Source organism: Phoxinus phoxinus, assembly GCF_949152265.1.
Source record: "Phoxinus phoxinus genome assembly, chromosome: 12".
In the NCBI taxonomy this organism is placed as follows: Eukaryota; Metazoa; Chordata; class Actinopteri; order Cypriniformes; family Leuciscidae; genus Phoxinus; species Phoxinus phoxinus.
Window position 1 is genome coordinate 16,771,706 of NC_136887.1, and position 72,089 is coordinate 16,843,794.

At 39.3% G+C, this 72,089-nt stretch overlaps 1 long non-coding RNA gene across 1 annotated transcript; it reads left to right on the top strand.

The window, feature by feature from the left end:
- Nucleotides 1-30,919: 30,919 nt before the first annotated feature.
- On the top strand, nt 30,920-58,599 carry LOC307007742. The gene is made up of 3 exons (XR_013799668.1): nt 30,920-30,994; nt 31,128-31,196; nt 57,350-58,599. It is a non-coding gene; the product is annotated as an uncharacterized lncRNA (long non-coding RNA).
- Nucleotides 58,600-72,089: the final 13,490 nt, after the last annotated feature.

Genomic DNA, 72,089 nt, shown 5'->3' on the forward strand with positions numbered 1-72,089 from the left:
GTACAACATACTGCAAATGAACATTCAAATTCAGTAATGTATTATGAATTGCAATTTCTTACACCTCTATAAAAGCACAAAAATGTGATTCAAAACCAATTTTCCTTCCATAATCAGACAGACACATTTCAGATATATTCAACAAGAAAAAATTGAATGTAGAATTGATAAAGAACTCTTGGCATATTTTTTTTTTACTGAGAATAAAATGGGTGATGTAGATAGATAAATATATGTAATTTAAAAAAAGACACACACATATACGTATATGTATGTATATATATATATATATATATATATATATATATATATATATATATATATATATATATATATATATGCATATATATGTATATATATATACACACACACACATATATATATATATGTGTGTGTGTGTGTCTTTTTTTTTTTTTTATATATTATTTTGGATCGAAGAATGTTTATAGTCTAAATCATGAACTACTGTTTTACATCTACAGCATTCCTGGTCAGATGGTAAAATCCAAAAAGATATTTATTTATTTATGTTTCAAAAATAACAAATAAGTTCATGTGTTTGTGTCAACTTGTCTTCAGCTGTCCACCAGTCACAGACTAGTCTTGCGTCAGTTGCTTTGCACTCATGCACTGCTCATGGGATGCTAGCGGTCAGTGTGATGTCAAGGGAGGCTCTTTACCAGCATGGTGACAAACCACACACTTAACAGTCGAAGTAAGAGAGGTTGGTGTGACATGGGTGGCAAATTGCCTTTCAACAACCCGGAGACGTCACCAGGGGTTGCTCGGTAAGATAGAATTGTCATGTTTTCTGCTGTGTCCAAGTTCAAAAGATTTCCCACTCAGGTCATTGGTCAATTGATTAGATAATGTTAATTAACACTGCTCTATTAGAGCTCTGAGCTGTTCAGGATGTTACTTGATAAAGCCATGCTAGCTGCTTTAATTATAGCCATTTACCATAAAATCAATACGAGCGGCTTGGCAGCGCTAATGTTCGGCTATATTGATTTGAAATAACAATAAATTGAGGCCTGATTACTGGTAGAGATTAATGAATGACATTGTTATGTTCTTTATGTAATCAGGGAGATTCCTTCACATGTGTCACATGTGCATTAGTTGGAAATACTGTACAGAAGATGCACTTCTGGGCACTATAAACATAATAAATGATATACACTTTATGTCTGGTTGTCTGTTTTCAAGCAATTATTAGCAGTGTTCATTGTGAACATTGTTGTTTTCAATATGTGTTTTCATGTGGGTTGCAAATGTCTGAAACAAAGAAATGTATATGTATTTATTTAATAAAATAGACCCTGACAGGAGTCCAACTGACTGCTAATAGTGTCACACTTTAGATTAGGGTCTACTATTAACTACGACTTTTGCCTCAATAAACTCCTAATTGCTGCTTATTAATAGTTACTAAGGTAGTGGTTAAGTTGAGGTATTGGGTAAGGGATATACAATATGGTCATGCAGAATAAGCATTAATATGTGCTTTATAAGAATTAATAAACAGCCAATATCCTAGTAAAATGTTAATAAGCAACAGTTACTGTAATAGTGAGAATTGGACCCTTAACTAAAGTGTTAACAAAAATGAATATGCCTGATGGATTATTAACCCTTAAATACATTAATGTTTCGCCAATCATTATTACATATTAGGGTCTTTAGCGACCCGGATTTATATCTAACACTGATGGATCTCTACCTGTCGCAATAATATAAAACCTCTCCTGATATTAGAGTAATGTCACAGGTCGGAGCGGACCACGTGAGCACCGCCCCTCCCTTGATCTCCACCTCGGGGAGGTTCCCAGGGATACCCCAGACGACCAGACACGACGAGGACACTGGAGTGGAAGTTTAAAATACAGCTCTTTATTAATTTACTTAAAATAGGGGAGGGGGAGGTGAAGGGGCTAAAATCCAGGGGGAATGGAGGGTGAGGACGCCGCCTCGGAGCCCGCTGTCTCCGTCACGGGAGAACCTCAGATAAGTCGTCTCGTTCCTTGGACTCAATGTTTGGCTCCGATGTCCTTCTGTTTGCTTACTCGCCTCTCTTTCCTAGGTCGAACCTTTCCAGGCGTCCACGCCATGGCTCACTCCTTCTCCTGGGCACAGAGATATAGCAAAGAAGTACTAGGGTCAGGGGTGACAGGATTACCTCTTGTCATCTGGCGTTGTTCGGCGGCTTCCTTGAGGGATGGGTCAGTGGTCCGGCGGTATAACGGTAAGCGCCTCCAGGACATCCGCTGGATCTGGGTCAACGCTGGGACTTTCTGGTCGGTATACAGGTAAGTATAACTTCGCTCAATGGATCTCACTCACAGACTTCGTAGGCACGGTACGTCCGTTTCTCTCCTCGGCTTGGGCTCTGTGATAGCGATGGCTTGGGGCTTGAACACGGCTTAAATATATGGGCCAGCCGCTCCGCCAGCTTCGGGATCCTTATCCTCCCCAGAGAGGGGGTCGGTCTGGAAAGTGGTCTTTGTGACGACACGCACACAACACAGCACCACACGGCAAATTCCAAGTGTACACTCTCACAGTCAAGACACTGACTCACCCACGGCACTCCACCCACAGTCCAGGTGCACTTTAAGGTCCAGAGACCACTTTTTCCACGTCGTTTATCTCGAGGGGGGGGAATTGCTGAAGCGCTGTTATGGCGAAGGACCAGCAAGGGAGAACGTCGCTGCCGTACCACCCCGGCGTCTTTCCTGTTCACTGTCGCTGGCTCGCCCACGCTCACTCTCCGCAGTGGGGCCACTCGTGTTCCTAGATCCAACTTCACAAAGCTCACAGATGATACACTTCCAATGAGTTTTCTACTGCATAAGTTTCTCGGGGTACTCACGCATCGATCAACCCGTGTGCTCGTCTTGTTCCCTCTTGCAGTGCTCCGCTCGCGTCCTGGCCGCTGTGCTCTCTCTCCCAAAGGGATTCGTCGATCAGCACTTCCGGGAAGCTGTCCTGCAGGTAACTTCTCACCAGCGAACACACACTTGAATCACAATGCAAAACGCGGTCTGTATTATACTCAACCCCGTCTCTTCCTTTCTCTACGCAGTTCTTCGGATCCTTGATCGCTCAGTCCACAATATTCACCAGGCGTTGCCCTTCGTGTTTTGCCCAGATGCCCAGATCCTCTCGCCGCGATGGCTGGAAGCGGTTACCACCACGCTTGGCCTGAACCCGACCCGGAACCCGCAACAACCCGCCGCAACAACCTGCCGCAACAACCCGCCGCAACAACCCGCTGCAACAACCGGCCGCAACAACCCGCCGTAACAACTTGCCGCCACCACTTGCCGTCCCAACTTCCCGTCCCAAATGATTTCTGGAAGCCCTCCTTATACTCCTCCTGCTTCCCCTTCATCCAATCCGGGGATCGCGCTGTTCATTGGCGCACCTGATTTTGGCGCTGGGAAGCGAAACCGGAAGTGGTGGTGTTTGATCCGGGCGGAACCACTATGGTTCCGCCCCAGGAAAAGTCACCCCGTGACAGTAACACTTACAGAAGAATAAAAGAAAGTAGAATTTGTTACCTTTTGGAGCTTGTAAGGGATCAGTTTGAGCAGATGTTTTATACCATCATGACTGTCCTCGTCAGAACTCATTTCTCAGTACATTCAGCATCTGGCTCATTTTCGTGAGCTCAAACATATTCTCAAAACAATCATTTTCAACATCTTCAAAATCAATATTTTGATCGCTGACAGCTCCTTCACCAGATCCACCATCAAGTGACAGTGACACTAATATTTGATTGCGTTCAGTTCTTGCTCTGCTGTAAATCACTGAGCCATTTCAGGTTTTGCTGACAATATACTTCCTATTCTTTTGTTTTCTGACTATACGGTAACTATGACCTAATGAACTAGTGAAATGTCACTCCATCATTGTGTATCAGACATTGCCACCTTGTAGAGTAAAGGTGAATTGCACTTATTCAGTCATCAAAGATTCAATTATTGTCGTGCAGAAAAATGTACTTACACTGCACACCTCGGGTCATTAGCGACCCAATACAATTTTTACAAACAAAAAAAAACGAATTTGGGAAAACAGGCATTCTTTTATATATATATATATTTTTTTTTTATTATTGTTATTGTTTTTAATGAATTGATTGAGGAATGCTAACTTTTTTCAAACTTTTAAAAACAAATGAATGAGGAGGAGGGTAGTGAATAGTGTTTCCACTAAAGACCCGAGGCATTTATTTAAAGGTTTTAAATTCGATTTTTGATCAAAATTACATTGGTGAAATTGTATGGATCGGATTAGTCTTGAATTCAGTGCTGTGGACATTCATTATTTAAGAACAATGTACAAAAAATTTAAGAAATTTTGAACAAAACACAGACAAGGTGAACCAACATCTTCTTAGATGCATTGCAGTATCTATTGACATACTTTATTTGTATTACTAGACCATTTAAGCTACAAATGAGTCATCATGGTTTATTCAGATGATCTGACCTTCACTTAACATCAATAGAACAGCACATTGTTACTTTCTTTCCATTGGATTCTGAATTTGAGGGCATCTGAACCAGCCTTGCCTGTAGCATCAATTATTTCAATGCATCAGATTCACCCCCTGAAATCCATTTCAGTTTCAGATCTTTAGTTAAGGTAATATTGATTCAAGTAGATATTTTGTTGAACTTTCTCAATAAGTGACCTTCTGAATTACTTTCTGCCTTTTCCGACCATTACTTTCTGTTTTTCTTGTACAATAACTTGGTTAGTAAAAGTGTTTGCAAAGATAAAGAATAGGTGGATTTGATTTAAAACTTTAACAATATTTTACTGCATGTGGTCACATCCGTTAAAGGGACAGTTCACGACAATAATGTCGTTCCAAACCTGATTTTCTTTCTTGTCTGGAACACAAAAGCAGAATGTCCACACTTTCCTTTTGCATACAACAAAAGTGGGTAGGTTTTCTCATTCACTTTCATTGTTTGGAAAAGAGCAACTTGGACATTCTGCTAAACGTCCCATTTTGTGTTCCATGCAAGACTGAAGTCATACAGGTTTGAAACGACATGAGCGTGAGTAAATGATAATAGAATTGTCTTTTTTTTTTTTTTTTGGTGAACCATCACTTTAACCAGACTTACCATTGGACACAGCCATTTGTGTCCATACCAAAAAGACTACCAGAATCTGACAAAAGTCGAGAACGTAACATGAATATTTGATTTGAAACTGTTCCTGACAGGCGCCTGCACTGGTTGTAAATCCAATGATTAAATTACAAAGCGCACTGGGCACTAATTGAAGTTTTATATGTACACAGTATCAATATTGATTTCAGATAGCTCATGTATTAATAGGAGGAAACCATCTCTAAAACAGAGGACTGTCGCCAGGTCCGGCAATCTGATATTGTGCCCGATGCAAAGGAGTGTAAAACATGGTATCCTGGCAAGGAGAGAATGTTACTCGAGCAGACAAAAAAATCAATTTAGCGGAGACAACGTGGAACCCAGCTCCTTTATTTACATCTCAATTACTTTTTCATTTCGCCACTGGGGGCTCGGGGCCGCGGTGTGACAGAGAGGGCTGAGACTTGTACCGCTCACTTGGGGAAAGGGGATGACATTTTCTAGCCTTACTTTTTGTAAAAGATGAATTTGTTGGCTTTAATTTGTCAGGGAAAATGAAAGAGTGAGTTTTCTGGTTTAATCGTTCCTTTCCCAGAGGAAAGATTAGGTGGGTTCACAATTTCAAAGGCAGATTCAAAGGCACATCCAAACGGGTGGCATATGCTTACAGGACATAGTTGCCACAGCACGCTGTTCAGGCAGAAATGATGAAATCCAGTTAATAATATGATTTATTGTCTACATCCCACTCTACTTCACTTTCACTTGGTCTCAAAGTTAGCAAAGCTTATAAAAATGATCTTGTGATTAAAAACACCTTTTTTTAAGCTGCGTTTTCACAGATGAGTGGAAACTTTAGGTAATGTGTTAAATCAATAGTTTATTTTTAGATTCTGCATGTATATTCTCTGTTTCATTAAATGCAATGACAGATTTAATGTGAAGAGGTTTAAAGAGCTAAAAATCCTGCATAGGCTTCAGTTAAACATTAATATTGATCAGTAGAGACATATTTAATTATCTGCATATATCATAAATCCAAGCAGCAATGCCTATTTTTGCTCTTTGAGCTCAATGCTTTTTAAATAGCTGGTGTTAGGATTCATTAATATATCAGGACAGTTGCAATCCAATCTGAAATTATTTGCCAGCATGCTTTCTTTTTCAAAAGGACAAAAGCAAAGGATTTCTGCCACATATGCTTCAATGCAATGTAATGGATATGATGGGTCTCATATTTTACGTGTTGCTCATCTATATCTCGGTCTTGTGTCTTGCATTATGTTTGCATGAAGCTTAAAATGAGCTGAAACGCCTATAATATGCTGTTTAATTGCAGTTTCCATTGTGATAACTAAGTGCGACAGTATGCTCAGCTACTGGGGCATGTTGTCACAAAATATAAACCTACTGTGAAAAATATTCATTGGCATAAGAATTGTTGAAACAGTAAATAGAAAACTGACTTAAACCGCATCGGCACCGTTAAGCTAAACACATCTACTCTAACAAAGAATAATATCATAGTGTTTATCGACTTGTTCTGTGTGTAAATGAACGACGGCGCCTATTATGGATCGCTTTTTTGTCTCCCACCAAAAAAAAGGTTTTGAAAAATCGTTTTGATATTCAGTGCAAAAAAGCCTCCTGTTTGCTAACATTACACAATGTGTTATTCAGCAGCACAAAATCAGCTCTAAAGCCAGCTGTTACCTGAGCGGAGCGCTGGTGGTCCCCTATCATGCTGCAGCAGTAAACTTTGATGCACATGAAAAATGCGCCTCTTAACAAGCATAGCATCGCTTGCAAACAGACAGCAAGAAAACATCAAGGAGAGTTCTAGGAAAGCGTATGATTCCCGACTTGTGGCAAAACTGGTTCCAAACAGCATGAAACTGAGCTTAAAGGCAAACATGATGAGACACGGTTGGAATCCATCACAGGGACACGCAAATAGAGTTCGGCTCTCACGCTCACATACATATGTACACTTACGCTTGCACACACAAACACCCACTCTAAATGAGCTCGCCTCAGGGTCCCTACGTGACACCCTGAACTTCTATTTGCATCCTTTGCCGGCTTTGAAATGTATAATGTTCAGGTCACAACAAGGAGAGTAAATCTATCTTAACCGTGCCAGGACGTAGCGTTGATGGATGACCCGGATCGGTGAAGTGTACTGGCCCTCTGACAGCAGGCGATTAATAAACAGATTGTGCAATCCTTTCCTTTGTGTGCCAGGAAAGTGGCACCTCTGTGTTCCATCCATGCCGTTGATAATAAATACTCATAAGCCTAATGATGCCTGATTACTGCAGCAATCTTTGGCTCATTAAGCTGATTAGCTGCAATGCTGTAACGGAGAGTATGTCTGTTTAATAACATTCAGCAAGGTAGACACCTTGCAGAGAGGGGAAATAAATAAATGCACCTTTAACCTCATAAAGCCATCCCGCTGTCTGTCTTAACATGCAAATAATTAAAAAATAAAGAATCACGGCGTGTTGCTCTGGTGATTGCTTGTAAAACTCTGCAACGCTCCCACGTTAGACACTGAAATGCTGGTATTAAATGTTCAAGCTCTCCTTCGATATCAAGGACGTTCAATCACACAACCGGGTGCCTTCATGTCTGTTGATCCGGTAACGTTTTCTTCTCTTTTTTTGTAAATTTATGACCCCTGTGCTAGAAAAATGTCCTTCAATGTCAAACGGGCCTTGTGTGTCTTCAAACAAATCAAGGGAGCAGGCAAAGTCGCTGACCCCAATAATTTAGCACACTGCTTTGGACATTTCAAGACACGGGGAAAACGCACCGACTAGCCAAACAGAGCCCAGCCTCCCTTGCTTTATTACAGGTTTCTGACCCACATTGGAGCCTGCTGCTAAGGGGGGGCATGAAGCTCGCAGGGGTTATGCCAATGACACCACCATCTCTATTTGAAACAAAACACGCTTCAAAGACATTGAGTGAATGTTCGTCCCGGAGGAAAATATGTGCACTTGGCAATTGCTACAAGCGAATAACAAATTCACCTTTGTGAATGACTGCTGGGGCGATTTGAATAGTTAGTTTCTAACCTGCGAACATAATTATTTCTAATTAATTCTCTTTTCAAAGTAATCTTAACATAAATTAATACAAGCTTCCAACTGCAGGCACCTGGAGAAAAAAAAGTATAATGTCTAATTAATATGTATAAAATGTATGGCTATCATAATAAGAAAGGACTCTTTGTGCATGTGTGTGTTTCCAGAATTTCAGGCCGGTTGTTAAACTCTGCCTCAGGGTTTCCTCTGTGTGCCTCTGAATATGCAATACATATTTAAAAAGACCCTGGGTTGTTTTCAAACTGTAATTGTAATTCTAAGTGCATTTTTGGTCATACGTATGTCTGTCTACTCATTTCCATGGTTAAAATGCATTCTTCTTCATTTATTTTGTTCATCTCAGTGGCTTAGGTTTTATTTGAACATTGATAAAATTTTTTATTTAAATTCAGTTTAATTTAGGCATGGTGATGGTGAATGAACGAAAGATAAATGTATACTTTGTACTGGATTTTTTTTTGTTGCACATTCTAGTGCTCTGAATGTCATGCGTAATAACGCGAAATGTTACAAATTACATTCATGTAATAATGTAGTACAAAATATTGTGATCTATAACTAACAGTGCTTTCTAAGCAGGTACTACCTTTGAATTTGAACTTACTCCATGGCCATTCAAAAAATTATGTTCTGTATAGAAAGAACGAATGAATTTCGGATGTAATCATCTGGGTATACTTATATACACACACACACATATATACATATATACTATATATATATATATATATATATATATATATATATATATATATATATATGTGTGTATATATAAATTATATATTTATAAATAAATGACAGCCGTGTTGATACTCAGACCAATTGCAAGTATGACATTTATTTTTTATACAATTGTTCAATAAAAAAAGTTAATGTTGTGTAACTTGCATTTCACGTGCTGTTTTCAGTTACTTTGTCTATTTTTACTCCGCCAAGGAAAAATGTTCCAAACAAAGTCAAAACTGAATCAATAGTCCCGTTCCAGAGCAACAAACAGTAGTGGTGTTTCATTCTTGATTGAATGAGTGAATCAATCACTCAGTGACAAAACAGTTGAGTAAATGAATTAACGACACACTCATAAAGACATTCACTTAACTGGCGTAACAATGTATCCTGCATAAAGAGTTACTGAAAAATCCCTAAGATGATTGGGAGCTTTCAGTCTACAACTATGATTCAACCCCCAGTTGATCTACTCCTATGGTTCATCTTGTGCCATATTTTTGCATCGATTCATTTATCTCTTTAAGCCCCCATTGCCTCATGCAGTGACTTGCGTTGTTGTTTGTGGTCTTTTCTTCTTCTTTTTCATTTTATATATAAAGACGCTGTGCTCTCTATTTATTAGAGTTTGGGGATCAGCACTGGACATGCATAATAGAAAAAAAAGCCATGAGTGTCGGAGTCGGCATTGATCCAGAGCCCCTTGACTGTGTTTCCCAATAGAGGCAGCGCAACTTATTAGAGGAACATGCCGCCTGCCCACTCCAGCTGCAGAAAGAGATTATACAGACAAAGCTGGCCAGCTGTTTCTTGCATGCACTATCAGTGACTAATTGAGACCAGTAAACACAGGGAGAGCTGGACCCCAGTAACACTTCATTTGCTGTGTCCAAAATACATGACCAATGGAGAAGGTTAATTGCGGGGTTGGTTTGTGAGAGAGTGAGGCCTGATTAGACATAAATACATATTCAGCACCTCAAAGAGGAATAATTACTACGACCCCTGGAGAGGCCTCTGGGCCAGATCAGTGGAATTATTTGATTCGTGTAAGCTTAGACGCTCGCAGAGAAATATCTATAGATGAAAGAAGTGTCTCGCATTTGGATATCATTAGAGCCCCATGTTTTTACACATCCAGCCATTTTACAAGCTCAAGAAAAGTTTTGTATGAACGTCCTGAATGTATATTAATCATCTTTGATGGGCAATAGCAATATGACAGGGCTTGAAATAAAAAAACACATATTTGGAAAAGTCAAAGGCACATTTCATGTTGGTTTTTAAGCATCATTTCTTTCAATAAGCCATTGATCCATTGGCAACTCTCTGGATCCCTAGAGTTTGGCAAAACAGATCAATGGCTCGACTTGGAGGTTAATGCGATGAGCTTCATTGTTGCTGACCAGCCACGCGCCATGAATGTCAAGAGGGATAGGCTACCTCTCGGGTAACATCCGACCGAGAATAGATTCTACATTTATGCATTTAGCAGATGCTTTTATCCAAAGTGACTTACATTGCCTTTAAATTATGCATTTTAGCTGTTCACACATTCCCTAGCTCCATGATTTACTACAGGAACACTCTGGACAGATAAATACCAACAGATAAATATATATTTTGATAAAACCATCAATATTATGTCCACACAATTTGTTTCATTGCGTTATCACAAATAAAACCATTAACTCCAATCACAAATGAAATACTTTAACTTTAACAAATGGGTGAATGTAACGGTTGCTGTTTTAGAGGAACGGGAGTGGGATCCAGATGCAGAAAACATTTATTCAAGCAAACATAATAAAAGTAAATCCAGGCAAAACTGATAAATGCAGACACAGACAAGGAAGCCAAACAAAACTGACAACAAGCGCACACATAACATCCATAGAAGGACAACACAAGACAAAGAACATGAGAAACACTTGGGTAGCCTATATATACACTCAAGGGGAGATTGGCGAACAAGACACACCTGGGAACAATCATGAACTAATCAACAAGAAAAACTACAAAGGACTACAAACCATGGCACAGAACAGGAAATAGCATAAGTCCACACAAGACAAGGGGAACACAAGACAGGAATCATGACAGTGAAGATGTCAATTTTCACATAAATATGTTAAGAAATTCATCTTTATAATTAAGAATACAATAGATGGATCAAAAGTGACAGTTAAAACATTTATGTAAAAAAAAAAAATTGTTGTTCAGCATAAAATTTAAAAAAAGCATTAAATGTTGTTCTTTTGAACTTTCTATTCAACAAAGAATCCTGGGAAAAAAATGTTTCTTGAGCATCAAATCAGCATATTATAATTATTTCTGAAGGATCATGTGACACTGAAGACTGGAGTAATGATGCTGAAAATGTAATGCTGCTGAAAATGATTCACAATATCAGGGCACGAGAGACTTCTTTCAAAAACATAAAAAAATCGTACAACCCCCAAACTTTTCAATGGTAATGAATATATTTGTTCACCCTCAAAATTGTATCCGATTCACTCGCATCAGATTTCGACTAGTGTTTGAACTCTGTCAGACACTGCACATCATCAGGTACTGTGTTAACAGGGTTGCCATGGCGATGGTTTGCCTCGCACAGCTGTAGTTACTCTCTGTGTCGACTGACACCTCGGTGCATATCACAGGCCGTCAGATAATCGCCTCTGTCTGTTTCCCGGTCCCGTACCCAAACACCTGTGCTTCGCACGCAGCCCAGATAAACCCCAGCCCTTCTGTATATGACACTGTCACTGGCAGTCAAACTAATCTCCTTTCCAAGTTAAAAGAGAATTTAACTTTGTACCTGCTAGAGCGGCGGTGCAATTTAATGCTCCGTCCGATAACTAATGGGAGAAACTCTTTAAACTTCACAGCTTAGAATAAGCTTGTCAGCTTATCATATTATGCTTGTGAGCTTATAATATTAGCATTAAAATATTCTAAGGATTTCTGAAATAATTTTAGAGGAGAGAACAACCGTTTGACTTTACAGGATCGTGAATGAGTGGTTATGAGGCAAGAGGGTGATTTGACAACAATCAATTTTGTCATTACACTGAAATGCTTAATGTCTCATGGTGCTTTGAATTCTTTTAAATATGCAGTATTATAGCACTGTACTTACTCCTTGCACCTAAATCTCTTTGCATGCAATGCACTGTGGAAAATTAATCATTCATGTTCTGAAAAGGTACAAATACTGGTTGTCTAACTTAAATGGTGATGATTATGATATTCACCCTTGGCCAGTGAACAGTTCCTACTACATTTAACGTATTTTGCAACAAATCACAGTCATAATATGCAACTTATGCAGTAATTTATCATTCCTAATAGATTTGCAATTAGACATATGTCATAACTGATTTTTTTTTTGTCCAGGGCAACAGAGGTCAAATTGCTTCCACGCCTCAAGCATATTCATCGTTATTTACTGATCGTCTTCATTCTGTCATTTTCTAGCATGCTTTTTCCAGAACCCAGCTATTTTACAACAGAGTAAACCATATTATCTTAGGATTAATGATGCAAAAATGTTTATTGCAAAAGTGAACCGAACATAAAGACGATTTAAAACCATCATTAAAGAGGCCAGAAATTCTTGTTCATGGTTTGACACCCATGCAGTAAATATGCCTATAGAACTTCACAAATTCAGTCATTTGTGGATAACTTCCAGACAAACACATTCTCTGTACATCCTCTGACTCATTGGGATATCAGCCCTGCCAAACTATACAGTAATAATAATAGTAATAATATAATGTCCTGTCTCACTTATCCAATTAGGTTAACACTTTATGGCCCTATTTCACAGACTGGGTTTAGATTAAGCCAGGATTAGGCGGTGGTTCAATTCGGACATTTAAGTAGCTGTTACGTTCCGCGTGGACTTGTTTATTTTTCTCTTTCTCTGTTGTGTTTTTGTTTCTATTCATTACTTTTAGGTTGTGATCATTGGCTGTCCCGCAAATAAGTGACGTCACTACGTCACGCGTCAGAGCTGACGTTCCGCCGGGTTTAAAAGGCCCGTTGACCAGGAGTGAGAAGATCAGCGCCAGATCTCAGTCAACTCACATGGTAGGTAGCCTATAGTTTCAGAGGTTTTGGGTAAATTAGTTATGGGAATTATGTTTTGATTATTTCATTGATTTGGCGACACTCTTGTTTTTGATTATTCGTTTCTCTTTTACATTTATAATGTTTTTTGTAACTTCATCCATCTTTAATTAAACGTTTTCAACGTTAATTTTGGTCTTGATGGTTGTTTCTGCTACTTGCACACATGGCAACAGTATCTCACGCAAATGTTGTGTACCGGTAATCATCCCAATTACATCTTTAAGCACGTAACAGTAGCTTTTATAAACGTGCCTTAGAAAACATTACTGGTGTGCATCTTGAGAAAAAACAATGTCAGATGGCACTGACATATTTTAAGATATCTCAGTGCAAGTTAAGCTCAAACATGCATTTTAGTCTGGGTCTAGGTTTAAGCCTTGTCTGTTAATGACCACAGTCAACAATATGTCAATGAATCAGACTCAGTATCAGTTTTTGATAATTCCAACACCTTTCCATAATGCATTCTCTTATTTCCAAACAGAAATGTATCAAAACATCTAAGGATTTGACATTGCAATCTATTCAGACTGCATCACCCATAATATGAAGCTTTACCTGTAAATATGAAGACACATTTCTAGCGCTGAATGATTTTTAATCGTGATTTTTGACACCCTAGAAAAGGGTCATACCATTAACGTTACCAGCGCAGTGGAATTAAATAGGCTATGCTATAAAAATACGCTCATCCAGGGACGTGCATTGATTGCATGCATGGTCGAACAACATAATGTGTTAAAAATACTTACAGTTCAGTTGAATGGTATGTACCCTCTTTAATGCAGTTAAACTGATTGTACGAAGTTTAAACAAACAAACTGTTTGCTGAAACTATCCACAACTTAACAACAACACTGTAGGAGCAGCAATTTATCTCAATCAATGGTGCGTGAAAGTTGCGTACCTGAAGGGGACCGGTCATTAAAGCTATTGCTTATGCAAATGTTTGTGATGAATGTGTTGGTTTTAATCCTTCCTATACTTGTGGATTTGTTTTAACTCTAGGTCTTAATAGTCATTTTATTTATTGAATAAAATGCATGTGGCAAGAGCTTAATTTATTGAAAATGGTATGTTCCAATTAGAGAGAGAAAATGAATGTAGGCTATTTAAAGGGATAGTCACCCAAAAATGAAAATTCTGTCATTTACTTACCCTCAAGTTGTGAGGACACACACACACACACACACACACACACACACACACACACACACACACACACACACACACACACACACACACACACACACACACACACACACACACACACTTACACACACTTTGAAGAGTATGGACTTTCATTATACGGAAAAAAAAATACTATGGAAGTAAATGGCACCCATCAACTGTTTGCACATTTCTTTGTAGATACATATAAATTAAAATACATGAGTAAAGGATCATGCATTATTATTATATAATAAATAATAATTACGTAATCATATAAAACAAATTAAATCAAATCAATCAATTGGTCAACTTACACACAAAAAAAATAAATGGTATAAAACAAATCAGCTGCTATCTAATATAGCTCAATTGTGGCCCATTTGGGACCCTCAAATAATCAATGGGCATTTTAACTGGGGCCCATAACTTTGACCAAGATGGGACCCACATTCAGCCCATTAAAGTGCCCACTCTGACCCCATGCCCAGATTACGCCCATATAACCCAGATAAGGCCCATGTGGGGCCCACATGGACAATGATGGCTGGGAAATTGAAGTGTGTAAAAGTAGATAAAAAGGTATTTTAGAAAAAAAGCTAACATCTTTGTATTAGAAACAGTCCAACAGGCCTTTCTTTTTTTTGTTTTGCATAAAGTGCCATCGAACATACTTCTCTCCCAAATAGACACTGAGATCAGCTGACACTTTATATGAAAAGTCAATGATTTGTAAAGGCATGAGAAGAGTTTTCGATAATTCCAACAATTTCAGAGTCTTCCATTTTCAAACTGAAGTTGAGAAGAGCTTCACAAAAGAATTGAATTTGACTTCCAGGTTGGTGTAGTGAAAGTGTGACATGACAATATGACACTAGGCATATGTTTTTCATTTTAAAACTTGTTAAGTGTCAGCTCACCAGCATAAAGACTATTTTGCAATTTAAGCTGCTCCAAATACCAGAGGTGTTTTGTTTTCTATTTCTTTTCTTTCTTTCTTTCTTTCTTTCTTTCTTTCTTTCTTGCTTTCTTTCTTTCTTTCTTTCTTTCTTTCTTTCTTTCTTTCTTTCTTTCACTTATCTGCATTTATTTTTTACTATACTAAGTGTATTTATTTCTTATTTCTATTAGTCTATTTTCTACTTTTACTGCTAATTAAATAGGAAATGATTCAGTAGTTTTGCAATATTCGTAGTGTATACTAAACTAAAGTAGTTTAAAGTTATTTAGACAATGAGCTATGGAATATCTTTGTATTAGGAACGGTTAACATGCCTTCTTCGACACAAAGTAACGTCAAAACATGCTTTTCTCTCAAACAGACATTGAGATCAGTCAGTAATTAATGAACCTCTTGGCAAGAACCAGCATTAAACGAAGTGAACAATTTCAGGACTGACAGAGATTATGAAACAAAAATGATTACGGTCATTGTAATAGAACAATAATATCCTGCATACTAAAGTATTAATGTGCTAGATTAAAATAGGCCCATCCATTAGAGCACTGATTTTTCATTTAATCTTTATGGGAAGGAAATAAGATTCATAATCCTTTGATTTGCTAGGAAATGGGAAGCAGAGGAATATCTTTTAATAACCAGAGTCTCCTTGACAGCCAATTCATGCAGAGCTGAGAACAGAGAAAAGCAGAGAGCAACTATTGTTAAACATTTGAAGAGTGTTTTGACTGTAAAGATACAGAGAAACACATACAACTGCCTATTTGTTTTGTGAAATTGTAAAAACTGTTTTACGAAAAAAAAAAAAAAAATTCTCCCTTTTTCAGTGTGCTGTCCTGGCATACAGTTTATTTCTCAGTTGTTAATGACACATGACACAATGTGATAGATACTTGACATTTCAACTCCAGTGTACTTCTTTGCATTCAACATATTACAGTTCACTTTCCATTAATAAATTGAGAAATGTTTTTTCCCCTTAATTGGCCATATTAGCACAGACCACACACAGTATATGAATATTATTTCCTGCATAAGAATACACAGCGAACTAACTAGCGTATGATTTTAAGAATTAGTTTGCGACTGTAACAAGCTAAATATAAAGCCTAATTAACATCCCTTTTCTTTACAACATTCACAAATGCCATCCAAGTCGAGCTTTACATTTAGAAATACAAACATAGATTAAAATATACTTCTCGGTTAGTTTATTTGCATAGGATGTTCTAATGTCTTGTAATGAATGCAAACAGTACAGTATTTATGTAAAAACAATGTTCAAGCATTCGTGCATATGTGCTGTTGATGTCACAGGTGATGAAATGAAAATGCATATTGAAAAAGAAAAAATACAAAGGAGATGTTTTCCAGAAATATATATGTGGCTATAATAAAATCATGAATGGTTTAACTTTCAGAAAATATGTAGCCTATTTTTCAAGTGCCTAAAGGTGAAATCCTTAAAGAAAAGAAAAACATAATACATTGGTGTGCATTTTATATGTCCAGAATTGTGCATGTGCCAGGCTAGTCTTTGATTATTTGAAGTGATTTTCACATATTGCAGTCACTCACTGTGAAGCATCCCAAGATAGTTTTAGTGTGCCCTGGCATTTCTAAATATTTGAAAGGCGAGGCAGATGTGAAATTGAGAATTGAATGTTTATTTAACATCTCAGCAGCACTCTATGTACTGGCAGAAATTTCACAGAGACAGAAAGATATCTCATTAAATCAGTGTATGCCAAGTTGGTCCTTGCGGGTGTGTGTGTGTGTGTGTGTGTGTGTGTGTGTGTGTGTGTGTGTGTGTGTGTGTGTGTGTGTGTGTGTGTGTGTGTGTGTGTGTGTGTGTGTGTGTGTGTGTGTGTGTCATTGCAATGCTGTGCCCACAGTAAACACCTGTGTGATTATGCGCACAACATAAATGAATGAAACGGCAACTCCAAGCAAAAATCTATTTTCTGCATATCTCCATGCCGATAAATTAATTTAGAGGTCCTTTTGCACTTATAAAGTATTAATTAGTGGCCTTGGTACATCTGAGAGCAATTTTCCCAGAAAAGCATGTTTAAGCTCGAAATTATTTGTGAAGTAAGCTTGATTTAATGAATGTTAATCGGATACCTTTCAACATGACTTTTTTCCCCCACATTTTGTTGTTGTTGTTGTTGCAGTTTAGCATTACAGTTAAACTGTGCATATTTCTGCATTATTGAAGCACCTGTTGGACTATCCACACAGCATACCTTTGCTAGTTTTTAACGGTTTAATGAGCTCTTCTATTTTCCAGCATTTTTCTGTCTTTTTTTTTTTTTTCATTTCGATTTTCAAGTTCAGAATCAGCAGATAATGCAATTTTGTGCCTTCATTCCTGAAAAATACTTGGCTGGAGAAACCAGGTATAATTGTCTATACCTATAATTTAGTCTATAAAGTTATGAATTTTTTTATGAGATTTTGGCTCAAACAACATTAACATATTAGCAGTTAGGGTTAAAACTTGCAAATAATTAAATGTATACATTTACTGAATCAGATACTATTAAAGATAAATGATATGACACATACATATAAAACACATAATTCTTCTTCAGATTAAAGGAGAGGTTTGATTAAATGACATGAAGTAAATACATCTGTTATTTTTCATGGAATGATGCATACAATGTCAAAATAAGTTTCCCAAGAAGAAATCATATTCAGACTTTGTAAACAGAATGTTTTTTCTTTCTTTTTTTCTTTAGCCAATCAGAAACCCAGCACAGATATGGTTGGATGAAAAGGCAAGGTTTTTAGAGTTACAATTATTTATTTATTTATTTGACTTTTATTGGCTGAAGATCTTTCAAAGTGATATAAAATATTATTTGTGGTCAAATCCAAACGTATTCATTTTGACAGTATTCAGCTTAACCCTGTTTGGGTTTGTAGGACCTGTTTTCATTTTTTATCAAAAGATTAATTATACGATTAATTATTTTTTCAAACTCAGACTCATTGGCCTTGGCTCATTTTCTGTGAAGAACATATATCAGAACACATTTTCAATGACCACACACCGACACATTTATATTACACATGTTCGGGTCCACTGGACCCGGGGCTAATACAAGTGTGGAAATTGTAGGTCCTGTGTTACCTCTACTCTGTCCTCCTCCTGTCAGGGCCTGCTGTTGTGTGTGTGTGTGTGTGTGTGTGTGTGTGTGTGTGTGTGTGTGTGTGTGTGTGTGTGTGTGTGTGTGTGTGTGTGTGTGTGTGCGTGTGTGTGTGTGTGCGCGTGCGTGCGTGCGTGCGTGTGTGAGAGAGAGAGAGAGTGTGAGTGCTGTGAGTTTCTACCCCTGCCGTTCCCGCACAAGGTTGCAATTCTTAAATGTGATCTAACAAAGGTAAAGAGAAAATATTAACCATATGCTGTTTATATTGCTTGTAATTGGGATGAAGTAAACATATGTTGAGTATTTTAATATGAACACCACACAAGGGTTAATATGGTCACCTATATCAGCACTTGTGCAGCCAAATTATTTTAAAAATCACATAAATAATGGGAGATCGTTTGTTTGTGTTCTAATGATCTAGTTAATTGTTCAAATCTATCTGGAAGATCCAACTTGAAATTAAATGAAAGCATGGCACAGATGTACATCTGTACAGACCTTCCTCAAAAACTGAGTTGCAATGAGAATCCACTGTAAATAAAATGTCAGATGACATCTCGTCTACAGTTTCACAGAAGGTATGTGGGAGACCAGCTGGAGGAAGATTCTTCGGAAACTATTGAGACCAATATTGAGCTTTTTGGACATCTAAATAAAAGCCAAACACTCCACATCATCCGAAACACATGAATTATGGGGGTGGATGATTTTTTTGCAGCAGGGCCTGGAAGGCTTGTTAGGGTAAAGGGTGAATAAATGAATGCAATAAAATACAGGGAAATCCTGGAGGAAAACCTGATTTGTGTTCCTGCAAGACAATGACCCCAAGCATAGAGAACAAAGCTACACAAGAATGGCTTAAAAACAACTATTTTAATGTCCTTCATGGAGTGAGAGTCCAGATCTCAATCCAAATGAGAATTTATGGGTGGCTCTCCATGTAACCTGTCTGAGCTTGAGTAGAGTTGCAAGAAATAATGGGGGGAAAAAGTGCAGCAGCCAATAATGGAGACTTATCTGCACAGCATAGGCTTTTATCCTTATGATTTTTTTTTATTTTTATCAAGACTTAAAGTGCATTCAAGGTTTACATTCTATCAGTTTGTATATTTTCAGGGTATCAAACCCATGATCTTTGTATTGCTAGTGCCATTTTCTAACAGTCAAGCTACAGGAGCATCTAATAAATACTTCTTAGGGGGTGAAAACTTAAGCAAACTTGAATTACATTGGTTTTAATAATTGTAAAGATTTTGAAAAATTGCATATAAAATAAGTTGTCTGCTTACTGTGTCAAAAGGCCAAATGAAATCCCATGTGGTTAAATATTTAATATGGTTTCAAAATAAAATATTTTATAGACACAACTACCTGTATTCTAAAATCAACCCTTTTATCAACACATTTGGTTACCTTCCCTCTAGTGACAGGCGATTTCGATTCATCCCAATGATTCTAATATAGTATAGGCCTTCACTACAAAAAAAAAAAAATCTGATTCATTCAATTTATTCAATACAGAAACCCACACAAATTCACACAAATTATAAATATTCTCTCATTTCAATATATCATGGTCATCATAATATTCATATATCATAATATTTTCCCTCGTTTTAGTTAAATCATGGCCTCAAAATAGGTATTTGTTCACACAAAAAAATGTGTTAATATTGCCCTCGATTCAGTAAATCGTGGCCACGTTGCAATAACTAATTATTATATTCTAAACATGATTTAGTAAAACGTATTATATTGTGCGCACTACTTACTTAAATCAAGGGAACGATTTAGTAAAATGTGCTCACGCAAGTCGTGGGAATGAAATGTTAATTCATTTTTTTTATTTTTCCCACATGTCATGTGTGGGGCCTTGTAGTTCATTGGCCCCATTCTGTAGAATTCATTGTTGTGCCAGTAGGTGGCGACAAGTGTGTGTATTTTTTTTGTGTGTTATTGAATTGTTCAATCAATCTATTGATTCAAAAGATTCAACCAAAACAGGTATTTTATTACAATCTGTGTATCTCTAAGAGACACCAGAAAGAGTTCATAGATCCATTCACACCACAAAAGCAGATCTGTCATATTTTCCTTCTGTTTTGTCAGCAGACAAGATGTTTTTTTTTTTTTTTCATTTTCATTGCCGCTTCAAGTCTCAATGTCTGTCCTCGAATGCTAATCGCTTTTGTTACAGTCACTTCAGTTATTGAGCATGGAACGGTTTTCAACTTTTAAAATGATACTAAATTACATGTAGCCTACATTTTGAAGTGAAAGATTTAATACTAAATAAAACGTGAACCTAAAACTGAAAATGAAGAAGGCTCTTTTACTTTAAAATATTTGTCGATCATTATTGAAACTGTCCCATTAGTTTGAGAGGAGGTTGAGAATGAATTATATACAGAATGCACATACTTGAATGGCAATGCCGGTGTTTTGCAGTAAATTATTATTACCAATGTTACATTTACTGAGCATAACAATTAGCCCTATGTGAAACTATATAGTACAGCAGTCTTACACTATACAGTAAGTGGCTCTATTATAGTTTAGCATTGTTCAATTTCTAGAATTCACACATTACAAGCCCATGAACTGCAACAGCACCAGTAAATCTATAAACTGACTTGCTTGCACCCTCTGGAGAGTTATGCAATGACCTCATGGGTACTAATAACACACATAGCTCACTTTGCACAACATTTCTTGCAGATATAATGAGTTTTGCACAATATGGGCAGGATCAGCTCTATCTCTCCTGCCTCAACTGTAATGTTGACCACATTCATCCTGCAAGTCGTTTTTTTTTTCTAATAGCCATTAGTTGACCAAGGTTCCTTGACAATTTTTACGTGGGCAGTATTAATCTTCCAGCAAGACAAGAAAGGATGTATGTGGATTTACAATGACACATGCATCAACTTAAAAAAATAGCAAGTATGTCTCTTTTAATTGCATGTTAGTATTGTATTTTTGTCAGTTGCACAGACAGAAGATAAATTAGCAACACAACATCTGTGTGTGGTTTCTGTCACCTTCTCATCTCCTCCCCAAACTTCTCTGCCATTCACACTCACTGCTGAGGACTTCATGACCCACTTTTAAAAAACTCATTCTCCAACACCCCTGACATTCCCCACCACATGATCGCTTCACCCTTTCTGTTACTAACCTCATTGGAGACTCAGACGAGAACATACTCCAGCTTCTCACCAAATAATGTGCAACCACCCTTATATCTAACCTGGATAACATGTCCTACCAAGTCATCTGGAAAGGCTCACACCCTTCACTGAAGTACCACAGGAATCAGTGCTTGAACTCCATGTGTTCTCCGTCAGCAACGGATTGCTCAGCTCCATCACCCAATCACAGAGCTTCTTTTATCACTACTATGCTGATGACTCTCAACTGTACATCTCATTCCCCCTTCTTCTTCTGAATCCGCAATCTCAGTGTATATCATTGCATGACCCTTTGTCATCTTGAACTGGATGACTTCTCACCACCTCAGACACAATCTTCACTGAGCTCACATCCTCTTAAGATCTCGCTTACCAGATTTTTCATTTGAATGTCACAAAGTTAATGACTCCAGGTGTTGTTGTCTCCAGATTGCCGTAAACCAAGATGTCAAGCTCTTCTGTAGACTATATTAAAACTCCCTAATTTGGCTGCTTCATGACATAAGAAAAAAGAACCTTAGTCTAACAACTAGCCCCTCAGCCAGTACCAGATTGGACTATATAACACCCTCTATTCTGGACTACCAGTAGTTACTATATCAGTGGCCCTAGTTTTTCTTTATAACATATTTTACATTGAACATCAGTGCAGATTATGCATACAGTATTTGTACAAAAATGATATGTAAAAAAGTAAAAAAATAGATAATAATAATACTTTGATATATTATTATTTAATAAAATGTAAAAAAAAAAAATCTATTGTTTTTATGCATTATTTTATGATTATTTTTGAAGACGGTCATATTACTCAACCTGGACATAATGGCATGTGTCTAATTATGTGAAAGATGAATAGGTCAAAAGATTGATTGGATACACATCCTTTGACTTCAGTACCAAAAGATATGGAAATCATTTTCTCCTTTCGTTTGAAATAGTTCACAAACAGCGTTGCAGTTGAGACCAGCTCATTCAAGTCTGAGGCCTTGTCCACACTAATACGTTTTCGTTTGATCTTTTTCTCTTTGTTTTGACCTTTCCGTCCACACTGAGACAGCGTTTTTGTCAACAAAGACAGAGGTTTTTGAAAAAACGCACAAGTGGATACATTTGAAAACGCCGTTTTCGCTTTCTAGACTCTAGACCATATAAATATAATTTACAGAGATGCCTTATTAGTGGCTGTTTCTATGGGCCGCTATACATAAGCTGTCAGCCATATTGGAACAGTCAAAGCCACCGGTCCTTGAACATTCAAAAGCTGATTGACTGTCTGCAACTGTAGTCAGACACAAGTATGAATATCTATATCTGCAATACACTTCAGCAGATGATTTTTACACATTACAAGATGGAGTCAGCTAACACGACATTAAAAAGTTACCATAATAAAACTAAAAACATCAAAAAGTGATTCAGGAAACGCTGGATTTTCAAAAAGGCTTTGTGAAATTTGCAGCTCCAACGTTCTTGAATATACAGATGCATGCCAGTCTGTTATTGCAGGGACATCAACTTTACGTTTTTGGACCCCTTCACATGACGCGGAACAAAACGAACTGTGATTGGTTACGTTACATGTGTCACAGCCACGCCCTCATCATCACTCACTCCATCCTCATCATCACTCGCTCCACCCACTCGTTCACTTTCCCCTGAGTTCTATCACCTTCACCTGGCCTCTTCATCAGTCACACCCTTTATACTCCACTCTCACTCACCAGTGATTGTCTGGTCTCGTCAAACACCACTGACATACAGACTCATCCACGCTTCTCACCTCAGAGATTCTACTTACCTGTCGTGTTCGGTGTCTCCCATCTGCTGTCTTCAACCATCCGTCTGCCTTCCATTGAGAACCCTCGCGAACCCTTTCGCCAGCATCTACAACCAAGAGACATTGTTTACCTTTCAGTTAAGTCTTTGTGAACTCTAACTTCAAAGTATCTACTCACCATTGCATCCCGGATCTGTTGCACCTTGTTCAATAAACTTCAATTCAACTTACCACCTGTCTGCTTCCGTTGTATCCGTGACAACATGTCAGTCTAATGTCCTCTTGGGCGGTCCTTCCTTGACCATAAACACCTGTAATAGATTCCAGACCTTCTGCCATTAGCCTAAATCCTGAGTCCCGCAAAATAATCAGATTAATACTGGATGTCAATCGAGTAAAATAAATTGAATGGAAGTGTGTGGTTTCGGGAGCTTTCTGATTGGTTGCTCCGCCCACAAATGACTTCAGTCCATTGGGTAGGCTACACCTGTCGCTGTGTGGGGACATTGTTTGTGTTTTCTATTTGTTTTGTTCTTACTTATCATTTACAACACTGCAACAGTATATGTCCATCCAGGCACATTGAATTAGGGGTCTACACGGGTCCAAAAATTCGAGACCCGTAATGTGCTGCACGTAACCGACCCGGACCACTCTGGGTGGAGCAAGTTGAGTCTAAGCAGTAATTTTTCTAATAATATGAATTAACTGTCTTTTTCTTTAATTGTTCTGTTCCATTATTGTAGTTAATTTTTGTGATTTATCTGAGCCTAAATTTGGTTTTGTGTTGTTTTGATGCAGATTTCATGATTTGTGTCTGATTCAAAAGCTCTTGATTTGATATAGGTCTACTCATTTGTAAACATTTCAGGTAGGTTAATGTTACTTTTTCTGAAGAAAAAACCCTCTTCCAACTAATGCTGCAAACTACAGGGATATCTCATTTGGACTATCACAACAATGTTGAAGATTAAAATGAACAAACATACATAATTTAAAAGCTGAGACTTTGTTTCGTTGGTCATTGCTATTATTGGATTGGAGCTGCAATAATGCTCAGTGAACTGAAAGCAGCATTGCCTACACTAAATAAGATGTAAGAATCAATATGTAAAAATAAAATCAGTATTAAATCAGGAAATAAATATTTTCGACATAATAAGTGAGGATCCAAACTTGTCTGAATCAAGACCAAGTCCAAATGCTCCAGTGAAAATACAGTTCTCTTACGTAGAGTTCTCTCGTACTGCGTCGAAGAACGCTACGGGAAAGATATTTCTTTGTCGAGATTGAAGCCAAAAATTAATCCTTAATTTTGTAATATTGTAAAACGCTTTTCTGAAGCATACAACCTAGGCGGAGCAATACAGCTCACCCATTGGCTGCTCTGCCAGAAAAGCACAGCCTATGCGAGGCCAGGACGCTGACCAATGAGGACGCTTCGCGCCCTTCTGCGTCACCTCCCGCCCAAACAGGCGTGGCCTAGGCCTATAAATACGAGCATAGCTGTCTAACACGCCGATTTTCTTAAATTCACGAAGCTGCACGCATCGTTGGATTGGATTCGAGCCGCCACAGCCGTTTGGAACAAGCACCTCAGCAGGACGCGCCTCTTACCTGAAGCCGCTGGTCATCGCCGCCTTCAGCCGCCGTTCCCTGCTGCGCTTCTCCGGCGTGGAATATCCTTTACATTATGTGTGTGTGTTTTGTGTGTGTGTGTTCGCCGTCGCGTCACACAGTTTTTCCACACTAAAAGAGCCGAGCGTCTTTTTCAAGATGTCTCGCACCTCCTGTGGCTCGTGTAGAGCCCCGCTCAGCGACGGGGACCACGTGCTTGTGTTTCCTGCCTGTGAGTATCACGCAGCTTCAGCTCTCGTCGATGGCGGCTGCCATCACTGTGATTTGATGCCTACGGTGACTCTGCGGACTCGCCTGGCGTTCATTTACTGAAGCTGCACCCTTTTCCGCCCGCTGTAGTGCCGCGCCGTGAAAAGCGCCGTGCTCAGCGGAGCCCGGAACCTCCCTTCACCACGAGATGCTCGCCGCTGCTGCCGCTAGCTTCTCCGCCCGCTTCGCTCGACTCTCTGACCGACGGACAAGGGCCGCTGTGTGCCGCCGCGTCCGTCATGGATGAGGAAGATGAAGCCGTGTCTGTAAAGGACGACTGCTGTTCTCTCCTCGCTTCGGGTAGCGAGGGATGGGCGAGCTCCGAGGATCTCCCCTCCCCCGCCGCTCGTGAGCGTCGACGGAGAAAGACCAGCATCGATGCGCTTACCGGCTGGATGGCTGCTTTTCTGCAGAGGAACGTACGTTACCGTCCTCACGACCCGCGCCTTTTTCTTCCTGAATTCACGAGGAAATCGCGGAGTCCCGGAAAGCCCCGTTTTCAGCCAGGATGCGCATTTCTGCTTCGAGGAAAGCTACAGTGTTAAAATCCCGCCGCGGCCGGATTTCACTAAAATGTCTCGCTCGCACAGTCCCAACATTCGCGACCGTGCCAGTGTATTTTGCAGTCACCAAATCGGCATCAATGCCCGTTTGCCTGCACACAGACGCCGTTTTCACGACGCCCCAGGTAAATCTGAAAATGTATTTACTGGTGTCCCGGCCACGGCCGATGGTGTAATGTGTGTATCCGTAATGCCCACGACCTAGTGCCCATTCGTACACACAAGCACAGCCCTACACAATAGAGGGCTTGCACACATAAAATCGACCCGTGTCGGTTGTGCTTCACATGTAAGTTAGTGAACGTGCCCGCTTTTCAGTGCCCACAATCACTACACACTGCATGTCCCGTGGTTTCTGTAAAAACGAAACGAATGCACGGTCAGTCGGTTCTGATAGACAGTACTCTCTGTGCTACACGGTGTCCCGGCCACAGCCGATGATGTAATGTGTGTATCCGTAATGCCCACGACCTAGTGCCCATTCGTACACACAAGCACAGCCCTACACATACAGGGTTTGCACACATAAATCGACTCATTTCGATTGTGCATTATATGTAGTGAGCGTGCCCGTTTTCAAGCGCCCACAATCACTACAAACTACATGTCACACGGTTTCTATGAAACGAAACCAATGCACGGTCAGTCAGTTCTAATAGACAGTACTTCCCAGTGCTATAAATGTACCCGCGTTCACGCACCCACATTTATTCTCAAACATCCCGAGCCGTACGGGGCTCGCACCGCGCGCTCTCTCTTTCACCTGAGAGAGCTGAGAGCGCGCGCGGGCTGCCCGCTCGATTAAGCGCGCCCCCGCATCACGCTGCAATGGCGCCCATGTTACAGCACACGACTGCTCTCGTGTCGCCGCCATTTCGCGACCAGAGCCCGGTTTTTCAACCCGTGCAAGCACAGCCCTGAACAACGCAGGGTCTGCACACATAAAATCGGCTCATGCCGATTGTGTTTTACATGTAGTGAGCGTGACCCACTGCCAAGTGCCCACAACCACTACACACTGCACGTTCCGCGGTTTTCTGTAAAAACGAAACTAACGAACGGTCAGTCAGTACACAAAAACAGTGTTCCCGGTGTTATAAATGTGCCCGCCACCAAGCGCCCACGTTTATTCACAAACATCACGAGCCCTACGGGACTCGTCCCGCGCGCTCTCTCTCGACACAGAGAGCTGAGCGCGCGCGGGATGCATACTGTGTTAAACATGCCCCCCGCCTCACACGCCACGGCGTCCATGTCACATTACACGGTTGCTCTCGTGTCGCCGCCATTTCGCGACCAGGGCCCAGATTACATTCAACCCCTAGTCACACGTGCAGATGCATGGGAATGACTTCCCGGGGTCTCAGAATGGGTGCTAGAGACTATAAAAAGAGGCTATTCGCTACAGTTTCATCGACGCCCTCCCCGTTTCACGGAGAAAGTCGAAACTACGGTGAAAACAGAAGTAGCACATCTACTTCGAGCCGAAATAGCGAAGCTATTGAGCAAAGGGGCCATAGAGCCTTTATCTCAAGCTCAGAGCGAAGGGGGTCTGTACAGCAGATATTTTCTGGAACCGAAAAAGACGGGGGTCTCAGACCCATTTTAGATCTCAGGCATCTGAACAAAGCGCTGACAAAGCGAAAGTTCAGAATGCTCACGACCAGAGCTTTCCTCGCGCAGATTCGCCGAGGAGACTGGTTTATGGCAATAGATCTGAAAGACGCGTATTTTCATACAAATTGCGTCACGTCACAGGCGATTTTTGAGATTCGCCTTCGGGGGCCAGGCATATCAGTACACAGTCCTGCCATTCGGCCTGTCTCTAGCACCTCGTACATTTACAGTGTGCATGGACGCGGCGCTGGCACCTCTGAGACTCCGCGGCATTCGAATTCTGAATTTTTTGGACGATTGGCTGATTCTAGCTCAATCACCTTCAGAACGCATCCGCCACAAGACCCTAATTCTCGATCACCTCGAGTGCTTAGGTCTGAGAGTCAATTGGGAGAAAAGTTCACTGTTTCCCAGTCAAAGGATCTCCTTTTTAGGACTGGATCTGAACTCACTGTCTATGACAGCACAGCTGTCATCACAGCGCAGGCAAAATACTCTGCAAATGGCGAAATCCTTCCTCAGCGGCCACATAGTGCCACTCAGGAGATTTCAGAAAATGCTGGGCCTCATGGCCTCAGCCTCAACAGTGCTGCAGTTGGGCCTGCTGCGCATGCGCCCACTACAGTTCTGGTTGAGAGCGCGCGTACCGCGCCGAGCATGGTTACACGGTCGTTATCGCCTCAAGGTCACTCAGGAATGCATTTCAGCCCTGACACCATGGAGAGCGTCAGACTGGTACCGGTCAGGTGTAAGCCTGGGGACTTCCTCGAGCCTGAAGGTGGTGTCCACGGACGCGTCCACCTCAGGCTGGGGAGCACTGCTCGACGGCAGTCCGCTCTTTGGCCAGTGGTCAGAGCGAGCCGAACTACCGCACATAAACTGCCTGGAAATGATGGCAGTGGACTTTGCGCTGAGGCGCTTCTGTCCCCGGATAAAAGGACACCACGTCCTGGTCCGCTCGGACAACATGTCGGTAGTAGCCTACATAAACCGCCAGGGTGGCGTGAGATCCCGGAACCTATTCAGGTTAGCGGAACGCATACTGGTGTGGGCCCAGCACAACCTGCGCTCGTTAAGAGCAATGCACGTGCCAGGCCACTTGAACGTAGGCCCGGACAGACTCTCACGGAACAACGTTCCTACGGGAGAGTGGTCCCTACACACACAGACAGTGCGTCTGCTGTGGAAAACGTTCGGCAGAGCGGAAATAGACCTGTTTGCAAACCAGGAAAACGCTCATTGCCCAGAATTCTTTTCGAAGAGCGCGAACGCGCTGGCCAGAGTCTGGCCCCGCCGCCCGCTCTATGCTTTTCCTCCTGTCTCACTCCTGCCTCAAGTGCTGGAGCGTATCAAGGAGAGCGGATGCTCAGTACTGCTAGTTGCTCCATTCTGGACGAATCAGACCTGGTTCCCAGCTTTGATGCGACTGAAAAGTACTGCCCCGTGGCCGATTCCAGTGAGGAGAGACCTCCTCTCACAGGCCAAGGGCTCGATTCTGCATCCTCACCCCGAGCTTTGGTCCCTACACGTATGGGCCATAATCGGGTACCCGCTAACCTCCCAAGAGGAGTGTTAGACACGATCGAACAAGCTAGGGCTCCGTCTACTAGACGGCTCTACGCTTCCAAATGGTCGGTGTTCTCTGGATGGTGTTCAGATCAAGGTCTGTCACCACTTCAGTGTGGAGAACCGGAGATTCTCTCCTTCTTGCAAGAGCTATTGGATAAGGGAAGAACCCCATCCACGCTCAAAGTCTATGTGGCTGCCATATCAGCGTTCGTTAATCCAACGCTTGGCCGTTCACTAGGCAGGAACGACCTGGTGGTCCGCTTCCTGAGAGGCGCCAGGAGGTTAAACCCTCCAAGGCCTCCTTCAGTCCCCGTTTGGGACCTTTCTACAGTGTTGAACGCTATGAAAGGGGCCCCTTTCGAGCCTATTCACTCAGTTGACATGAAACACCTGTCTCTCAAGACCGTGTTTCTTTTGGCTCTCGCTTCAGTGAAGCGTGTGGGAGACTTGCAAGCGCTCTCAGTGAGAGCTTCTTGTATGGAGTTCGGGCCAAACGACTCTATAGTCGTATTGAAACCGAAGCATGGGTACGTGCCTAAGTCCCTCAACACACCGTTCAGGGCTCAGGTCATCTCCCTGTCGGCCATGCCGGCCTCAGAGGACGGAAATAGCTCCCTTTGCCCGGTCAGGGCATTAAGAGCTTACGTGTCCCGCTCCGCTGTTTTTCGACAGACGGAGCAGCTCTTTGTTTCGTTCAGCGGGCACTCCAAGGGACGAGCCGCAACGAAACAGAGTCTATCTCGATGGGTAGTGGACGCCATTGCGCTAGCCTACGCATCTAGAGGCTTGGAATGCCCTTTGGGCATCAGAGCACATTCCACGAGAGGCATGGCCTCTTCATGGGCTTGGTATAGCGGAATCTCGTTACATGATATCTGTATGGCGTCAGGCTGGGCCTCCCCGTCTACATTTATTAGGTTCTATAACCTAGAGGTTCCTGCGTTGCAGGCTAAACTGCTCTCGGTCTAGAAGACTATGTATAAGTGTTCCTGCCCCGCGCTGCGGCCCAGGTCACTTCAATGGTAATATGTACAAGTGCTCCTGCCCCGCGCTGCGGCCCAGGTCACTTCAATGCCTAATATGTATAAGTGTTCCTGCCCCGCGCTGCGGCCCAGGTCACTTCAATGTTTAAGCATCACTCACTGACAATGTGTCCCATGAGCATGCTATTACCCTTCATATATATCTATATTTACATATATATGCTATTATGCCTTAAGAGGCACTACTATAAGGGATGATGCTATTTTAGCCGCTCTCCCTATACTTCTTGGGGTAGGCGCTTGTATACCAGGGCGCGCGCGCCCTTAGGTGTCTGTGTCGATCCAAGAACACGCACGGCGGTTTGCATAGGGTTCCCGTAGCGTTCTTCGACGCAGTACGAGAGAACTCTACGTAAGAGAACGTACTCGGTTACTAACGTAACCTCGGTTCTCTCTAGGAGAGGGAACGAGTACTGCGTCTCATGCCGTGCGTGTCCACGCTGCGTCGCTTCATTGACGAAAATCGGCGTGTTAGACAGCTATGCTCGTATTTATAGGCCTAGGCCACGCCTGTTTGGGCGGGAGGTGACGCAGAAGGGCGCGAAGCGTCCTCATTGGTCAGCGTCCTGGCCTCGCATAGGCTGTGCTTTTCTGGCAGAGCAGCCAATGGGTGAGCTGTATTGCTCCGCCTAGGTTGTATGCTTCAGAAAAGCGTTTTACAATATTACAAAATTAAGGATTAATTTTTGGCTTCAATCTCGACAAAGAAATATCTTTCCCGTAGCGTTCTTCGACGCAGTACTCGTTCCCTCTCCTAGAGAGAACCGAGGTTACGTTAGTAACCGAGTACGTTATATGTTGTGATCGTTTGGAACAAATGAAACATGGCCCCTTTAAGAGATTGTTTTTTTTTGCGACGCCATATCTATCTAGCATTGTGCGATGTTGAGAGAGAAGCTCGATGATTAACGACGTTATATGGAAAAGAGTCCTAGCAGGTGTCTTTTTGGAAATATAATACTTTAATCAACACACTCACATGAGTTATTTATGTAATACATACAACATATGTATGCGTCTATAACAGTTAGACTTTGATATTTTTTGACACTAGTGTGCTTATTTTTTTAGGGATGCAAATGGATTGTGCAGGTGAACACCAGAAAACCCTAGGCCTACGAATGAACACCAGAGGATTGGGTAAGTCAAAATAATTAATTTGATCTTGTTTTAAAGTATATTTCAGTATGTTTTCTGGTTAGAAAGACATAGTTAATGAATTGTGTAAATAATATTTTAAAGCACACTCTTGAGTTTCAGATATCATATTAACATTAACTCAAATATAATGTTATGAAATATACATAATCATGTAGGCAGCCTTTTCAATAGCATATTAAATAGCCCTTAAACTAAGAGTGGTTTCACACTTGGTCCACTTCAAGGAGTTAGCTAGGCCTATGAGTTTGGTTCTTTCAAAGAGGACTCAAGTATGAAAACACTCTAGCTTCCCCACCATCAAAATAGGAATGTTGGCACGTATGTATGTGAGATTTAGATTGAGAATTTGTATGATAGTGTTAGATTTATCCTCTGCTGCATTTATTTTCTCCATTTGAAGAAAGGTTTTTATACAGTGGTGGGGTCAAATTTGGCTAATGGGGTATTTTATGTTTGAGGCCTTGCTTTGCAACTGCTCCAATCTGTCCTGGTGAATGGCATTTACAGTATGTGGCTTGTGTACTATTGGTTAATTTAGTAGGAAAACTACAACCTAAGTATTATGATATAACATTGTTTTGATTATGTTCTAGATTTTTTTTTTTTTCAAGCTATAGGGCCTAATTGTTAACGTTATTATAGTGCTGGGTCTGGATGGTTGGAATTTTAAATATGAATGGCTTTCGGTCTCTCGCTGGTCGGATATATTGAAAAGAATGCTGATTTTTAGAAGGCAGCTGTCTGACTCTGAAATGGCAAACTGGAACATGGTTTGTGTTACATTAGCAACACATTATTAGCTGTCTGATAATGTTGTCGAGCTAAAAGCTAATCGTATCAATTACCATAATACATACTTACAGCTGTGTAAAAATATATAAATTATACAAGCTCATAGCTATTGGTAAGAATTATTTTATTTATAATTATAATTGGCTTAAATAAAAAATTCTGACAGTGAGACTTGGTAACCACAGGTAAAACCATGCATGGCTACTCACTCACTACCACTGTATAAATAAATGCCTAAATACTGGTAAAAACTATACACACACTGAATTATATATTCCTCTACCCACCTAATAAATCTAATGCAATATAAATTACTATAATATATAGTAATTCAATATAAATATTCCACATTTCTGCCCAAACTATGGTAAATTACTACAGTACATTCATGGTAAATGTTTGTAAGGGTAGTGATTAGGGGATTTAAAGTCTTCTAACTTCGTTCATGACACAATGTTTCTGCTGTTTACCTCATCAGTCGTGTTGGGAATGTAGAGGCTGTTTCATCCGATTTAAAACTACTTTAATCATTGAATGGTTTGTAACAGAGACAGGTGTGTTGAATTGAACCGCTTCTCACTAGATGTCTCACCGCGGTTTAATAATAGTGTCCGGGACGGGGAGTAAAAGCTTGCGGTCCGTTATCCACTGGGCCGTGCTGTGAAATTCACAGTAAACTCGTGAAACTGAAAACGTTTCTCGGCTCAGTCTAAGCGCTCATGGGTACGCATATTGCGTATATCTGTACAGCTGCAGTCGCCACTGCGGCCACGCGCATATCTAAACAAATTTATCCGCACCGGCAGGAGGGAGGTTGGGGCCGGATGGAGATGCTTGAATAGCCCTGCGTTAAAGGATCACCCTTCTGATACATCGACTTCTTAGACGACCCTGAATAAATTTACTTTATTTTTCTTCTTCTGAATCAGTTTCTGGTTCAAACAGTAGGCTATGACTGAATTTAACCAGTATTTCCACTTGCCATTGTGTGGATCAGGTAGTCCGAGCTGGTGTGATTGAGTGGATGCGAGGACTAATTTGCCTGCGTAAAGCAACGTTGTAGTTATATTCAAGATATTTTATGATGCAATTGACCGTTCGCAAAAGCCACACCCCTTAGTTATTGTTACTACGCCCGTCAAACAATTGAGAACATAGCCATGGCTGAGTTGAGCTCCATACATTAAGTGATTGGTTTTGGAGTAATGCAGCAGACATATCCTCCAGGGCACGACAGAAAGTATAGACAGAATAGTGCACGGGAGCACATGCACAAAACAGTTTTGTAAAATTATATATCAATAATTTTTATTTGATCATATATAATTTTACAAAACTGTTTTGCACATGTGCTTCCGCGCGCGCTATTTCAGTCACAACACTGCAATCAGAGGACGCGCTAAACCATCAACTCTCGATGCTGTTCTCTTCATTCATAACTCGTAGCCTACTGAGAAGGATATATTTGTGTAAATAGTTGTGTAAATAGTTGTGTAAATAGTTGTGTAAATAGTTGTGCAACTGCGCGAACTTTATGAAGTTTAATGCTTGAGTTCCAGAGGAATTTGTGACTCTGTACCTGTTCAATCACATCAATGTTTCGTAATTAGTTAGTCCGTGCTTTTTCTCTTTTTTTCTCGTTTGCTGACTGATGAGGGGGCCGCAGTGCCGTAGTGAAACGGTGTTTGTACATTTAGCCTATTTTTTAATTATAGTTGCAAGCAATCATAAAATACAGCATATGAAAAATAAAAATAAAAGAAAAAGGTGAGAAACGGACCTCAGGTCGGGCTTAAAATATAACCGTAATGTTCGGGTCAGGTTAAATTATTTCGGGTACGGGCCGGGTTCGGGCTTAAGTTTTAAGCCTGTGCAGACCTCACTGCCATAGGTTTGACGGAGGTCCTTCTCCTTAGTTACAGTTGCTGAGCTAGGATTGGACGATAACCGTTCGAGGGCGGGGTTTTGCGAACGGTCAATTGTATCACAGTTTATTACTGACTGCAGAGGCAAATTAAATTAAAATGTCACTCGATATAAGAATACTAACCTCCTCCCCCTTTTTTTCTAAATTTTACTCTTGATCCTGATCTTGTTTGATTCACTTTTGTGCATACTAAACATCGATTTTCGTCATATAATTTCCCCTTTTTTCCCTAAAGGTCGAACAAAAGAAATATTTGTGTGAAATAGGTCTGTGTCTTAGGCATGATTTTATATTTACTGTATTCAGTGTATTATGTTGCATAAGAGAGCACACAACAGAACGTCTCTTGTCTCTCTTATTGAGATGCTGGAGTCAGATGTGTATTAAAATTGAATTGACAGACGGGGAGTACAAAAACCAGTGACATTTGAGGAACCTTTGATTTTGTGACAACGTAGTTTGCAGGGCTTTTGACTGCTCTCCAGGGAAGATCCTTTGCCAATGCCTTGCTCTGAGTTCCACAAGCATTCCACAAGCATGTGAGCACTTGAGACGTTTTTGTGTGTGTCCCTTTAAATGCAAATGAGCTGGCGCTCCTGGACCCCTTTCAAGAAGAGGGTATAGCTTCAAGATCTTATGCTCCGGCATACCCGTGATAACAAAACTGGACGATCTCATGCACTGAATATGTTAGAAACTGTCAGTAGCTGTGTTCAGGCTTCATGTTCGAACTGGAGATGGACACTGATGGAGAAGATGTGACAACAACATGTATTTAACTATCTTCAAGTCATCGATTAGCATGTTACGTCATGATAATATATAAATCGCTCTACAGCTGCTCGTGTGGGAACTGTTGTAAGATGCCTACAGAGCCATCTAGAATATATGCTGCATGGAGATAGTTGTAGATAGTTTAGCTTGTTTGCGGTTATAACTTATGTTGTCATATTGCTTTTATGACAGGCTATTGCATTATTGTTATGTACTGTATTGCAAAATAGGTGAAAAGACTATTGTGACTACTGTACCGGTTGCACACCGGACGAGAAGCGCAGCGCCACATTTTTAAAATTTGAACACATTATTTTCTATGAAAGTACTCACAATTCTCAATTAACTCAGTTAACGTACGCCCTGAGTTAAAGTGTCCAGACTGCAGACTCAGCAATGATTTAATTGTAATTTAATTGTACCGTACAATCATAACAAAGTACATACATGATCGTAGTTTCATAATGTCCTTAAACGTAACAATATTGCTGGCCATAAACTGAGAAAGTGAGCGTCGGGTGTGCGTTACCTCGAGTTTTCCTAGGCGCGGCGCGACACTTCGCTTCTCGCCCGATGTGCGACCCCCTGTAGTGTTGCTGAATACATCGTACAACTCCAGCTGCTACAGGACGCAGAAATGGCGGACTCTGTTCTCACACACATTAGACACACAGGAATTTTGCATAATAATGTTGATTAACTATATTAAACGATATAAATATATATCTTGAGTATTGGCGGCATTTTAAATGCATTTTAGTCTGTTGCCCTGTCCAAATACCCACCTTCAGTCTTTGCACTTGACCACTTGTCTACTTGCATGACTTATTTCTTGTATTTGTCCCATGTGTTCAAGTAGGTGTGAAGACTGCAAGTGTGTATAGAACTTTTGATTACCGGAGGGGACACACTTATAGTCTTGTGTTAACAGAGCTTTTTTTATTTTTAAATAATCTTTTAAATGTCTGTTCAGTAGTCGCTATGCAACTAACATACGCGCACTAGTGTAGCCTACTAATTACATCACGTAGTGTATGCATGCACTCTCTAGGTGTGTTTTTGTAAAGTGAGGGAAGCACTCGATAATGTCAGATTGCACATTGTTAAATCAACATCACGATATTACCGTAGACAATATATATCGCTGCTCAATCACAGATGCAGAAAAGCTGATTATTTCATTTATATAGCAGTCTTATTGCACTTCAATATTCACAGACCATTGATTTATTGTACAGCTCTACTTCTGATTATTTCATCCATCCATCAATTTGTGCGTTTTACATGACATCTGCATAGTCCATTTTCATGACTGCATTCCAGGATTCCCTCTGCATCACAGAAATCATACGGTCTTAATACCTTTATCTGCACAGAGGTATGGTGTTCGAAAATATAGGTGAACATGTTTCCTCCTTTTGCAGCCTCTTTGCGTCCACATATTGTGCAAATTGTATATCTATCCTTGAGGACATCCGTTAGTTTTTTTTTCTATATCCAAAGTATTCCCATACTGAAAATGTTAACTTCTTTTTCAGCGGGGATACAGATTAGAGATAACAGGCACTGTCTCTGACATCATCTCCGATGTATGTGTGTGGGTGGAGCTAATTGAGCAATTAAGCAGTCAATTGGAAAGAAGTTGCTTATGCGCAGCTGAGATTCACCATCTGAATGACCATCCGTACGTGTTCATACCGCGATGCATCGGCATACCGGTATACCGTTACAATCCTAGATATAAAATTAATGATCTTATCAAGTGAATTTTTTAGTTTTAATGTACCCGTCTTAAATCCTGGTGGAGAAATGTAGTGTTTTCTGACCTACATGCTTCTGCTGTACAATAGCAGACCATCTTCACTTGAACCCAGGTTGAGTCTCTCATTGGGGTGAAATGTGGCTCAAGGCATCTCTGACTGTTAACAGCTTCTCTTTGGATATCAAAGTGTCTGTTAAGTCAGGTGTGAGGCTCACAGATGATTAACCACTCACGTGGCAGGTCTGGATATTGGAAGCCAGGCAGAACTAACAATACCACTGATCTCTGTGGGCCAATTAGTCCTTTAAGTTCTCATGTGAAATGCCTTCATGAAAATATGGAAAATACAGGGCTCCGGCGGAACATCCAGCTCGTGGGACATCTATCGGACCAGTGCTGCTCGCTCTCATGACAAGCACCTCATATTTTTTTCCAGAAAGCTTGTGAGAATTTGCGTATAGAATGTTATGCTTTATTAGGTATAAAACTTTTTACAATGTATAGCCCTCATTAATTCAACTTTTTATCAGGTGGCTTTTATTCTTCCAGGTATTCGCTGAATTCTGAACTTCATCTGACTTTGGCTTTCATAATTTGCTGCATAATATGTGTGTAAAAGTTACAGAAAAACAATGTGTTAATGAGAGCGTGTTGTCATTATCCCAATAGTCTTTCTGAGAAGATCGGACACCTGTTCACTTCCTCCCCTGTGACTGGTTCTCAGTGAGTAATAAGTTAGTGAGAATGTTTATCTAGCTTGATGTGGCCTTGGATTATGTGTATGTGTGTTCTTTGCAGAGGGTGAGTGGGCAACTCTGGCGAATTAGCTGAAGCACAAGAGAAAAACAAGTGGAGCGTGTAAACTCACTGGCAGCACTCATGAAAGGGACAGTTCTTTTCTTCCAGTGCTATTGTGCTCGTATGCTTTTTTGTGAAATAGAGAATCTCATCACAGAACACTGTGGGCCGAATGTAGGAGTTGGCCTCGACTGGCTTTGTATATATCTAAAACACAGTTATATGATTCACTAACTTTGATTTCTTCTGTTTCGGGTAAGATGAATCAGCTTAGGTTGAATTTACCAGCGAAACACGTTCTTTCCCAAAAAGATAATTATCCATATAGGATATTTACACACTGAAATATTGACGTGTAGACTAATCAAATTTCATTAAAAAAAACTGCATGGATAGCAGTGCTATAAAAGGTTCAGCATGAGTCTGTTAAATATATATGTTGCCTAGCAATACAACCTCTCTATTAAGTTGTTGCTTTTAAAGAAACTTATGTTTTGGAAGGGCCAATTAGCTGCTGTTCGTTTATTTTGGCAATTGTACTGTCAGACTCGCACAACCTGAAAATGTGGCTCAGAATATGCATGTTGCTATGCATCTGTGAAGCTCCTCAGTGGGAAAAACATGGCATGGCCAAGCTTTGATCAACTGAGCAGCTATCAGGTTTGTGTCTTTAAGACTCCCATCCTTGAAAGGGATACTCGGCACCCATACGGTGTGCATTAGCAATTTAGATCTGACAGGAGAAGTATTCTTCTGGATTTTGCATCTCAAAGGCGTGTTTTTTTTCAGCATCTTTTGCTGTCTGTCCGTACGCCCGTCCTGTCGTCCTTATTTTTCAGCTTTGAAATGGTCAGTAGTCTGTGTAAACCTACATGCTGAGGAGAATTACTCACTGACTATGAAGAATAGATAATATGCCCAATTCTATTTTTGTGGTTCATGTTCAGAGTGACCAAATCCTACATCCATCTCCCATTCATTAATCTAGTCTCAATTGACTACAGGCTTTTTGCAAATTCTTCTATCACAGGGAAGTGCTTCTAATAAAATCTGCAACCAGAAGTTCTATTGATCGTTCTAAATGTTAATGTCCAATGAGTATAGCCGTCAAATATGTCACTATTAAACCAGCAATAAAACATGCAATATTGTATATTTACCAACAGCTGTTCGGCTGCTCTTACAATAGGCAGAAATCGCCACCCTTTATGTTCCTTGGCACAGGAAATCTATTGATCCTCCAGCAAGAACAAAAAATATACACAGAATGTCAAGAGACATGCACCCTTAATGATGTTTTTGATCTAAAAGGGCAATAACAATGCCAACATTGCCCCCTTCAGTGCATGATATATCTTCTTTTCATACACAGGCACTAACAAGCACACAACAAAATCTCCACTGGCAGAAGGAGGAAAACATCAGCTCTTTGAGTTTCACTGCCTGAATTGCAGAGGGTCTAAGCTTTGTTATTGTACTATAATACTCAATAAGAGAACATCTAAACTTGGGCACCAGCGCAACATTGTTCTCACAAGAAAAAACTATTCTATGGTTATTATTTTCATCTAATATTTTGAAAGGTGCATCATTGCCTCCATTTTATATTCCAGGGATTACCTGTTTTGTAATCTTGCAACAGGGGTCTAATATACGGACTTGTTATACAGTATTTTCTCTAAATAAGGGAATAACAATAGGGATGGACTTTTGGCTCAGAGCCAGTATGACTTTTGGGCTACTTGACAGACCTTTGGAACCGGTGCTGTACTACCACTGAAAATCTTAAAGCTACACTGTAATTTAAGTCGAATGGCAGAAGCCATGTTGAGTCTCCATCTGGAAAATACATTAGCCAAAGAGGGACATACAGTACCTGGAAATTCAAGCTTTGCCTTTCGCGTTTTTACACTCGGTGGCACCGTGACGAATGCGAGGGGAAGATTACTTGCGACTGCCGGCAGATAATACGGCCACCGTAGGAGTTAAAACGCCCTCGGAATGGGAGCGGCTAGAAAGTAATATTCAGTTGGTAGTCATATACAATTTCACCGCTAGATGGGAGAAAATCCTACACAATGTAGCTTTAAGCTTTGTCTGGTACGTGCATTTCCATGCATTGCAAACTTAAATGTTTGGTTTTCTGTTGTGTTTTACATTGATTGTAGTTGCAAATTTGGTTGATCTGTTACCAAGATAATCTCGCTGACAGACATGCAATTTTGTTAAAATTGCAAAACCGGCTTGTGATTGTCTTATAAGTAGGGTTGGGTACCGAAACGCGGTGCCAATAGGGAACCAGTTCAGACGTAAACGGTTGTAACGAAACCAAATAAGAACGCAAATTTTTGTGCCTGATTTCTGTGCCTGACTTTTTTTTTACCGCCCCCTGTGAAACATCATTCATTTAGTTAGTTTTTTAAATAAGAGACGATCTAGCGCTGAAATGTGTTTTTTAAATCAAGTGATCAAAGTGTTCGTTGCCGCTGCGATCAGTGGCGCGGATACAGTGTTTTCTCTTGTCTTCACTCGGACCCGCGCTTCAATCCGTTGCGGAGACTCCCTATTCGTTTCGGTGAAATCACAAAATATAATGCACACAAACGTGTCCATGCTTGATTTACAACCATTGATGAGCATAATCTGTTTTGATGAGAGAAAAAAAACTGTACGAATGCGGATTAGTACCCAGAACCTCTGACACGCTTGACGGAAGTTCAAGTTCAGCAGGCTGCCAGTGTCTCTATAGCACGCAGTGTGTTTATCGTGCAATTTATACTCGAAAATGAGTTTTTATGTGCATATGATACGCCGTTTTCGCGTGCATTTGATACACACTTCATTGCGTGTAATACACACGCATCCCACACCACTAATTCTACCCAAACGTATAATACACACGCACCCCACACCACTACTAAACCTACCCTAACCAACCCATGTGTATGCTATGCACGCAACTAATTTTCGCATATAAATTACACGATAAACACACTGCGTGCTGTAGAGACGCATTTAGTGTGATCGGGTTGCGACATCAGATGATGATAACAGCAGCCGTTCCTCTTCGGGTAAGTCTAGTAGGCCTATTTTAATGCCAACTGCAAATCTTGCATTTCAAGTAGGCTAGCAAACACTGTTGCCATTCAACAGCGAGTATGACAACGTGTACAAAATGTTTTAACAAAGTTCCAACACTTCTTTATACGAGGCTGTAGGCTACGGTGTGTGTTAAATATTTCTGCTCAGTGTCAGATATTTCTCTGCTTAAAGTAAGTCATAATATGTGAAGACAAAATGTTGATCTTAACTTAAAGGGTTAGTTCGCCCATTTAAGACATGAAGTTGTATGCAATCCTTACCAGCACTATAGTGCATACACACTGACCCACTCTGTGGTCATCTCCCTGGTCAGAGTTCTGGCCGCTGGAAGTTTTTCAAGAAAGTAGTCCTGGTTAGTTTCCGGGGCCTCAAAACTGTGCGTTTTACGTGAAAAAAATGATTTGCGTTTCAAAGCTTGATTAATTTACATCACAAAAAACACTCCATACAAAATTCATACCTCAGTTTTAATCGGCACTATTTTCTTTCCATTTCTATCAATCCGCGCTGCTGTCAATGTCAACAGTGCGCACGTTCCGATCAGCTGTTGATAGCACGACTCGCTGACAACATGTCTGATTACGAAACTTCTGATGATGAAACCAATTTTAGCACTATGTCAGACGGAATGTGGTTGGGGATGTAATCGTCTTCGCTGAAGTGAGCACTGCACACACGAAAATCCTTGATTCTGGATATTTTAGCTCCCGCAGAGTAGCCGATGGCAACCAGCCAAAGCTGTCTCATAGCTATATCCGAAACAGGAAAACGATGGAAACTGAACAGTGATACCGGCACATTCTTGTGGTCACAACCTGGGAATTTACAAGTTCGCACCATTGTTAATTTTCTACTTTTTACGTCGTTGTCATTCGATTGTGTAAACACTATGGAACAGCTGATCGGAATTTGCGCACTGTTGACGTTGACAGCAGTGCGGATTGATAGAAATGGAAAGAAAATAGTGCCCATTAAAACTGAGGTATGAATTTTGTCTGGAGTGTTTTTTGTGATGTAAATTAATCAAGCTTTGAAACGCAAATAATTTTTTCACGTAAAAATGCACAGTTTTGAGGCCCCGGAAACTAACCAGGACTACTTTCTTGAAAAACTTCCAGTGGCCAGGGAGGTGACCACAGAGTGGGTCAGTGTGTACTATAGTGCTGGTAAGGATTGCATACAACTTGATGTCTTAAATGGGCGAACTAACCCTTTAAGTGTTTTACATCAGTAGCCTATTAAACGGTGCAATTTTTCATTTAATCAGAAAATCTATAAATATTTAAGTTAATATTGTGTCAAGTTTGGCCCTGTAAATAAAAGGGTATTATTGTTTGACAAAGTGTGTGCGGTTTAGTTTTCTTAAGTACCGGTTCAAGAACCAACCCTTTCACGCATATTGGTCACTACAGTGGACAGCTATTTAAAAAGCATTTTCTTGAATTTGCACGGGTTTTGATGGTAAAGTTGCACATCAAACTCTTCAGTGGACCCTGGTGTATCATCCTATACATTGCAACCAAGTTGTAAGCCGTTGTGTTTTGATTTTTTCCCCCTCCAAACCAAGATGGCCGATGGTCAGTCAGACATGCCAAGTTGCTCCGGAATATCCACCCATTCCTTCTATCCTAGGAGACTTATGTAGGTAAAAAAAATATTGCAGCATCAAGCAATATCTAATGAGTCATATCACAGGAACATTTTCCAAGTTTTGATTTTAGATTGGGAGAAAAATCTGATTAATCACCTGTTCACTATAGTGGACCTCATGCATCCAATGGCTATATTTCAGCTACAATTCATACTTATACTGTGAATATTGTTTTTGAAAATACTTAATCTGCAGTTACTTTTTTTACTGTTAATTCATGTATTTGTATTATTAGAATGTAATTTTCATTGACATTGAAAAAAGTTATGTGATTACATTATGTGTGTGACTTGTAATGCATTACTTTACTAATTTAATCAAAAAAGTAATCTAATTACATAATGCATTACTTGTTAGATCAAAAAGTAATCTGTTTGCGTAATGAATGTTGCTTGTAATGCATGCATATACTCGTAACATCAAAAGTAATCTGATTATGTAATGCATGTTACTTGTAATGCATTACTTTACTCGTAACATTAAACACAAATCTGATTATGTAATGCATGTTACTTGTAATGCATTACATTACTTGTAACATCAAAAAAGTAATCTGATTATGTAATGCATGTTACTTGTAATGCATTACTTTACTTGTTAGATCAAAAAGTAATCTGATTAGGTATTGCATGTTACTTGTAATACGTTACTTGTGAGATCAAAAAGTAATCTGATTGGGTAATGCATGTTACTTGTAATTCGTTTCTTTACTCGTAACATTAAAACAAATCTGATTATGTAAAGCATGTTACTTGTAACACATTACATTACTTGTAACATCAAAAAAGTAATCTGAATGCGTTATGCATGCCCCAACACTGCTCATTTCAGATGAGATTGAAAAAAAACGTATCGCTAGGTTTTCTCAGAAGAGGGCTATGCTAAAAATGTGTCCATCTTGAACATAATCAGAATTATCAGCTAATAAGTGTAAATGAACATACTCTGGTGCACTGGAGGAAGCATCTGAGTGGTTTCCACAGTTGTACCTTGAAAGGCTGAAGAAAATTCTGATGGAATCATATCCTCATGTTCTGATATCACAGATAAGCGAAGTGCAACTTGTAAGAAGTTCAATTGCCTTTGCAATATTTCGGATTTATATATTTTTAAATATATTTTATAGTTTTCACATGATTTTATATAATTGTATTGATTAGTTTGTTAAATACACATACTTTATCTGTTTGATTATTGTATTATGTTTAATACAGTATCTCTTTAGTTTAAACCATAATGCATGCTGTCCACTCAAGTGGACATCTGAAAATCTCTTTGAAAAATGTGCAAAAAAGATATAAATAAAATAAAATCTTGTTTTTCATGCCCTAAGAGCAATAAAAACACATAGGAAAAAAATCTTGACTGAGGTTATCATAATTCATGTATGAAAGGGTTAAGCACCGGAACGGTTTAAAAAATACAGAGGTACTGGTATCGGATAAAACCCAACCAATACCCAACCCTACTTATAAGCATAAACTAGTGCTGTCCAATCAATTAATTGCGATTAAGCGCTTCTAACATACGTTTTTGTTTACATAATATGTGTATGTAGTATATGTATACATATATGCGTATATATATATACATATATATATATATATATATATAATGTATATGTTTTGAGTGGTATGTTTGAGTACTTTATTAAGGAGTTAAGTTATGGTTGGAATTTAATAATTTCACAGCTTTTGCAATATTTAATGTAAAGAAAAAAATTAAGAATCTTTAAGTTAATGAAAAATATAAATATAACTGGCAAATATAAAAATACTTTACTCATTATTTTTTTTTATTAAATTGTGGCCAGTGAAAATAATGGCAGGGGAAGTTATACTATAGTCTGACTGAGATGAGGGAAAAAAATCCTTCTTGTTTATTCCTCTGAAGAGATAAATTCTTTGTTGAACCTTTAAATAGCTTAAATCAACATTTGTATAAAGACTTGCCTTGAAACAACCCGTAACATTTAGAGGGTAACACTAGAAAGACTGGGTGAAAATGTTACCATTAATTAACGGTAAAATGTTTTCATCCGTCATGTAACACATGAGAAACCAACGTTTTTTTTCTTTGACAACAACAGTCTGTCCAAGTGGCGGGGGGTGTTTGTGAAAGCTGCGGTGCCATGACGAGATTGTCTCCCATAATTGCTTCGTTAAAAGCATTTGCTTTGTGTATACTAGAGTAATTAAGCAGTTGGAATTTTACATTACACAAGTGAAAATTAACAAAGAGCACATCTGGGTGTCCCTTAGGTTTAGTCATTAAAAAGCCCATTATTTTTTAAATTACTTTTTCAATCTTTTGGCTCCTTTAATCCGGGACTATTTCCCAATAGGCAGCTCCTGTTCCTTGCTTTTGAATGACTCCTGTTGGATAGTTGAACATTTAGAGATCTCATCGCCCAAACCAGCTGTGTTTCTCCCAGCCAAAGCCCATTTCGAAGACAAACAAGGCTTTCGTAGTCTGGGAGCTGACTGTCAACAGTGAAAAAAGCTGTGTATGTGCGCCATGCATGACTCATCAACTGCTACCGCACGGACTCTTCCCACCTTACAGCGCTCAGCTGAAACTTTGCTCACAGGGGCCACTGTTTCAAGCTTTGCGGTTCAGTTTACCTCTTGATAAACCCAGTCCATTTTGCATGCATTACACAGTGATTAGCCGGTCTATAGAGTGAGACATATTTCAAGTGAGTGAGGAAACAGAAACTCTCACTGAGATCTGAGAAAATGTTCTTAGGATTTCCATTTATTTAATGTGTTCGAGTGAAGGATCTGTTTGAACCACCAATAAATCAACAGCGCATCTAATTAACCCAATGCTTATTTTAGGGTCGACAGCTACAAAACCGTTGATTCGTTTTCTCTTCTTTTGTTTTTCACAATTAAAAAGAATCTGTGGCAATTTCTGTGGCTCCGAAACAGTGATCATACTGTACGTTGTAAAGTGAGAGAGGTTCAAATACGGCCGTTGTACAGTCTTGCGACATAAGATAGTCTGCAATAATTTTCTTGCATTGTCTTGCGGATTTTGTTCTATGCTGGGTTTGTATTTAAGTTCAACAAACATAAAACAAAAATGAAAATTCTGTTATTTATTCATGCCATTCAAAACCTGTTTGACTTTGTTCTGTGGAGCATAATATATTTTGAGAAATCGTTTTTTTGTCTGTACAATGGAAGTCAATTGAAACCAAGACTGATAACCAACATTATTCAACATGTTTTCCCCTCCCCACGAGTGAAAGTCATTCAAGTTTGGAACAATATGAGCGTGAGTAAATAATGGCAGAATTAATTTTCCTTTGATCCATCCCTTTAAGTGTTTGATAATGACCAAATGTTTTACCTCTGCGGTGGTTGGGACATACAGTATGGTACTTGATAGTGGCAAAGCAATATTGTGCTTCAAAATAAAAAAAGCATTGCTCTCACAGCAGGTAACAGGGCCACAGTTCTACAGCACTTCAAGTTTCAAACCTGTGCTTTAACAGTAATGTGTTCTGGATTGCACCATCTGTTCTTCACAATGTCAAGTTCACCTCCATTTTTTTTGGCTGCTCTTACTCGCCCTGCTGTCTGAACATACGTAAGTGTCTATCTTTAGTTTTGAATTATTTTGCTACCCAGTGTTATAGCTTTAACTTAAACAGCTCCTTTCAGCTTCAGCAGATGTGTAGACAAAGGCCAATTCTCAACTTCCAGCTTGCTCTTTTTGTAAAATAGGTATGATTTCCTAAATATGTAAGGGATAATGTACATCCAGCCGGTTGTCCACTTAAAATAAACTGACAGGGTGATGAGGACCCCAACTTGAAGCAATCCATCAGCCTGAAGGGGATTATCCCGCTTATTACATGGCTACTTGCCACATAAGTAAATAATTAGACACAAAATATTGATCTGAGTTTAAATATTTTAAGTCTTTAAATGCAAAGCATCCGATGAGAGACATTTAAGTAGGGTCGGGCATCGTTTTGATTTGAACGATTCCGATTCTTCCTTTCGATTCTTGATTTCGATTATTTGAGGGGTGGAGTCAAAACATGTCACAGGCTCATTTCACAGAGAATTTTTTTATTTTGATTCAATAATGAGTTTTAGTTTTGGGAGCTGCAGCCCATGTGGTAGAAAATTGCCCATGTGGTCAGCCCACCAGACCAAAAAACATATTTATATATGCAGAACTTGCACCCTGGTCTGGACTCTCTGGACATACATAAACTAACTCAATGCATTAAAAACAGTTCTTGTTCTGAAATATGAGCATGTCTTCTCAGGCAGTATCCGTGAACGTTCAGCACTACAATCACTTACCTGATTTTGACGAGGTAACGTTGGTAAGCGCAGGGTTGCCCGAGGAGGACGAGCCAGCACGTCGAACACGCTACACTCATAGGCATAATTTGCTGGTGGGACATGTCCCCACCACTTTTTGCCAGGGTCGATATTGTCCCAACCACTTTTTAAAACCCCTCGCGGCACGAATGTTCCAAAACATATAAGTTCCAATTCCAATACAAGGATCAGTGGCGCGAATACAGTGTTTTCTCTTGTGGCTCGCGCACATGCCGCACTGTCTTCACTCGGACGCGCGCTTCAATCCGTTGTGGAGACTTATTTGTTCCAGTGAAATCACAAAATATAATGCACACAAACGTGTCCCTGCTTGATATACAATCATTGATGTGCATAATCGGTTTTGATGAAAAAAAAAAAAACTATATAGAACTCTGACATGCTTGACGAAAGCTCTACCACTGGACCTATAACTAGTGCTATCAGTATCACGTGTGCACCCACTTCTCTAATAGTGGCATTAACAGGTGACTAAAGTGTGTGTGGTTGTTGCGTGTATGTGTGTGTGATTATGTGTGCCAGTGCTGCCTCTTGCTAGCCTGGCTCCGCCCTCCTACGTGCTTCTGCTCAATTTTCATTTTCCTTCAGAACTACGTCTGGGATTGTGGTGTATTCTTGGGTTTTCTCCAGTAATTTTTTTACCGGTCCAATCAGCGAACAGAGGGAGTGGCTGAGAATGGTGACGTTGAGGTTGTGCTCTAGTTTGAGTCGTTATACGTCACGTCCAAACGTTAGGGATTGGTTATGGCAGATCCAGAGTGACTGGGCAGATCCAATAGTTTTAAACTTCAACAGAGGTCCCGCCTTCAAGGAAGTTAACGCTTCCTTCACTCTCTAACAAAGTTAGAGAGGCCAGACTCTCTGCACAAATGAAATGTACGAGAGTCTGGTAGAACCAGGCTAGCCTTTTGCAGCGGTGAGAAGGTCACTTAACACATGGAATTTCACTGAATTTGTAAAAATTTAGATGAATAAATAAAAAGCAGGTCAGTACTCTTAAATCAAATACGCGTAATAGGGGTGTGCGATATCACGGTTTTTGATCGTGGATGATTAAAACAGGGTTTCCGCGGAGTCATAAAAAGTAATAAAATGTCTTAAATGTAATAATAAGAATTTTAGGCCATAAAAACGTCCGAATTTTCCATACAAGGTCATAAATTACATTTAGCCACATCTTAAATTATGCTCGTTCATTCATTGGTTCTACCATCGCCTTTCCCCCCCCGAAAATGCACTGGCGGTGGCATTCATTAGTTTCGCCTGTTGTAGTTCTGTCTGAGGAATCTGGGTGTTTTTCATAAAAAATCCGATTTACGATTTAAATTGGTTTTATTTATTGGCATCGGCCATTACATATTTAAAACAGTAATATCCTATACTAAACCTAAACAAATCTTGACAAAATGATTTTCAAAATCAATTCCAGAGGAGCTGTAATTTATCAATTTGCTACAAGAATATTAACATACTCCTAAGGCGTATTCAGACTTTTTTTTTTTAAATAGTGATGAACATGAAAAATCATGAAAGAATGGTAGTAACCTCAGTTTGTTTTCATGCCAAGAGTTCAAAAGATAGCATTCAATTATTTTAGAAAAAAAGGTCTGAAAATGTTTTGAATATAAAGAAAAAAATAATAGATTCACCGTTGTTCTTTTTTTTACTTTTTTTTACTTTTACTTTTTCACTTTTTTTACGTGTTCTTTTTGTGTTTCTTAGACGTTGAATATATTTCAAAATCTGCCAAACTTCCAATACTACTTCTGAATAGGATGTCTACTTCAGAAATTGTATGAAAATTGTAAAAATAATGGTTCAGATCACTCAAACAACATATGGAAATGGGGGCGCCCTTATATGGGCAGTAATGCAAACTAGTGAAAACGTTTGGTACTGCGCCCAAACAAAATCTCACTGAAAGCTTCAACCTAAAATTTGAAACGCGTCTTCAGATTTTTGGCTTTTTTTTTTTTTTTTTAGCTTTTTTAGAGTCCACCAGGTTTTAAAAATATATATTTTATATAAAATATGAATAATTAAAATTGTAACATTGTAAATTTTTATAAACTCAAACTTCTATAACTTTTTTTCTGTTTAACTTTCTTAATTTATTTCACTTCTACAAAAATCTGACAAATGTCTTCTTTAAAACAAGACCAATCAAAGCTTTCTTGAATTACAACCATTGAAGTTCGGAATGTGCATTTTCATGTCTATTAAAAAAAGGGGGGTGCCATTTAAGGGATTATATGAAATTTGTATTTCTGTCATTTATTTTTTGCCATGAAATTAGTCATAGATGCTGACATGGCATTAAATAAAACAATGTATCTATCCAGAGCCGCCCGCATTGAGAGTCACTTCCCGAACATTTTACAGTTTCATCTGAGAAAAATATTGTCAAATCATAAACGCACAGAAGGTCTTAATGGCAAACTGTCAAAATAAATGTTCAGTTTAACTTTAGAAATTGTGACAGAAATATAGTTTTTGTGCCTACTTGTAGGGCTGCATAAAATAAAACTTACAATAATATTTTTTTTCTTTACAGAAAACATTTAATTTGGGGGAAAAATGCAGACGGACTATAACTGTAAATCATTAGAAGGGAACACTTCTGTTACACTACACTAGATAAAATATATGGATTATACAATGTCTAGTTTCAGTATTATTTATTCTTCAGACATTCCTCTTTAAACTCAAGTATCAGCCCTTTGAAAAGTTTTCCACATTTGGTTTTTGAACATTGAAAATGAGTAAAATTCAACAATTTGAACATGAAGTCACATTGGGATCCCCATATCTATGGGATTGAACCATATAGGACCTTAACAATGAAGATTTCAAAAGAAAAGTTTGCTAAGAACCAGAATATAAAATCATATTGAGATATCTTTAATATGTTTTGAGTTACAGGCATGCAAACTTTGGAAATAATATTTATGACACTCAGAGGTATATTATATGCAACTGTGTTGATAGAAAAAAAAACATTTTGTTTTTCAAATATTCCTCTTTAAAATAAAAAAAAGTGATTTGACCCACAGTTTTTGGCCAGTGAAAACGTGTTGACCAATTTACTTATTGAGCCGCATTAAGATCTCCATATCTCTGCATGGGATTGAACCATATTAGGCCTTTTAAATAAAGATACCAAAAGAAAAGTTTAAGAAGAACAATCTATAGGTTAAGGGATCTTTAATACTTTTTTGAGTTACATGCATGCAATCTTGGGGCAAAAACAACAATAATTGTGTCACACACACCGTTTGGACTTTTTCAGTTTGCAGCTCTCCCCTTAGTTTATTGTCATGGTTATTAATTGATTAGCCATTTAGTTCAGCCGTGTTTGCCCGTTATCACTATTATTTTAAGTTATCTCTGTCTCTGTTCAGTTGGTCTTGCCTCGCTTAACACTTTGTAGAAAATATCCTGTGTTCCTGTTTACCGGAGTTATATTAACATACTTCTGATTCTTCTTTATCGTCTTCGTGTTCGTTCCTGCTACAACCAGTGAATCTCAGGGCAAGACCTAGACAAAATTTGCGCCGTTTTTCTAAATATTTATTTTGATTGTTTAAAGTTCTTGTTTGTTTTTCTGTTCCCAAACACCATGGATCTGCCAGCGGTACAGCTGTTGTGCCTTGAACAGAAGGACAGCTCACTCGAGGCACCTATTGAGGAATTTATCTGAATCACCAATGAAACATCATTCCCGGACGATTGCCTCTGTACCTTTCTGCTCGTCAGGCTGAACACCAGAGCGCAGCTGTCCGGGCAAGGGCCTCGAGTGAGCTTCAAGAACTTTTTTGAGTGGGTGCTGCTGTCCTGTAAATCGTCGCTCACTGTCGGACCATTCGACGACGACACCAGCATCACTGATTATCTAGTGACCAGCCAAAACCTCTCCAACTGCAAGAGTCGGCAGCATGAGCCCAACACAGGCCACGAGAGGGACTGCGCCACGACATTCAAGCCAGCGCCAACGACCGAGCAGAACTTCACCATGGAGCCTGAGCAATGCGGGTCTGATCTGGTGTGCGAGCCGGCTGCGCCATCTGTCGCCGAGGGAGTGCTAGAGTGAGTTTGGCAAGCACATGGGAGAACTCTTTAGATTTTTTAAGGTTAACTTTTGAGAGGTTGGCAATTTTTTTATAATTTATTATCATTAGTGTTAGTATTATTATTAAATTGAGATATATTCTACTGTACAACAGTAATATATGATATAGTTAAACCAAACTTTTATTTTGACTGGTTGTGGTGAAGACCTTTAAAGGAACACTCCGACTTTTTGGGACTTTATCCTATTCAACTTATCCCCCAGAGTTAGATAAGTCCATACATACCTTTTTCATCTCCGTGCGTGCTATAAGTCTGTTTGACGCACCCACCGCTAGCCTAGCTTAGCACAAAGACTGGATGTAAATGGTTGCAGCTAGCATACTAATCCAAATAAGTGACAAAATAACGCAAACATTTTCCTATTTACATGTTGTGATTTATATAGTCACAGAGTGTGCAAAAAACAAAGTCACATGAAACACAGACATATTTTAACCGTATAAATACTGGGAACTGTATTCCCTGAATATAGGGCGGAGTGATAACCGCAGCGCACCTGAGACGCGCTCTGAACGAACTCTCTGCTCCTCACCACGGCGCGTCTCAGGTGCTGCGGTTATCACTCCGCCCAAGTAGCAGTGCTTCGCCTTCAGAGAATATAGTTCCCACTATTTATACGGTTAAAATATGTCTGTGTCTCATTTGACTTTGTTTTTTGCACACTCTGTGACTATACAAATCACAACATGTAAATAGGAAAATGTTTGCGTTATTTTGTCACTTATTTGGATTAGTATGCTAGCTGCAACCATTTACATCCAGTCTTTGTGCTAAGCTAGGCTAGCGGTGGGTGCGTCAAACAGACTCATAGCACACACGGAGATGAAAAGGGTATGTATGGATTTATCTAACTCTGGGGGATAAGTTGAATAGGATAAAGTCCCAAAAAGTCGGAGTGTTCCTTTAAGTTTCCGTGTGTTAATGATATAATGATAGTTTTTCTTAAATTAAACTGTAAAATGCTGATGAACTTCAGTGACTCTCAGAGCGGCTCTGGAAATGCATTCATGTTCTCATTATAGTGAGACGACAGAGACTGAAAAACACAGCGAGCGTCACGCATGCTTCAGTGTGTGTGTGTGTGTGTGTGTGTGTGTGTGTGTGTGTGTTTGTGTGTGTGGTGCAAATAAAATTACGCGTCTGCGCCATTCATTCACACAGACACGTAGAAAATGCACGATTCGTGTTTATATAGTCTCGCGCCCAGATGCGTACTCGGGTACTGAAATTTGGCACAGATTGATTTAATGTGGACCGAGTTCGGTACCCAACCCTAGAGCCATCTCCTTCTGGGCGTGAGGAGCCTGTGGCTCCACCTCTAGTCTCAGAGCACTCCAATCCCCCTCGACCCGTTGCCCTGGCTCTTACGTCTATGCTCCTTCCACCCTCGATGTCAGCATTGACCATCGGGCATTAGGCCTCGCTGGGCTCCCTCGGTACATCGGCTCCACCTGCGACATCGCCACAACTCTGCTGCTGACTTGCGGGCCGTTCGCTGCTCTCCGGCCCTCCACTGCTTCTTCTGCGACTAGCTCCTCCCTCTGGCGTTGCTGCGGCTCCGTCATGATCGCCAAGGCCATCAGTGTCCCCTTGTTCATCGTCTCTCTGGCTGCTCGGTGGGCTCTTTCTCTACGTTATCGTCGCCTCTGGTCGTCCCCATGCTGGCGTCTGTTGCAACATCTCGATGGCTCCTCACTCCTGGGATGCTGCCGTGGGGTGCAGTCTCAAATGTGGCCTGGATCAGTCACCATCTCCCTCTGTTCAAGGCCATTCCCTGGATCACTCCTCAACCTACTCCACACTGGACTATTCTGTTGAGCCCTCTCCTGGGTACCTGTATTCCACCTAGGCCTCCATCCATCTGCCGGCGCTGGGTAGTGCCTTGCAGGAGGGGACGTACACACACACACACACACACACACACACACACACACACACACACACACACACACACACACACACACACACACACACACACACACACACACACACACACACACACACACACACACACACACACAGTTTGTTTCTGCTACAGCCCATGACAGCAATTAATTAGATCAATTTTAATTGCTTGATAGCCCTATGAAACATAACTTGAATGGATATGTCCCATTTTTAAAGTGTGGAAATACTTTCTGGCTAAACAGAATGAAAAAGCTAATAATTTCTGCCTAATGGATTTTGAGTTGGTTAAATGAACTTGTTGGAATCGGAGGCAAAATAAGCGGTTAATAACAGGATCTCTCAGCTGAACATGATGGTTAAATAATGTGTATAGTTAGTTGAAATGTTAGTGCGTACATTGTTCTAATTATTCATTTTTGGCGTAGACTGTGCTGCTAATTCAGGGCCCACTTTGTGGATGATGACTCAATGCTGTTTAAAACGTTTAGGGATTACAAGGCTTCTGGCTTTGTATTGCTGTACACTAGCCAGAATATGTTTGTGATACAACACCAATCCCAAGACTGTACTCATATCAGTTTACCACAGCATGTCTCTGCACACTTTGCCAAAGCACTCTCTGTATCACGTTTGCGCTCAAGGTACCAGCATGAATATAAAAACGAACAGATAAGGAATAAAACCTTTGTCCTTTAATCAGAAATCCACAGTGACAAAAGCTAGTGCAACACAATACCACAAAGATTTGTTTATCACTTTCAAAACCTTGTGCGCCATGCTTTCTTTTCTGTATGTTTAGTTTAGTTTCTGTATGTTTTCAGCAGGAGAGCAGTTCTTGTATGAATGATTCTCGGTGACACACCACAGTCTATAGACACAACAGTTGCTGCTTCAATTGCTCTGTGTTCACACATTTTATCACCCTGCCAAACGGCCTCACGCTGAAATCCTGAAATTCAGGTTTAATGGTTGCCATGTCAACAATGGATTTATGGTTTTTATTCCTGCCCCCAGGGGTGCCCGTCTCAAACAAAATAAAAATCACTTAAGAATAAGGATGAATATGTAACTAAGTGTGATAGTTGATGGATGCATGAAAGAAGGTGGAATAAAATTCTGCAGCATGAGCCTTTAATGTTGTGGTATCTTTGTTTTGCCCCAGAGTAATTCACCTATATTAGACATTAATTAATATGCTAAAATTTTACATTTTTACCTTTTGATTTAGTTAGATTTAAATTAGACCATAATTTATTTGAAAATTCAGTATTGCTTTTAACCTTTTGATTAAAGGCTATCTTTACATGCAATGTTTAATACTTATATTGTTTTTCTTACTGAAATCAGGTGTGGTATGTTTCATGTCTGCTAGCAACGTGTGTATTAGAAACACATCAGATTTCCATGGTCGCCATGTGGCAGCAGATTAAATATCCAATCAACCCATGCGTTGCCTCTCCTGTGGTGTGATGAAAGCCTCTTGTATTGATATTTCCATGAATCCTCTCACACACAGCATCAATCCTGGTTCCTTTTTTACCTTTGTTACTTTTTTTCATACAAGTTTATCCACACAGTAAATACATTTTACTTAAAGGTACACTGCAGTCTGAATATTTATCTTTTTTTATCTTTCAATACTACCCAAAAATCACCTTTGAAAACATACAGTAAGCTGAACAACTTAATTCAGAACTTTTATACAGTGCCTCTAAGTGAACATGCTGATGGAAGAAATATAAGATGGGAGGACAAATATTTAATTGCTTCACAAAACTTTAGCATTAGTAAAAGCATTGAGTTTTTCCTCTGCCTGCTGAACATTAAGAAATTGGAAGAAATTTGAAGAGTTAAAAACATTTACACAGCAAGAAGAAAACAGTTAAATAAACAGTTCCATAAAATAACTAAAAGAAACATCAGGTTAATGTCCAAAGTGATTCGAATATGTTTTAAGCTTTAGCTATAGTAAGTGTTTTATATTTAATCTAAAATTGACCTGGCTAGCCAGCTAAAACGGCTTCATGGTACAGTCCCCTGTTTTTTTTGTTTTTTTTTATCTGCCAAATCAAAAAATTTAAACGGAAACCCAACAAAGAAGGTCACCTGTTTATTATTGTAAGCGGTTTTCTGTTTTATACAAGTCACCATCACCTCTTCAGAATGGATCTTCAAAGTCCAGCATAATGTACTCACTCGCCTTTAAAAATATTCAGAGTACAAAATATATTGCATCAAATATTTACAGATTTATTGGATGTTTCTCTTTTACTGTGAGGTCTGCAGCAGTGTAGGAGACTCTTTCATCCACCAAGGGTCCTGACAGTGGCTGCTTTCATAAAGGGATGGCATAAGATAAGAGGAAGCTTTGACCAGCTTGCCTTCCCATGATAAATCTTTATCATTTTAGGTGATGGTCTGACCTCAGAGGCATGTGCCAGCAAGGGGTTCTCATTAATACAACTTTAAAACCTCCTGGCTCATTCTTCCTATTTTCTTGACGCCTATGACCTTTCTAGAATTGCTGTTATCAAACAGGGCCTGCCTTTGAGTCTGAAGAAATGAAAGGTTTGAGTGCCATAGGTTTTGTGTGCCTTGAAAAATGACACATTCATACTCTTGTGCTGGTGTTATCATTGTCAGACTGAAAAGACAGTGAGAGATGGGTCTAGAAACGCACAGTGAAGTCCTCCGCACAATGTCAACACAAGCGATCACACCCAGTTGGGATTGTAGGTTTTTGCTTTGGAAAGTTATGTTTAGATGAAACTCATGATGGTTTTGTCCAAGGTGTTAAATGGGTCAATGATGTGTCAATTTATTCAAAATTATAATTACTCTTTCCCTGCCGTTTATGACACAACGATTCCCCGCCATTGACAAGTTTTTCCGGTGATCTGTGTTTTCACTGTTATACGGTAGGGGCAATGTTACGGATCTTCTAAAATGATACAGCATATCCGGATTCAAAAACAAGTGAATAAAAGATCTGCGTGAACCAGAAGGATAGAATTTGTTTATGCACATGTAAGCTAATGTGATTCCAAACATTCAACCGCTTATAAATCAAAATGACTTAACATTACAGAGAAAAAATGTCAAACCCACAGAGGTAGGACTGTGCAAGCGTTGAACTCTTTCTACTCAAACTATGATTTGATTATTTATTTTACATTTTTTTGATGAAACACACTTTAAGTGTTTATAAAAAAAACATGAAGCAGAGGCTTTGCTCTTTAGATATATTTACTGTTTACATATTCATACAACAAAATATTCTGGGGCCCATGAAAGTTTTGTGAATATGATGAAAAAAATTCTGGTTGGCAACTTATAAATAAAATGCTGGAGGGGAAATAGTTAAAAATTGAATTCATACAAATTTGAATTAATTTATTCTATGATGATCATGTTTTACATTTCGGAATTTATTTCGCTTTTTTTTTTATAGATAGTCAAAAGTGTGATGCAATTCTTGAAAAAGAAAAGCTTATTAGTTAGCATAATATTGTATTATTCAGTTTTGTTAAAATATTTATATATATTTTATAAATGTGTCTGCCAAATCAAAGTGATGTTGTGCAATTAGACCTTCATGAATGTGTGTTAATGTATATAAGGCTCTTAAATTATATGATAATAATTTGACTCATTTTTTCTGACATGGCACCGTTTAAGGTGTTTAATGTCATGTGGTGTTGTCTCCCCAAAAACTGATGAATATGAATAAATCATAATAATTTTTTTAGTAAACTATTATTATAGTTTATAATTATAATTATTATTTGAGACTGTTATTTGTCATTGACCCATACATGTTGCATTGAGATTTGTATTTATTATTATTAAATGTAGCCTATCAAATGTTGTTAGTTAGAGACAATCACCTTCACATTTGCCTTGAACCACAAGACCATAATTCCAGACACTTTATCTGCGTGATGGAGTCAGATTCACTTCTTTCAAAGGCAGCTGCGTGGCATCCCTGTCCAAAACACACATCAGATACAGCTGCATAAATAATTCTGCTGCAGGTTTCGTAGATGAAAGGTCAGGCAAAGTGAATACTTCTCATGTCAGTTCATATTTTGCTGTGATGTTTGATGTGTAGAGAGTTGAATCTTTTGATTTCTGGCCATCATTTTGAGTCATTTTCAAAGACTATCTATCTTCTCTACTTTTCTCAAAATGGCTCTAAACTGCACTCATCGTTTCCAGGGTATTTGACACCATTTGATCATCTATTTTCTGTCATCTGTGTGGTCTATATGTCTTCACGTGCCACAGAAACCCACTTTATGACTGATGATAGAATTAGAAGGAAATTGTGTAGGTTACAGTATTGGGCTGAAAGCTCAGATTTAGTTCAGTTCAATGTAAAATTGGGAAATATGGGATAAGCCTGCTCCATTACTAGACGATCTGGTAGATACAAGATATCTATATCCTATTTCTAAATCACATTTTCTTCAATATAATTTAGTATACCTGAGAGGATGGAATCAAATGCATACAACTTAATTTTTGCTAGATCTAGCCTATTTATGCTTTCATAAACAGAGGTTTACTTGAGCAATAGATGCAGGATTGTATTACCCGTGTGCATGTTTTTTACAGACCTAAAAATGTTTTATATATAGTAGCCCCAATAAGTGTGTTAAAAAAAAAACTATGCTTGAATGTGCTGTGTATGCATTACATAACAACATGTCAAAACAAGTGGAATTTGTTTAGTCGATTTTAGAGATCTTTAGATGCAGTAACTCAAAGCAGACTTTTGAAGCTAAATATTTAACTAAAAATTGCCGACTGATGCATTGCTCAAAATTTACAAAGTATTTTTAATCTCTCTGGTTATCAGATGTTGGTGGGATCATGTTCATGGTTAATGTGATGATTAACCTGCGGTTACTCTGTTAGGACACCGTTGTGAACTCGATGGCAGTCTAAAGAGAGTCAAGTTGCAGACTGCAGAAAATGTGGAACTGAACAGATTGCTCTGTTTATTCTAACTTTACACCTGTCATGCATTCCATATGGTCCATTTCTCATATTAGACAGCTACAAATAGGATTTTTCCCCATGACTTCTGGCAATCAGAAGTACATACATTCAATTTAGATTATAGATTGCTTCATGAACTGTCCAATATCTGCATGCATTTTAAACAGTATATATTTAAAAATCAATATATACAGATGCGCATGTTTTGGATGCACAATTAAATTACCTTTTAGCTAATCATTTGTACTTGATTAGAAAGTGTTTAAGCATTTGTCCACTATGTTTTGAATAAAAACAGACAATATATCCAGTTAAAAATTTTGATTATTTTACAGCTGTTATTTAAGAATATATATTTTAAGAAAAAATGCCTTTTGTATGTTGTCTAAATGCACTTTGAGTTCATGAAATCATTGTAAATGTAAGTCAACATCTTGAGGCTATAAAATGTGAACTGTATGAAACATTTTAAATGTATGCAAATTAAATACTTGTTTTCCATTACATTCAATCACATCTATGATCGCTGGAAATAACGGTATGATTCAATAAATTATTAGCGGGCACGAACATGGCTCCACTGCCCATGGTGTGGTCTGTGTTTATTAATGAACTCTATAATGGTCAATAATTGGTACAGAATGTTAGGACCTTAGTATGGAGTAAGCCCGTTGGCATTTAAAAGGGACTGATGTAACTGTATTTAGCGCTTTAAAGTCTTGAAGCAGAAAATTAGCCAAATGGTTTAAGCCCATGAGTGTTTGGGTTAATTGGTTGACCCAATCCTTCTCAATTAAATTTTTTAAAAACTGTGTTTCCTTTAGTGTGTAAAAGTGCATATCTATTACAGATTGCACCTCCAGAGGGATTGTACTTGCTAATTGATGGAAAGAGTAGTTTCTGCTCGAAGAAAGATGCAAACTTAGTTAGAAGAGAAGGGTCAACTAATTCGCTGCAATTGACATGAAGTAACAGCTAACTTGATGCGCTGTGACTTATTCCCAATTAACCTCTGAGTTTTCTTGACAATGTACCAGTGAGAATAGCATGAAAGTTCTGTGGTAGCTCCTGTTGTACTATTTAAGAATGTGTTGTTCTTCTGTGATTGTAGGAATTGCCTGCCGTATGTTGGATTGTTTGCGTCAATGTTTAGCCCCATGTGGAGAAGATGAGACAAAAAATTAAAAATAGTTTTACACTACACGCGAGGTGTCACAATTCCAATTTTTTTTCTGTGATAATTACAGCATTCACTAGTTAGAAACATTAAACACTACAGAAAGATGATGATGTCAGTTTTAATATCAGATATGGTTTGTGCAAACATGAGTCACACTGCTATCATATTCTACTCGAAATTGATGCGTTTCTCATATTCTCTTCAGGGATATTATCACTCTGAAAGCCACATTTTAATTTATTCCAAAGAACTCCGTCAGCCCAGTTGTATTGTTCAATTACTCTAGTTAATTTAACCCTCTGTGCTGTTGTCAGTGTGAATACAGCTGTGTGAACATCTGGTGGCACTAATGGCATAATTGGTCTTGGAGTATGACTTGTGTATCTCATCCAGAGGTCTCACTGAAAATTGTGCTTAATTGTGTTAATTCAGACAAGTCACAGGATAATTAGGCAGAATCACTAATGTAATTCTTCGCCATATGAATCTGGTTTTAATCGGCTGGAAATGACAAAGCCAATGTTCACATTTTCGGCACAGAACGCATTCACACTTTTTCTGAAGGTCTAGGGTATTCATTTCCAGCGATGTGGACTTCAAACTTGTGAATTGAGCTTGAATCAGATCCCAGTCTCAATTACGAAGACCTGAATTGGCGAACTGTGAGACTTGACTGACTTTCTCACATTTCCTAGTGACTTGCCTTGGACTTCATGACTTGACATGAGTCATTCTTTCACAGACTAAACTAGATAAAAGCTGACTGTTCTATTGGTCAAGTGCAGCTACATTGATTTTATTTTTAGAAAAAAGAAAAAAAAACTCCCTATCTCCATTATTATGTGCACTTTGCTGTTAAACCCCACATCATAGAGTCACCAGTGATGGGTCAGTTTTTATATAATGTCATAAAATCATGAAGGAGCATTGTGATGTTTCTAATATTTTTGTGATGGCTTAATACAACACTCTACATTGTGAGTAATTCAGTTGCATACACATACAGTATGCAACAAAATGTAAATAATTACCATGCACTATGTATTCCAATGTGTAGTGTATGAATTAAGTTATTTTGTCATCCAACATCAAAGTTTGATTGCTCCTCCCCCACGCTACTCAATTAAAACTGCGGCAGATTAATGCATTAAATGTCCAATATTTCTAGAGTTGTTCCGATTCCGATACTAGTATCGGAAATGCCACCGATACCAATACAAATTCTAGCATCGGTATCGGCAAGTACTTCTACCCATGTACCGATCCGATACCATTTTATTAAACAATACTAGTTATGCACGATAGCTTTGCTTAACGCTGCAAATTGGAGATCAATTCTTCTTCGCTGCTCTAAACAGTGGTTGATTGTGGCAAAACAGGAAGTTGTGCTGTTGCCACAAGCAACCACTGTTTAGAGCAGTGAAGAAGAAATGAGAACGCGCGCTAGCAGTATGTCCGCTGTTTGGCAGTATTTCAGACTGGACCAACCAGCCAGTAAAACGGCGACATGTCTCATGTGCCATACTGCCATTTCGAGGGGTGGCATAAGTATTAGCAACTTCAACACGAGTAACTTAATAAAGCATTTGAAGATGCGTCACCCCGCAGAACACTATGGTTAGAGAGGCAAGAGCAGAGAAGGATGAGCCGCGCCAGAATCAACAATCTCTGGAAGCTTAATTCAAACGAATATAAACGTTTTCAAAAGACAGCCAACGAATGATAAATATAACCAACTAAATTATTGAGTTTATTGTTCTGGATGACCAGCCGCTGTCAGTTGTCGGAAACGTTGGATTTCATTTGGAGCACCGGTACAGTTTGCCTGGCCGCAAATAACGTACATCTCTGAAACAGTGTTCCCTAAGCTATTCGAGACAGTGTGTGAACACACTTCATGTAAACTAAAAGATGTGAAAACAATCAGCTTTACTACCAACATCTCTATTACTCAAGTCTCCTATTTCACTACATTGTGGCTGCACTTAGTTTAAAGGACTACTAGATTGAGTATAAGTTACTGTTGCACTTTTTTTTGTACTTTTGTATTTTAAAACTGAAATGCCATTTATTTAACAAAATTGTTTCTTGAATTTTAAGTTATAAAGAGATAATTTTCTTATATTATTTATATATCTTTTTTTAGATTCCTAGATTTATTTGTTGCACTATTTTTTTATACAGTTATATTGTAAAACTAAAATACCTTTTCAGTTTACAGTATTAGATTTGAGGCTGCATTTGAAGTTCTTTTTCACTTAAGTAAAATAAATAATATATTGCTGTGAAATGTATGTCAGATAATAAAAATACTCAAGTTCACTGTATGTATTTGTTCATGTTTTATTAAGGGATAAGTCTGATCACACCATAAAATAATTATATCAATTATTGCAGCTGTATAGATACACACCCAGGTATCGGATCAGACTCGGTATCGGGAAGGAAAAAAGGGTATCGGAACATCTCTTTTCACACTGTTTTTTCAGTTAATTAAGTGCATCCTCCTGGTATTTAATGTGTACCTTTTCCTTTTGGGAATTTTCACTACTCACTCTATTTTTAATCACAAAATAAAATAATAGTGCATAAATATGTACCTAATGTCTATCGTTAGCCATTGGCTAATAAATTGTTGGATTTTAATAATGTTTTCGTTTTTCTCGACACTCAAATCGCTTTACATGAAAGGGGGGAATCTCCTCAACCACTACCAATGTGCAGCATCCACCTGGATGATGCGACGGCAGCCATAGTGCACCAGAACGCCCACCACACACCAGCTTACTGGTGAAGAGGAGAAAGAGGGATGAAGCCGTTCAGTGTTATGGGGATGATTAGGAGGCCATGATGATGGACAAAGGCCAGTTAAATCCCCAGTCTTTTTACGAAGGACACCCTGGGATTTTTAATGACCACATAGAATAATAATAATAATAATAATTTATTGTCATTGCAATGATACAACAATATTACATTAGAGCAGCAATCGACAGTGCAATTTCACGAAGTGCTAGAGATCAACAATTTTGTAAACAGGGCACAGCAAAAAATGACAACCAAGGAAAATGGTATATGAGTCATAGAATCATGAGTAACCTGGAACAATTTGTATACTTGTGTGTACTGCAGCGATGCAAAGTCCAGTTCACAGTCATTGCAATTGTTGGACAATATGCATAATAGACGGATTAAGTGATATCAACAATAGAACAAAACGGCAACAATAACACAAAACAGGGCAAAGTGAAATATATAAAAACAAGTGAAAGGGCATATGAGGAGAAAAATCACTATTAACCAGAAAATGTGTACAATTGTGTGTGCTGCATCAAGGCAAAGTCCAGTTCAGTTATTGCAGTTGTTGGGTAATGTTAAGTGAGTGGATTAAGTGAGAGGGGGTGCGAGCCGGGAATGGTGCTTATTCAGCAGTCTAACTGCCTGGAGGTAGAGACTGTTGGCCATTCTGGTGGTTCTGGCTTGAAGAGACGGTTTAACGTCTCATCCGAAGGGCAGTGCTTTTTGACAGTATAGTGTCCCCCATCACTATACCGGGACATTAGGACCCACACAGACCACAGGGTGAGTGCCCCCTGCTGGCCTCACCAACACCCCTTCCAGCAGCAATCTGGTTTTCCCAAGAGGTCTCCCATCCATGTACTGACCAGGCTCAGCCCTGCTTAGCTTCATTGGGAAACCAGTCTTGGGCTACAGGGTTATATGTCTGTTGCCAGTGATTGAGTTGGGGGCCAAGAATACGTTTAGCACAGATATAATTTCCCTCACCTACACTTGTACACTCTGACTGAGCATGTGAGCGTGTAATTATCCATGTCTTTACAGAACAGTGAGCGCAATATTCCTTTTGATATCAATGCATGTACAGCATATTTTATGCACTTTAAACTTTAATTTGTAGGTGCCCAACTCCCCCTGGCTTGGCTGAGAGCACTCTGTTAAGTCTGTTAAGACTAAACAAAAGCCACTGAGGTCAGTTTCCATTGGTAGAGGGCATTTCTGTGTCAATGTGTGTCTTCCAAATCATTCATATATGAATAATTCATTCCAAGATAGATGGATGGATGGATAGATGGATGTAAATTTTCCGTTGAGGTAAAAATTGTCAGAAAATTTGTGAGTTGACAGTTTGTAAAACTGGTGGACTCCCAGTGAGCCACAAACGTGTTAGGGGCCGTAAAAAACTTAAGAGAGATTGTCAAAAGTAAATGCGTGCAGTCAGACTATCATTTTGATTTAATCCATGTATTATGTTGCAGTTCCTTATAAAGTTATTGTCTATTGTTAAGTAACCCACCATTTTATCCTCAGTTTAACTCAATATTTTTTTCCTGCATTAAGTAAATGTTCCTTTTTAGCTCCTGCTGTCATGAGTTTTAACATGTAAATGTGGTGGTGATTTAGAGAACTAATCAATACAAATTGATCAATGCCTAGTTCAGACTCATTGATGATACTGAGATTTGTGAAATTGTACATGAACACTTACGTACATGAACTAGGACAGTTCCCACTTTCACATTCTTGTATTGTCTTACCAGGAAACAATACAAACAAACAACCCTTCAGTTCCTTGAAACAGTGGTCAGTACGAGGCGCCACATTGCTTTTGTTTTTCCAGGCACACACCGATGGCCATTACGAATCACAACAGCACCTATGAGAGACTTAATTTCCCTGGGCAGCCCCGGCCATCCTCCACCACAAACAGTGGCAGCAGTGCAGTCACATCATGTTGACTTAGTGAGGAATCTGTCCCCCTCATCCACAACGTTCCTCAGGCACAAAGAAAATGAAAAGGACAGGGGGAGGTCCACAGGGAAATAGCACATTATTTCTGAATTTGCTGTTAACCTCGTGTTGTCGTTAGCGAGAAACACTCTTCTTTGGAAATAGGGGCTCAGGGATGATTCCGCCATCAAAGGCTTTTGTTCGTTGTGCATGTTCCTACTTAGTAAACAGAAATTGAAACAGGTACAAGAAGATCCTCATTATATCCCTCTGAGACTCCATTAAAGACTCTCTGAGCGCCTTCACGCACCCTCTGGTTCACTGCTAACTACATTTTGGCGTCAATTGACACATGCTGGAGAAGATATTGATTCATTCATGCAGACCAAAAATGATCTCAGCTTTTTGTTCTGGGTGGTGGCTAAAATTTTTGAATATTTACATTCTGACAGCATCAGGATTTAAGACAAGAAAGAAGATGCAGTGGCACGAAATCAATTAAGTGGGCTGCCAGGTAATAAATTAATTTCCAAGGGACAGTGCTAATATGTCTAATCCCCATGCGTCTAATTGTTTTTCTCCTGCTATGCAAATATAAAATGGCAAAAAAGGAATTATGGTTTTCTGTGGCTTCTGGACACCATCTTTCTGAAAGATAATGAAAGAAAATAATTAGATTTTAATCACTCCCTCTGTGTGCGCATCTGTCTTTATGTACTTGTGTATCTGCTCTGGAAATAAGTCAATAAATCAATTAAATAAGTAGGTACATTTCAAAATCATACTGCAGCAGAGATTTCCAGATGAGTTTGTATGCACTCTACAAATTCTAGAATTATCTAGTGTATTGACTTTTTAAATTAAATTTACACTCACCTGCCACTTTATTAGGTACACCTTTCTAGTACCGGCTTGGGCCCCCTTTTTTTCCTCCATAACTGTCTTAATTCTTCGTGGCATAGATTCAGCAAGGTGCTGGAAACATTCCTCAGAGATTTTGCTCCATATTGACATGATAGCATTACACAGTTGCTGCAGATTTATCGGCTGCACATTCATGATGCCAAACTTCCCGTTCCACCACATCTGAAAGGTGCATTATTGAATTGGTTGACTGTGGAGGCTATTTGAGTGTAGTAAACTAATTTTAATGTTCAAGAAACCAGTGTGAGATTTTTTGAGCTTTGTGACATGGTCCATGCTACTGCTGGAAGTAGCCACCAGAAGGATGAGTACACTGTGCTCATAAAGGGATGGACACGGTCAACAACAATATGCAGGTAGGCTGTGACGTTTAAAAATGAGAGCGGCGTGATTTGGTATGGCGTGCGGAGCGGACTTTTAAAAAGTCGGAGCGTCGTGGTTTTCCCTCGCTCTGAGAGCGCTCCACTACCGCTCCATCACGAGTACAATTCATGCTAACAACCCATAATAGAACTGCATTTTTAGCAAGAATTCACATTAAACCCATTTAGCTAACATGACACAGATAGATCACTCAAATCAGAAAAATGTGAAGGTTATGATGACGGCGATGGACATGAGCGGTAGGTTATATCTCAAGGAATTTGTTTGTACCTTTTAAATAGGCTACTGAATATGATCGGGTTTTTCATTTAATAGGCCTATATATTATGAACAGAACATTTGCGAGATTTTAAAGCGTACTTATAAATACTTTAGCCGCTATTCACTCAAGAAGCGAAGATGGAGCTGTGTTTTTGATATCGGTGAGCAAGGAGTGGAGCGGTAAATGGTGAACCCGGAGCGGAGCTGGAGTGGAGTGATTATTGAATGCTTGGAGCGGGGAGGGGAAATTGTTGCCGCTCCACTCCGCTCATATACTCTGATTGTTACTAAGGGGCCTGAAGTGTGCCAAGAAAATATCCTCCTCACCATTACACCACCAGCAGTCTGAACCATTGATGGAAGGCAGGATGGTCCATGCTGTTCACGCCAAATTCTGACACTATCTGAATGTCGCTGTAGAAATTGACTCATCAGACCAGGCAAAGTTTTTACAGTCTTCATTGCCCAATTTTGGTGAGCCCATGTGAATTGTAGCCTCAGTTTGCTGTTCTTAGCTAAAGGAATTGCATCCGGTGTGATCTTCTGCTGCTGTAGCCCATCTGCTTCACGGATCGACATGTTCTGTCCTGTACATATCTGAAGACATCGGTTGTAACAAGTGGTTATTTGAGCTACTGTTGCCTTTCTATCAGCTGGAACCAGTCTGACCATTCTCCTCTGACCTTTGGCATCAACAAGGCATTTTTACCCACAGAACTGCCGCTCACTGGTTATTTTCTCTTTTTCTGACCATTCTCTGTAAACCCTAGAGAAGGTTGTGTGTGTAAATCCCAGTAGATCAGCAGTTACTGAAATACTCAGACCAGCCCACCTGGCATCAACAACCATGTCACGTTCAAAGTCACTTAAATCACCTTTCTTCCTCATTCTGATGCTCAGTTTGCACTTAAGCAGATTGTCTGGATCATGTCTATGTGTCTAAATACATTGAGTTGCTGTCATGTGATTGGCTGATAAGATATTTGCGTTTACGAGCAGTTGAACAGGTGTACCTATAAAGTGCCTGGTGAGTGTATAGGAAGTTTTTGCAGTACACTTTGATGTCAAGGAAGACTTTTGAGGCACGTACGTCATAAACATCTACTATAGAGTTATAAATAATGGCTGTGTTTGTTACATCAACGTTCCAACTAATAATGATCCTAATGAAATGTGCTCGAGCAGTTACTGTCACTATGGATATATCCGTATGCAAACACAACTACTTCTCATGAACATCTATTTACCAGTTGAAAATAGCCTGAACAAACTGACTAACTTTTAAAAAATGTATATTTATGTGAAACGAATAGGTACTCTTAAAGACCCTTTAATGTTTTATGCACTGAATATGAATGTATGTTTAAGTTCAACCAATGGGGCAATTACTATGATGGCAGGAAACCAGTTGTACATAGAAATTACAGTACATTTTTATTTTTATTTTACATCAGTGTTTTTAGCATGACAAAAATCACTGTGGAAAAGACTATAGTCCATCTCAGAAAAGATTACTTATTTGCATGAAGCAAGTGTGGTTGCAAGTATTGAATGTGCTGGGGCCAATGAAGGAACACATTGAACTCATTGAACAGCAGTGTTTGCACTGAATAAAAGTACGGTATGCAAGAATAATTCCACATTATTAAGAAAGTAGCATCATTTTGCTCAAAAGTGAAGGGCTAGAATGTGTGTTCCTCCATGGTGCATTACTGATATTTTGTGACTGAAGGCACAAATTGGGATGTGTTGATGTTGATCAGCTCCCTAGTACTGATTTTCTCCCACTAATGGTTAAACTGTTGAATTGCTCAGAAAGTGTCCATTAATTGAGACTATATTCAACAAAGTAGCTTTAGTTGTTCTTTTTGGGTTGTTGTATTCTATTAGTTGTCAGGACACCAAGAAAGTCAAGTACTTTTATTTTACTTCAGTTATGAGATCCTTCTCAGCAGCTAGTTTCCGTATTTTAGCTGAACTTTTAATGGGATAACAGAATTTTCTCCACAATTATTCACAAATGTTTTTTGAGCCTGCATTGCACTTGCTCAAATAATTGTTTTTTTTTACGTTGGTGGATAGATAAACAGCTGCAATTTGTTTGTTCATGTCCTTAATCTTAAAAAATAAAATAAAAATAAAAAAATCTATTTAATTAAAATGTCAAGTTTGGGCTTATTCTAAAAGCAATCTTGGTAACAAAAGCCGGATAATTGCTTGTCAAATATTGTCGGGCTCTATTATTTACTTGTATCAGTACCAGCCTGTTGCGAAACTGTTAAAAAATCGGCAAGAGACAGAGGATCTTTTACCTTTCCACCTACCACATCTGAAGTGCCGAGAGTACTGTACTACTTCATTGAAGAGGTGGAGATGCTTGAATACCGGAATTATTGGACCACGCACAGGAGGAAGATGGCCACTCAGATGGGAGATGACTTTGATGGAAACAGCTGCTGGCTTTCCTTTGGCCCAGATCTCCTTGTGCAGTTCTCCTGCCTCCTGACAAGGAGACTTTCTACCTTTTGACTAGCACTTTCAGCTGGCACTGTTATCAGCTTAAGACTGGAATTTTGAACCTCTCAAGAGCTGAGTACAGCAGGTAACTCTCTCCCTATCTTTTAATCTCCATCTTTCCCCATCTCTTTCTCCCTCTCTCTCTCTCACACATATATATATATCTGCTTTCTTTGCCCCGCCAACCAATTTAGGAGAGTCCTTGAAGCTCAGGAATGGAAAGAACTGCACTCTTCCCCTTTTGAAGGCAGCCTGACGCATTAGTCTACTTTCAAGGCACTCAATTTGAGGTTCCACACTATGCCCTTCTATCTGCATGTTTGATTTGCTCTCTGCTGCCTCCAGATCTCTGAAGTGATATCTCACACTTCACATTTACTGTGACATAGATTAGCCATTTCTTTGTCATTTCTGGGGTACAGTAGGCATCTAAATTTAATCTCTATGACTCTTGCAGGCTGTTTGCACATTTTTACTGAAGGGAAATTATGCATAATGTTGATTACCTCATAAAATATTTTAAAGTAGTCCCTTCATTTTTAACACTTTCACGCAGGTCACTACAGTGGACAGCTATTCAAAAAGCATTGTATTGCGTATGCATGGGTTTTAATGGCAAATCAACCTCTACAGTGGACCATAGTGCATCATCTTATACATTGCCACCAAGTGGCAAGCCATTGCATGTGGATTTGTTCTTTCTTTCTCCAACCAAGATGGCCAAGGTCCAGTCAGAAAAGCCAAATTGCTCTCGAATATCCATCCTTCTATCCTAGGAGACTGCAGGTTGAAAAAGTGTTAAAGTTGTAGCATCAAGTAACATCTAAGGAGTCATACCATTGTTAAATTTTGCAAGTATTGATTTTAGATTGGGAGGAAATTTTGATTAATCATCGGTCCACTAAATTGGACATCATGCATCAATAGCATCAATCACTGTGACTGCTGTTCTTGCAAATACTTCATCTGTAGTAACTTTTTTGGCTGTGAATACATGTATTTGTGTTATTACAATATAATTTGCAGTTACATCAAAAAAGTAATGAAATTATGTAATGTACACTCTAAAAAATGCTGGATTGTTTCAACCCAATTTTGGGTAAATTATAGACAAACCCAGCCGTTGGGTTACATTTTTACATTACATTTTTAACCCAACATTTGGGTTTGTCCATATTTTACCCAAAATTGGGTTGAAACAACCCAGCATTTTTTAGAGTGTACATTACATGTAATGAATTACTTTACTCATTACATCAGAAAAGGAATCTGGTTATGCAATGCATGTTACTTGTAATGCATTACTTGTTACATCAAAAAGTAATCCGATTACGTAATGAACGTTACCTGTAATGCATTACTTTACTTGTTACATCAAAAAGTAATCTGATTACATTATGCATGTTACTTGTAAAGCTTTACTTCCAAAACTGCTAATTTCAGATGAGATTGAAAACACCTGATCACTAGTTTTTCAAAAGCCTGACTTCTGAAACGTCAACAGATCAGTGTAGTTTTCAGTCTGAGGTTTTCTCAGAGGGGAGAGCTACAGTAGAAATGTATCCATTTTGAACATAATCAGAATTTTCAGCTAATAATGGTAAATGATGTACTCTGGTAGACTGAAGGAAACGTGAGAATTTTCTACATAGAGTTGGGTTTCCAGAGTTGTACCTTCACCGGATATAGACATCTTTGATGGAATTACGTCCTCATTTTCTGATGTCAAATACATGCAACATTAAACTTGTATGAAGTTCTTCATCTGCTGGTGGAACGGAAACAAATTCAATTGCTTTTGCAATAACCGAAGCTGTATTTTTGTATATTTTATAGTTTTCACATGGCTTTTTATAATTTTATTCATTGGTTTGTTAAATACACACAGCATTGCTGTTTTAGTATTGAATTATGTTTAATAAAGTATCTCTTCAGTTACAGTAAAACCATAAACGCATACTGTCCACTGTGGACATCTGAAAATATTTTTAAAAATGTGTTAAAAAAATTCTGATCTTGTTTTTCATGTCCTAAAAGCAACAAAAACACATAGGAAAAATAGTTTTGACTGAGGTTGTCACAGCATATTTTACAGCACAGACTTGTTCTTTGTTTGAGGATAGTTATTTGGATTTTTTACTGATTTGACCTGCTCTAGAGCAACATTTATTTTACATAAACAGAAATGAGTTGCATTACATGCGGAGAAGATACTTTGTGTCTCTCCCAGATGCTGCTGCTTTTTTTTTTTTTTTTTTTTTTTTGGAGACCTTGTTTAACCAGGGTTTTACTTATTTTTGCCATTTTTGCCTCTATTGTAGGACAGTACAGTAGATACTTCACAGGAAACAATGTGGTAGAGAAAGATGATGGTGAGATTGGAAAGTACCTCGAGCCTAACTCGGTTCGTCGGAAGCGCAACCTTGTCATGGGTCAAATCAATTTTGCATTTTATTAATAATCCTTTATTATTAATATGTTATAATAAACTTTGAATATATATTATTTTATAAGAGGATCAATGGGTAGAACTGTTGCCTCACAGCTAGAAGGTCCCTGGTTAGAGTCAAGGAGCCAGGAGGCTTTTCTATGTGGAGTTTACATGTTCTTCCTGTATTGCAGCAGGGGTGCTTCGGTTTCCCCACAGTCTAAAAACATGCACAGACCATCCATCCAGGGTGTTTCCCTGACTTCGTCCCAAGAGGCTTGGTTAGGCTCCACAACCCTACAAAGGATACATGGTTTGAAAATAGATTGATTTAAAGGTACAGCTTTGTTCGAGTAGTAATATGTACAGCACAAATGTATTAGTTGGTGTTCAAAGAATGGTCCACAGGTGTCAGCCAAAAAATTTACTAAACAATGTTTGTTTAGAGCATGTAAACGAGGAAGTTCCGTCTCCTCCCTTCTTGGTATCCCAGCACATAGATTGTGCCAAATTTACTGGGCCTGTATCTGTCTCAGTTTGATATGGCTGCGGTCCAGTTGGATGGCCAATTTTAATGAATCACTTGAGAATCTTCTACCATTTGATTTAACTGGGCAAAAATTTTCCGCTCCAGCAGCCGAACCGCATTTCACACAAATCATAGAGATCAAATATGTCAAGTTGCTGCACTGAGTCTTATGGAAAACAGGTCATACCTATTATAATGGGGAAGGAGTCAAATTGCTGCACTGGTATCTAGACAGGAGCAGGTTTCTTTGTGTAAAAAGCTCATTTGGTGGACTTGTTCATTGGGTCAGTAGCTTGAGGTTATAGAATGTATTCACTCTGACTTTTCCTGTCACCTGCAAAGTGGGGGTTGGAAGGGAGGGTGCATTTTTAAAGCTCTATTTTACGCTCAACCCCGCACCTGCTCTATTGCCTGGTATTGACTCCCGGAATTAACATATTAATTGTTTACCCGCATCCTCGTGTTGGTTTTATGAGCGTTGCCAGAGAGACGAGCGGGCTGTGAGCATGCACGCAAGCATATGCACACTCATTGACGCTTGTTTGGGTGGGTAATCAGAGCAGCTTTGGAACTTTACAAGAAGTCATTAGCAGTCAAGACTATTGTGCAGACGTTCTGATTTCAAAGGTGCTCCACAACAGCTTGTGTGGTGAGGACTGATTGAACCAGAGCACTTGAAAGGGGAAGAGAGACGTCAGGTTCGCCGCATCCTGTCGCGGCCCATCTGCCTCCTCCTCTGCTCCCACAGCCAGCCTCCTTTGTAAGGAAGGAGGGTTTTGAACATCAAAGCTAAGGCTCGCTACCTAGGAGACGGAAACAATTAGTAAGGGATTTGGTGAAAGGTACGCGGCGGAGTTCAGAGACACTAAACTAAAGATGGGCCGAACGGAGGGTTCACAAGAGTGAGAGGCAGAAGGCTTCCTGATACATCTAATGAAACGCCTCAGCCAACATTGGGCTATATAATTACGCTTAAATCCCAAGTACAGCTAGCGTTTTCACGAATCCCTGCTTACGCCTCCCATAGATAACAACATATCTTGATTAAGATCTAATTATCCTGTATCCAGTGGGGATTTTAAATTAGTGTTTTAAACGTGCACCGCCCCAGAATTAAGTGGTGACACCGGTGCATTGGTCTGAATCTGGTGACTGATGCCATAGGTATATGAATTTCTCATTATCTTTTATATATTAGGGTATCCCCAGAGCTACAGTGCTGAAGGCCATGGCAACCTTCAAGGGAAACAGCTTGTTATAGAGTCCCCTTGGGCTGTTATAGTTCTGTTGAATGATTCAAGAGGAAATTTATAGGGGTTCTTTGTGTTCCCTGTGTGTGTTTATTTATTTATTACCTCCGTCTCCGTCAATTAGTCTCATTTCCATGTTCATATTTAAGTCAAAGGGCATCTTCACATTATGTCGTAGTCTGCGATATTAATACAATAATTAATAAAAGAATGTGTTTTGCTTTTAAGTCGGTTCTTTTATGTTGTTAATTCACATTAAGTGCATGCGTTAAAGCTTCCCTGTTTACACTTTTTTTTCCTTTTCATGTTTAACATACCATTTATCTTGTGGCTATAAGAACCAGCACTTCGGAGATAACAACTGATATGTGGATTGTGCAAGAAAGAAAAGCATCCACATTATTAATTTTAGGGGGAAATGAGGAGCGCAGATT